Genomic DNA, 72,089 nt, shown 5'->3' with positions numbered 1-72,089 from the left:
GTTTTCTGAATGAGAAAGTCATAGAACAGAATAATGCCACACTCTTGGACTGTAAAAAATATATTTTATACATACATATTTTTTAGAAGTGGTCAGATAATACAACATGAAAAGTATATTATGCTAATTATCATGCATATTTTTAATGATGCGAAATAAAAAATATATTTAAAAATTATGCATTAACATTGTAGAGAAATGTCTTCATTTTTTCTTCATCATGTGTAACACTGAAATAAACTGCTTATCATTCATTTTAATATGAAAGGATAAATGGACTGTTTCATTAAAGGTATTTATTATTTTAGAAAAAAATTGCAATCTTCTATTTAATATGTTCATTTGTCTATACATATATGACTTCTTAAGTTTAATCAAGAATATCTTACATTGCAAGGTTACAAATAGTAGAAACAAAGATGGCAGCCATCTACATACAGAACAATTCAACTTGAGGCTATTTCTAAGATCAGAAGGTCAGGCTTACACATTTACATTTGTACAAGTGATTTTGATAAAACAGCAAATCACAAACCAGTATCTCACATCATTACATCAAAGAGAAAGGCGCAAAAGCTGAATCTTATTTAGCATTTTAGAATTCAGTTTAAAATAAAGTGATACTAGTACAGTCCAAAGAATACTAGATCAAAGTAAACCATGGGAAAAGATAACAGATACAGTAGATAGACAATAGATAGATGGATACAGCAGATATGAGATAGGTAGACGATAGATAGATAGATAGATAGATAGATAGATAGATAGATAGATATATTGATAGATAGATAGATAGATAGATAGGTAGACGATAGATAGATAGATAGATATATTGATAGATAGATAGGAGATAGATAGATAAGAGGTAGATAGATAATAGATAGATAGATAGATAATAGATAGATAGATAGATAGATAGATAGATAGATGGATAGATAGGAGATAGATAGATAGATAGATATGAGATAGATAGATAATAGATAGATAGATAGATAGATAGATAGATAGATAGATAGATAATAGATAGATAATAGGTAGATAGATAATAGATAGATAATAGATAGATAATAGATAGATAATAGATAGATATTAGATAGATATTAGATAGATAGATAGATAGATAGATAAGAGGTAGATAGATAGATAGATAGATAGATAGATGGATATGAGATAGATAGATGGATACAGCAGATATGAGATAGATAGATAATAGATAGATGATAGATAGATAGATAGATAGATAGATAGATAGATAGATGGATAGATAGATGGATACAGCAGATATGAGATAGATAGATAGATAATAGATAGATAGATAGATAGATAATAGATAGATAGATAATAGATAGATAATAGATAGATAGATAGATAGATAGATAGATAATAGATAGATAATAGGTAGATAGATAGATAATAGATAGATAGATAATAGATAGATAATAGGTAGATAGATAATAGATAGATAGATAATAGATAGATAGATAGATAGATAGATAATAGATAGATAGATAGATAGATAATAGGTAGATAGATAGATAATAGATAGATACTAGATAGATAATAAATAGATAGATAGATAATAGATAGATAGATATTAGATAGATAGATAGATAGATAATAGATAGATGATAGATAGATAGATAGATAGATAGATAGATAGATAATAGATAGATAATAGATAGATATTAGATAGATATTAGATAGATAGATAAGAGGTAGATAGATAGATAGGAGATAGATAGATAATAGATAGATAGATAGATAATAGATAGATAGATAATAGATAGATAGATAGATAGATAGATAGATAATAGATAGATAGATAATAGATAGATATTAGATAGATATTAGATAGATAGATAAGAGGTAGATAGATAGATAGATAGATAGATAGATAGATAGGAGATAGATAGATAATAGATAGATAGATAGATAGATAATAGATAGATAGATAATAGATAGATAATAGATAGATAGATAATAGATAGATAGATAATAGATAGATAGATAGATAATAGATAGATAATAGATAGATAATAGATAGATAGATAGATAGATAATAGATAGATAGATAGATAATAGATAGATAATAAATAGATAGATAATAGATAGATAGATAGATAGATAGATAGATAGATAGATAGATAGATAGGAGATAGATAGATAAATAAATAAATAGATAAAGAGCCAAAAATTACCACGGCACTTCCAAAAATAAAGAAGTGTGTTTATTCACCAAACAGCAACGTTTCCGTCCTTTTACTGGGACCTTTCTCAAGCAGTGATAGGTCCCAGTAAAAGGACTGAAACGTTGCTGTTTGGTGAATAAACACACTTCTTTATTTTTGGAAGTGCCGTGGTAATTTTTTGCTTTGTATTTTGGGGATTGAATCGCTCCCATAACCACTGGCACCTGCCTTCTCCATTTTTTGATGTGCTGCTCACAACTTTTGGACTTTAGATAAATAGATAAATAGATAGATACAGTAGATATGAGATAGATAGATAAATAGATAGAAATAAGATAGATAGATAATAGATATTTAGTTATGAGATTGATAGACATAGATAGACGATAGGTAGGTAGGTAGGTAGGTAGATACGGTAAAATCAACAATATCATCATAAAATATAATACATTTGAAAAAGAATGAGAAAATGTTTAGTAGAAATTATTTTTTGTTATTTGTTCTATAACAAAATTGTAAAAATAGTATTTAAACAAACAGATCCAGCGTCTCACTACTCCCTACTAGACTGTGTCGAGTGCCAAAAAGAGCAAAAGAAAAAACTCATGTACCGTATACGGTACATTTAATTTTTAATGGGTCGGCAAAAAAAACGGAAGGTACTCCGTGTGCATTCCGTATGTCTGTTTTGCAAAAAAATAGAACATGTCCTATTATTGTCCGCATTACGGACAAGGATAGTACTGTTCTATTCGGGGCCAGCTGTTCTGTTACATAAAATATGGACTGCACACGGACGTCATCTGTATTTTTTGCAGATCCGTTTTTTGTGGATCGCAAAATACATATGGTCATGTGTGCAAGAGGCCTATGTCTGAGCATTTTTTTTGCATGTTTTCTGTGCAGCAAAAGCCAAGAGCTGAACATGCAATTTTTTTACTACTGGTAAAAAAGCAACACCCACTTTTTGAAAAACTGCATCAAACATTTTGCAAAAAATGCACTGAAAAAAAAGTGCAGATTATTTCGATAATTTTAAAAATAGATACAAAAATATAAAATTGTGAACAGCTGTAAAATTGTAAAAATGTTTCTGTATCACTTAGTCATTTACAGAGTTGAACGTATGTAACATATAAATCTATCTCATGTAATCCATAATTATATCATAATAGTAATAATAATAATAATAATAAACAATATTCTTATGCAAGTTTACTTTTATTTTACTTATTCACATATATTCTTATTTTTTAGGTTTCCACATGATATTGGAAGGTACAGTAGAACCCGATAGAAGTAGATGCATACCTTATTACAGATCTTTACTGAAGCCATGGTATGTGTTGTGCATAAGACCTTAAGAGAACCGCTTTATTAAATTTGGACAGGATATCATAGATCATATGAATTATTAGTAAAATCCCCTATTTACACTAGTAACACCCACCAATATTTTATTTTTTATAATTCTCTTTCTATATCATTTTTATTCTCTTGGTTAATCATTTAAGCCTCTAAGTAATAGAAAAGAAAAGCATTAGTTGGTTAAATTACCATTATTCTTAGACACAAAAACCAGATGGAGTCAACACTAAACTTTAAAAAAATGATGATTACATATAAAAACAGTCAACTTAAAAGAAGAAGCAAAAAAAACAACAACAAAACTAAGTTACAAGTTCATTTCATATTCATGTAAGAAGACTGAAGAAGATTTGTGTTTAATCCACATCAATCATTGTACTACCAGTCTAATTAGCATGATAAAGATGAAGATGATTGACCTCAAGCACATGATTAATCTTTTGATGTAGGGTCAAAAGACTTGAAAGAGTCATAGGTGTGAAGATCCCAGCAGGTACCTCAGTCTTCACCCACTATATAAGGCCAGGGTCTGCTGAAAGTTTTAGTTATACTTCCAAGACCAAGACCTTGTAGGAGAGATGAAGATCATCTTATATGTTTTGCTCATCTCCTTGGTATCAGGAATGCCTTTTCCTCCACTAAAAGCTCTTCCAAGAGCTAACAGCCATGCTCGAGGAGTCAAGATTCCACTATATATGATGAATCTTTATCAGATTCTCATGGGGATTAATAACAAGGATCTTAAAAGACCAGCTAACAACATTCTAGAGGAGTCCGATACTGTCCAGAGTCTTACTGCAAAAGGTGAGTACAACAGTCCATTACAGTCCTCTATCTGTTGGCTTCTTTATGCATATTAAGTACTATTATTATTATTATTATTATTATTCATTTTTTCTTTACTACTTTGTTTCTCGTATGCAATCTTATTAATTACAATTGTATTGATATCTGATGTACAGCTATATTTAAAGGGGTTCTCTGAAATTTTCATATTCGGATCCTCAGGATAGGTCATCAATATTACATCAACTGGGGTCTGACTCTCAACAGCTGTTTAAAGATAGCCTATCAATATTTAAATCTCGGAGAACTCCTTTAAAGGAAGCCTGTCACCTTAAAAATAAGGCATGGTATAGAAGAGAAGGAGCCGAGCAGATATATATATATATATATATATATATATATATACAGTCTTGTGAAAAAATTAGGACACCCTTTGAAAGCATGTGGTTTTTTGTAACATTTTTAATAAATGGTTATTTCATCTCCGTTTCAACAATACAGAGAGATTAAAGTAATCCGACTAAACAAAGAAAACTGAAGAAAAGTCTTTTCAAGATCTTCTGTAAATGTCATTCTACAAAAATGCCTATTCTAACTGAGGAAAAAGATAGGACACCCTTGCCCCTAATAGCGAGTGTTACCTCCTTTGGCTGAAATAACTGCAGTGAGACGGTTCTTGTAGCCATCTACCAGTCTTCGACATCGGTCTGAGGAAATTTTACCCCACTCCTCAATGCAGAACTTTTTCAGCTGTGAGATGTTTGAGGGGTTTCTTGCACGTACAGCCCTTTTCAAGTCACCCCACAGCATCTCAATGGGATTCAAATCTGGACTTTGACTTGGCCATTCCAGGACTCTCCATTTCTTCTTTTTCAGCCAATCTTTGGTTGATTTACTAGTATGTTTTGGGTCATTGTCATGTTGCATGGTCCAGTTCCGCTTCAGCTTTAATTTTCTAACTGATGGTCTCACATGTTCTTCAAGCACCTTCTGATACACAGTAGAATTCATCGTGGATTCTATGATGGTGAGCTGACCAGGTCCTGCTGCAGCAAAGCAGCCCCAAACCATGACACTTCCACCTCCATGCTTCACAGTTGGTATGAGGTTCTTTTCTTGGAATGCTGTGTTTGGTTTACGCCAAACATGTCCTCTGCTGTTGTGTCCAAATAATTCAATTTTGGACTCATCTGTCCAAAGAACATTATTCCAGAAGTCCTGGTCTTTGTCAACTTTATCGCTGGCAAATGTCAGTCTGGCCTCGATGTTTCTCTTGGAAAGCAAAGGTTTCCTCCTTGCACACCTCCCATGCAAGTTAAACTTGTACAGTCTCTTTCTGATTGTAGAGGCATGTACTTCTACATCAACAGTAGCCAGAGCCTGCTGTAGTTCTCGAGATGACACTTTAGGGTTTTTGGATACCTCTTTTAGCATCTTGCGGTCTGCTCTTGGCGTGATCTTGCTGGGGCGACCAGTCCTGGGCATGTTGGCAGTTGTTTTGAAAGCCCTCCACTTGTAGACTATCTTCCGGACAGTGGAATGGCTGATTTCAAAATCTTTTGAGATCTTTTTAAATCCCTTCCCAGACTCATAGGCTGCTACAATCTTTTTTCTGAAGTCCTCTGACAGCTCTTTTGCTCTCACCATGGTGCTCACTCTCACTTCAACAGTCAGGAGCACACCAAACTAAATGTCTGAGGTTTAAATAGGGCAAGCCTCATTCAACATGCAGTGTAACGATCTACTAATTATGTGCACCTGGTGTGATATACCTGTGTGAGATCTGAGCCAATTTAAGAGGGAATACATGTGAGGGTGTCCTATCTTTTTCCTCAGTTAGAATAGGCATTTTTGTAGAATGACATTTACAGAAGATCTTGAAAAGACTTTTCTTCAGTTTTCTTTGTTTAGTTGGATTACTTTAATCTCTCTGTATTGTTGAAACGGAGATGAAATAACCATTTATTAAAAATGTTACAAAAAACCACATGCTTTCAAAGGGTGTCCTAATTTTTTCACATGACTGTATATATAGTCAATTTTTTTTTAGGAAAAGATTCAGTAAGACTTGTAATGTTTCAATAAAAATTCTGCATTCTATGCTTAGGGTTCTTATGGGTGGTTGTCGCCAGTGACTGACAGAGATAGCTGTAAGCCAGTAAGAAGGACCACCCACATGACTCCTTAAGCACAGAATGACCAGTTATAGTGAATCTCTTCCCATAAAACTATATATCAATCTGCTCAGTTCCTCCAGCTCTATAACATGCTGCTTGCAGACTGAACTGCATTTTCCTGGTGAAAGGTTCCCTTTAAGTAAAAAAAAAAGAAAAGTAAAATGGATCTTCTTGATTAGAGGTAGTAACTCTCTAATTTCTTTTCAGATTTAACAGTAGAAGATGATCGTTGGTCATTGACTTTTGACCTCTCTTCTGTCTCAAGAAGTGATGAACTAAGAATGGCTGAACTCCGGGTTCATCTTCAACCCTTTACAAGCTCAAGGAACGTAACAGTAGACATCTACCATGTCAACAATGGTCAAAACAAACACTTCATTGGGTCAGTCATTGCAAATATACCTGATAATGGAAATACGTCCTGGACGACCTTTGATGTTACGAAGATGATAGAAAATAGTCTGTGGGAAAAGAGACTGATCAATCATGGAAACGAAGATATGAAGTCGGAAGATATGTCTGATAAAAATGAGCACTCAAGAAAGTTTAAGAAGCGTGATGTCTCTCTGCCTGATATCACCACAGATCAAGCAATCATTGTGTTCTTTACCAAGCACAAGCCATTTTCCGAACCCGATACTTCAAGCTTCATCCAAAAATTGGCAGGGAAGACTATGAAGATGATTGCCTTTCGTCGACACAAAAGGAACAAAGGTGAAAGCCAGCAAGGAAATCCAAACATCTTGTACCCCATTGAGGTAGAACACCACAAACCATCACCATGTAAAAGGGTAGACATGTTGGTAGAGTTCAAAGAATTTGGATGGGACAATTGGGTTATGTACCCCAAGAAATATAACGCTTACCGGTGTGAAGGAACCTGCCATTCACCACTAAAGGAAACCTCAAAGAAAACAAACTATGACTACATAAAGGTGAGAATAATAATGTCCAGTTAGATATCTACTACCTGCTTTTGTTTTATAGAAATACATTTACTTGAGCATTTCTATACTCAGTGTCTTAAATTTATCAATATCTTAATTTTAAAAATAATGTTGTTTTAGTTTTTAATTTATGTCATTAGAATGTTAAAACCATTTCTACTACAGACAAAGGGTTTGTCTCATTTGGTTGATACCCCCCTTCCCCCTCAAGTGTCAATCTTCTTAAATTCTAAACCTTTTATGTATTATAAATGTACACATTGAAACTAATTTTAATTTCTTTCTTTTTTTTTTCTTTTTTTGCAGAGTTATATCAAGTTGAAGGATTCAGAGAGAAAAGAATGCTCCTCGTGTGTTCCTCTCAAGATGGCACCACTGTCCATGATGTTTCATGAGAATAGACACCTGGTTGTAAGACACCATGACGACATGATCATTGAAGAGTGTGGGTTTCACTGAACATAAGGACATTGAATTAATTTTTTAAAATGTTTATTTAGGACAATTGAAAGAGATAGAACTTAATTTATATTTAGAATAAATGAAACGAATGTTGCAAATGATGATACAGATTTTTCCTCATGTTGAGGCATAACCTAATTAGGCATTCTCCTAATACAGTGCATGGATTTACTGAAACAGTCTAGCTATGTAATGAACACTCGATTATTTATAATGCTGCATGAATTTAGTACATTTTATAAAAAAAATTTAAACCTCCACTGTCCTCGATCCACATCGGGGTAATATTGTTCTTTCACCATTTTTTTTTGTATACTCTGCATAAATAAACTTTTTCTTGTTTAAACTTTAAACTGTGGTGTTCTATTTTATTACGAAGGATGAGGTCAACATTTTATATCCTTTGTAAGTCACTTATCGATAAATGGTAGACCATAACAAAAAAATGGAATCAAATTTCTTCTGAATCCATGAACAAAAGATTGTGGCATGCTGCAACACATAATATATTACGATGTAATTCTCCCCTATCAATGGGGTAGAAGGACTATTGCAAATTTGCCAGAATCCTGGTGCCGAATCCATGCGTCAAAATTCAGGCAAATTATTCTGGTCCAAAGTAAACCATGTTGGTGGTAAATATTGGCGGTGTCCGCACCTCCCATCAGTTCACCCACATGAACAAGCGTTTCGCTTGTTTTTCAAGTGATCTGCGGCACCTTTAGACAGGCAGATTATCGTGAACGAACATATGAAGGAATGTTAGTTCCCGATAATCGCCCCGAACATCGGGCCGTGCAAATCCAGCTTTAGAATAATTTAAAGGTGCACCAGGTTTATCATCCAGCATCTGCGACTGGGATTAAATCTGCCTCATTTTTAGACTGTCTAGTCTAAGTTTTCACCTAGAAAGCATTAGTAATTCTACCCCACTACTAGGGTTGTCACGATACCAAAATTTAGATTCGATTTCGAGACCATAAAAAAAGTATTGCGATACTCGATACCACGCGAAAAAAATAAAACACCAAAAAAGCTGCGTGCATTCCGCATTTTATGGAACGTCCGGCCCCTAATTGAACAGTCCTATCCTATTTTTTTGGGGTGACAAGGTGACAAAAAAATTGCGAATCGCACAGTTTTTTTTTTATTTTTTATATTTTAATAGTTTGGACTTTTTGGACGTGGCGATATGTAATATGTTTATTTATTTATTGCTTATATATTTTAAATGTCAAATTTGGAAATTGGGAAATATTTTGGTGGGTTTTTTTTAAAACATTTTTTTTTTACTTTTTATTTAATAACTATTTCCCCCTTAGGGGCTACAACCTGGGGTCTTTTAATCCCTTGTCCTATTCACCCTAATAGAGATCTATTAGGGTGAATGGGACTTTACACTCTCCCTGCTTCCCTATGCTGAGCTGTTAACTGCCGCTGATCGCAGCTCCCTGTCATAGAGGTCGGGTGCCGGCTATTTGATTCTGCCGCCGGCACCCGCCTCCTGTATCTGTATTATTAGTTAGTTATTTTCATTGGTGGCGCAGTGGCCACAGCCCCTCCCCTCCTCTTTTCCTCTCTACTCATTGGTGGCAGTGGCACGGGGGGGAGGCAGAGACTGCTTCCTTCTCCTCTGTGCTGCTGAGGGAACATGGCGCGCGCTAAGAGCAGCGATTGCCATGTTCTGTGATACTAGGCTGCGCAGTAGCGCAGCCTAGTATCGGTAAAAGGCAAATCCCGGTATCGAATCGATACCGGTACAAAAGTATTGATTGGGTATCGATAATTCAATACCAGGTGCAACCCTACCCACTACTAGTGTATCTCACAGAGGTAACACATGGGGGGCCAACAGATATTGCCCTCTATGTATTTGCATATGAGTCTTTATATGTGGATTGTCAAGTGCATGAGACCTAAAATGCCCAAGCCTAAGGATCAAACTCATAACTACAAACGTACTATTATTAAAGGGATTGTCCATTCTTTTCTTTTACATTTTATGGCCTATCCTTAGGATAGGCCATCACCATCTGATTGGCCACAGCCTGTCGATCAGCTGTTTCAGAGTAAAGCTAGATTTACACGGGCTGACTGAGCGGCCGATTGTCGGGAAGAAAGGATTCCTTCCCGACAGTCGGCTGCTCGTTCAGTGAAGGAGACCGTTGTATTTACATGCCTTGATCTCCTTCACTGTATGAGAACGAGGGAACCTGATTCCTCAGAATCATGCTTTGTGAGCAGCAGACCGCTGTTTAGACAGCACGACCTGTTGAACAGAAGCCATGATCGGTGGTGCCTGCTCATTCATCAGGTGATCGGCGACACATTTACATGACCAGATTGATAATCTGCCTGATTCTCAGGCCGGGTAAATTCAACTCAAGGGCTCATGCACACGAACGTATTTTTTTTTCATTTTTTTTTGAGGCCCGTATACGAGACCATTTCAATGGGGCTTAAAAAAAACCGGAAATGACTCTGTGTGCATTCCGTATCTGTAGGTCCACAAGTCTGTTCTGCAAAAAAATTGAACATGTCCTATTCTTGTCTGTTTTGTGGACAAGGACAGGCATTGTTACAATGGATCTGCAAAAAAAGAAACGGATGCAGCATGGATGTCATCTGTTTTTTGTTTTTTTTGTGGATCCATGTTTTGCGAACTGCAAAATACATATGGTCGTGTGCATGAACCCTAACTCTGCTGGTGGAACTACACAGCTGCGTCCATTGTGCAGTGGATGGAGACGATGACTGCAGTAACCAGCTCTGTCCACTGCCCTATGGACAGAGATTTGTAGTTCCAGCAGCATGTTCTTGCATCAGTACTACTATAGAACAGCTGATCAGCAGCGGTGCACCAGGTCAGACCCCCACTGATCAGATAGTGATCACCAATCCTGAGGATATGCCATCACTTGTAAATGAGTCACAATATTTTTATGGGATTTTTGCAGCCTTTTTTTCACGCTTTCTTTTTTACACATATTTTAAAGGGCTTCTGTCACCCCACTAAAGTCATTTTTTTTTTTTTTGGGCTAGTTAAATTACTTATCCTGCGATATATGAAAATATAATGGTCTTACTTACTTTGATTCAGCAGTTTCTTCTAAAAACAAAGTTTTATAATATGTAAATTAGGTCTCTAACATGTATTTTATTTGGCAGATGTTACCTAAAAGTCTATGGGAACTATGAAACACTGTACACATATGAGGTTTTTTGATGAGTGCGTTTGTTTCAGTTGGGGTGTTGTTTTTTTTTATACACGCCATATTTTTTTAAAATACATACCAACTATTGGTTGACTTACATTGAAACAGATTTGTATGCCAGATTTGTGGTGCAATTTTGGCGCATCTTATGAGGGTACTTTCACACTAGTGTTAAAGTTTTCCGGTATTGAGTTCTGTCACAGGGGATATCACAGGATAGGGGATATCTATTAGATCTGTGGGGGTCTGACCGTTGGGACACCCAATATTAAGAGCATGCGGGCCTGTACACCCAAAATAAATGCAACGGCAGGTCAAACATGAACACTGCCGCTCCATTCACCTCTATGGGACATGGATCGCAAGACTGTTTTCTTCAGATCCCATGGTGCATGATGCTATCACGTCCTACTCCTCAAGTGATGTCACTTTGTCCACAAGTGCTTGTTCATACTAAGCACAGGATACCGTCCCGTTGCTCCATGTGATGAAGTTGCATCAGGGGCGGATTGGTCATAGACCCTACAGGGATATTTCCTGGTGGGACGATGCCCAGGGGGCCACCTGAGCTCTCCTGATGGCCGCAGGACAGATACATAATGATTTGATGCTCAATGGCTGCAGTTGCCCTCCTGAACTGAACTGTATTACCATCCTCAGGACAGTGATACAGTTGAATACTTTGGAGAGGGCAGCAGTATTTTGTGCTGCACTATGGTAGTGCAGGCCCTGTCTACTTCTGTTGGACCTGCCTACTTATGTTGCCCCGTCTTCAATCAATTTAGTCCCGCCAACAACATTGGGCCACTTTAAGGTTTTTTACAGGGCCACTTTAAGTTTCCAATCCGCCCCTGAGTTGCACCGTTAGGCAATGACGCTACATTCACAACAAAATCACAGAAAAAAAGGTAATAATGCACTAACAAAATAGATGCAAGCAATATATATGGACCAAGCCCTCACTCTGATGTAATAAAATCTGAGACTCTTAGCCAATATATTTTGATCAAAACACATTTGTGCCCACCTACCCCCGCCAAGGTGGTTTTAGGTCAGGTGGCTCCTATGCTAAACCTACCTAAGCCATTGGGCATCTATGTTCAGGAGCGCAGATGCCGCACATATGGTGTACTGCTCCTAGTCACCTCCATGTGCATCAAGCAACCAATGGGAGGAAGAGCATGCACAGCAAGGAATGCTACTCCCAAGATAAAACAGGAGCGCAAGTGCATTCACACTTGAAGGTGCCACTCCCTCAAGCATATACTACATAATAAACTAAAAATCACTGAAAAAACTAAGAATGACGCTACGTTCACCATGAACAGGGTCTGTGTACTAGAGGACAAAGGTAATTGTCAAGCTCCAAATAAGTTATTCTGTTGGACAGTATTGGACATAGATACAGTATCTAACACCTACATTCACAGATCACCCCTCAAACAAAGTTTTTGCGAAATGCGTCAGATGCAGTGAGTCACCTAGGGGTGGACATCATTTGTATGGCAGTGCAAGGTCATACCATGTTTAGAAGATCTGCTCTCCTGTATCAATTTTAAAATCACAAACAGGAACAGATCCCAGCACAATGGGGCAGATTCACTAATCCTGTAGATGGGGTAACCTTAGAGCGGCGGTCTTGACCTGCAGCAGATTTATCGTAGGGGCTCAGACTGGATGATACATGTGGAGCAGGAATAGACACTTTTCTCTGACTGTACCGGCTTTTGGTTGGTTTACTTTGAAATATAATTTTATGCCAGAATTTTGGTGCAAAATCTTACATCTTTAGGCCACAACCCTCCCACTGCACGCCACCCCTTTTTAGTGATGCACCAAATTGCATCAATTAGCACCACTTTTATACAGATTCTAGGCACAGTGAATCTAGGTCAGTGTTTTTCTTCTGTCTAAGGCTACATGCACATTACCGTTCCGTTTTTGCGGTCCGCAAACCGCAGATCCGTAAAAAATGTAGAAATGCCTATTCTTGTCTGCAAAACGGACAAGAATAGGACATGCTATATTTTTTTTGCGGGGCCACGAAACGGAACAAAGGATGCGGACAGAGTGCTGTCAGCATCTTTTGCGGCCCCATTGAAGTTAGTGGGTCCCCGAAAAACGGTCGTGTGCATGAGGCCTAAGGCTACTTTCACAGTAGCGTTTTTGTGGATCCGTCATGGATCTGCAAAAACGCTTCCGTTACAATAATAAAACTGCATGCATCCGTCATGAACGGATCCAGTTGTATTATGTATGAGGTCATCCATGTGCTGTCCGTATCCGTGCAGCCCCTCTACGAATTATAGCACATGTCCTATCTTGTCCGTTTTGCAGACAAGAATAGGCATTTTTAGAATGGGGCCCACGAAAAAAGTGCAGACGGATCGCATCCGTATTTTGTGGATCTGCGATTTGCAGACCGCAAAATGGATACAGTCGTGTCAGTACACCCTTATGCTGGGGTCCAGTCCTACTTTTGATTTTAAAAAATAACAGAAAAGCAGATCATTCACATTTGGTGTGAAACCAGCCTTATTTAGTCACTGTAAGGGCTCATGCACATGAACATATTTTCTTTCCGTGTCCGTTCCTTTTTTTTTTTTTGTGACCATATGCGGAACAGTTAATTTCAATGGGTCCTCAAAAAAAAGGAAGTTACTCTGTGTGCATTCCGTTTCCGCATTTCCTTTCCGCAAAAAAATAGAACATGTCCTATTATTGTCCGCATTACGGACAAGGATAGGAATGTTCTATTAGGGGCCGGCTGATCCATTCTTCAAAATACGGAATGCACACGGACGACATCCATTAACAAAAAAAGCTAATATTCAAGGTGAATGAGCTTTTTGAATGCACCTTTAGCTAAATCCTGAAGAAACGGCCCTGGAAATGAAATCAATAGATATTTCAACAGACTACTCAAGAGAAATGGAGACACAGGATATGTCTGTTGAGTGATGGGAACAGCGGAGCATCGGCCATGTGGCCATTTCCATAACTTCAGCTACCAAGCGCCAGTGCTTACTGGGTTTATTCCCATCTCAGCCATGAAAGTCCGAGATGGAACAACCCCTTTAATTTTCTTCTCTACAAAATGAATGGTAAAACAGACAGGAAAAGACAAGGATTTTGATGGATGGCTAAATTTCTTTTAGCAGTCAATGCCAGACAGTTGCTACCAAGGCAAGTAATATAATTGGGGGCATCAAACCCGACCTTGCACATGAAAAGAACAGTTCATGCATATTAATCACTAGTCCAAACCACATCTGGAGTACTGTGTGCAAAATACTCCTGAATAGATTAGACATGATGTAATTAGTAGCTACAAACATATGAAAGGTCAGTACAGAGACTGATCATCATAGGAGATTCATTGCTGTAAGACTATGGGACTTTCTGCCAGAGGAGGTTGTAATTTGTGTTTAAAAGGAAATATTTGTCTTTGTAGATTATGGTAGATAGGTATTGATTGAGTCTGCCATATTTCGAGTCCGACGTTGATCCAGAAGATTGTTTTTGCCTCCCTCTGGTTCCACAGCAGGAGAACAGGTTTAATTAGATATATGGTATGTCAAAAGAATCTACTGCTTACAAAAACTAGAAGGAAAACTCGTTTCATAGCTAGAAGTCTACAGATCTAGATCCAAAATTTGGACCTCACCTCCCAACCATACTTCAAATCAGTCCAATTTCAAAGCACTAAGCTATCTAAACAAAAACCTACAGCCATGTCTGACTCCTCTAACCAGAAGCATATCAAAAGTCCTCATTTTTCATATACTTCACAGACTTAATAGACATAAAACACATTAGTATATGAAAGAGAAGGCCAAAAGAAAAGAGGACAACTTATGGTTTTAAGACCAGAAAGAACATATTGCAAAATAAGTCATGTTACACTTATGACCAAGGGTTGGTGAGACCCAATAGGCAGAGGCTCTGTTACAATAAAGGGCTCCAAAGGTCCAACAGAATGCAACACCATTTGAAGTTCAATTTGGTATCAATTGTTAGTTACTAAGGTCTGTTTCTTGTGGGAAGATTACCAATTAACCTAGCAGACCTTACCGGTGAGATGTGTCTACAATGAAGATTATCATCAAAGGTGGATGTGTACATGTTCTGTATAGATGGAGGGTAGAAGTCAGAACCATTCCATCTGGAGGGCCTAAGGAATCCCAGTCAAACACTGCAGACTTTTTGTATTATTATTATTATTATTATTATTATTATTATTATTAATAAAGTGCTATTCATTCCATGGCGCTGTACATATGATCAGGCGTGCACATACATAATACAGACAATAAGCAGGAACAAGACGACCTACAAACTGGTACAGAAGGAGAGAGGGCCCTGCCCGTGAGGGCTTACAGTCTATAAATCCCTACTTATAGCAACTTGAACTGATTTATTAAATACAAAACGTCACAATAACAATAGTAAAGGAATACAAGACAGATATGAGAGCGATAGATAGATAGATAATAGATAGATAATAGATAGATAATAGATAGATAGATAATAGATAGATAGATAGATAGATAATAGATAGATAATAGATAGATAGATAATAGATAGATAATAGATAGATAGATAGATATGAGATAGATAGATAGTTAGATAGATAGATATGAGAGAGATAGATAGATAGATATGAGATAGATAGATAGATAGATAGATATGAGATAGATAGATAGATAGATAGATATGAGAGAGATAGATAGATAGATACATAGATACATAGATAGGTAGATAGATAGATAGACGGATATGAAATTAATTGATAGATATGAAATAGATATATAGATGATAGATAAATGACAGATGATGGTAAATATATAGATACTGTAGATAGATAGATAGATAGATAGATGATACATAGACAGATAGACATAGATAGATAGATAGATAGATAGATGATAGATAGGAGATAGACAGATAGATAGATAGATAGATAGATAGATAAATATGAGATAGATAGATAGATAAATATGAGTTTATACTGTAGATAGCAGACGGATATGAAATTAATAGATAGAGTGATTTGAAATTGATATAGATGGATAGATATGAGATGATAGATAGATGGATGGATGGATAGATAGATAATAGGTAGATAGATATAAGAGCAATAGATAGATAGATAGATAATAGATAGATAATAGATAGATAGATAATAGATAGATAGATAGATAGATAGATAGATATGAGATAGATAGATAGATAGGAGATAGATAGATATGAGATAGATAGATATGAGATAGATAGATAGATAGATAGATAGATAGATAGATAGATAGGAGATAGATAGATAGATATGAGATAGACAGATAGATAGATAAATATGAGATAGATAGATTGACAGACAGATAAATATAAGATTATACTGTAGATAGCAGACGGATATGAAATTAATAGATAGAGTGATTTGAAATTGATATAGATGGATAGATATGAGATGATAGATAGATGGATGGATGGATAGATAGATAATAGGTAGATAGATATAAGAGCGATAGATAGATAGATAGATAGATAGATATGAGATAGACAGATAGATAGACAGATAGATAGATAGATAGATAGATAGATAGATAGATATGAGACAGATAGATATGAGATAGATAGATAGATATATAATGAGATAGATAGATAGATAAATAATTATAGATATTTGAATTTGATAGATGGATATGAGATATGTAAAGATATATAAATAGACAGACAGATGGATAGATACATTTTGTACAGATGTTCATTCATTACACCCAGAAACCAAAAATAATCAAAGCTTCCCAATCTTCCTGTAACAGAAACCAGTTGTGTAGACAGACACCAATCATTGTACTTCCAGTCTAATTAGCATGATAATCGTTAAAATGATTGATCTCAATTCATTAAGCTTTTGATGTGTGGGTCCACAAGCTTCAAGGACTCATATTTATGAAGGGGCCATGCAAACGTTCTTGCTCTGTATATAAAGTCAAGGATTGCTGAAGATTTTATTTGTCTTCCTAGACCAGTTCAGCAATCAGAACTACCTGAGCTAAACTGACCAAGATGTCTTCTTCTAAGAAGGCTCTGCAGATCATCTTATACTGGATGCTCATTTCCTTGATATCAGGGAGACCTTTTTATCCACCAAAAACTCTTCCAAGACCCGGCAACCGTCTCCAGGGAGTTAAGATACCTTTATTCATGATGAATCTTTATCAAACCCTCATTGGAAATAAGAAGGACAATCACAGGCCAGAGAATCAGATCTTGGATGGATCAGATACCGTCCAGAGTCTTGCAGCAAAGAGTGAGTACCATAGTGTAACTTTGCCCTGTATCTTCTGACTGTTTGTTGGTATAGTTAGTTATTCTTTCTACCTTTGCTTCATTTCATAATTAATGATATAAGTGATTTATTATACTTAACTATAGATTTGCGGTTTATGTTGTCGTAGTAACTGGGTAGAGATTGTGCTCTAATTATTTTTTGGGAAAATATAACATTGTAGATACTGTAAATTAACTTTTCAACTTCTCTTAACTTCTTTCCTTTTCAGAGTTCACTGTGGAAAATAATCGGTTGTCCTTAACTTTTGACCTTTCTTCAATCTCCAAAAATGATGAGCTAAGAATGGTTGAACTCCAGGTTCATCTTCCACCTTTTACAAAATCCAGCAATGTTACAGCGGACATCTACCACGCCAACAGAGGTGAAAACAAACTTTTCTTAGGATCAGTTATGAAAAATATTACCAATGAACAGAATTCTTCCTGGACGAAGTTCAATGTCACTAAGATGATAGAGCAGAGTCTGTGGGTACAGAAACTGACCAACCATGAGGAAGGTGATATGCAGTCTGTAGACATGTCTGAGCTCGAGCACTCAAGAAAGATCAACAAGCGAGATGTTTCTCTCCATGAAGTCGACAAAGACCTAGCGCTCATCGTGTTCTATACTAAGCATAAGCCATCTTCTGAATCTGAAACTCCCAGCCTCATCCACAAACTGGCGGTCAACACTATGAAGTTGGTTGCATTTCGTAGAAACAAAAGAACCAGAAGTGAAACTCAACAAAGCACTCCAAGCAACAGCTATCCCAATGCAGCGGAAGAGCACAGACCTTCACACAAAACCATGGACAGAGAGGAAGACTACAAGGAGGTTTTCCCAAAGTATAAAAGGCATTCTAGTCTGAGGGGACCTGTTCTGCTCTACTAAAGGAAACCTCAAGCTAAAGGTAAACATGGTTGTATTCAACCACATACACTTAAAATCTATCTATCTATCTATTATCTATCTATCTATCTCTCATATCTATCTATATAATATCTATCTGTTCATCTTTCTATCAATATCTCAAATCTATCTATCTAATATATATATATATATATATATATATATATCTGTTCATCTTTCTCCTATCTATCTATCTATCTATCTCTCAAAATCTACCTATTTATTTATCTATCTCTTCTATCTATCTATCTATCTATCTATCTATCTACCTATCAAATATCTGTCTATCTATCTATCTATCTATCTATCTCATATCTGTATATCTATCTACATCCTATTTACTTATATCTATATATCATTAAATATTTTTGCTGTCAAATTTTATCATTATGTATTTTCAAGCTTTGTTAAACATTTTTAAAAGAATTGTTACGTATTGGGATATTTTTAATTTTTGCGTATTATGCTAACTGTGAAAATATATTGCATTAGAAATAGTGACTTTTAAAAATACCTTTAATAGTGATAGTGCGGGTATAGGTATGTATATACCAACAAAGTGTACTACAGTTCAAAAAAGTTTGACTTTTTGACAGGGGAGTAGCGACCCCTACACAGAACATTCAAAGGTGACCGATACTGACTACAGACCTATAGGTTCGAGACACAACGAATCAGGGTCTGAAAGACCTGCCCTCTTTCAGACCCTGATTCGTTGTGTCTCGAACCTATAGGTCTGTAGTCAGTATCGGTCACCTTTGAATGTTCTGTGTAGGGGTCGCTACTCCCCTGTCAAAAAGTCAAACTTTTTTGAACTGTAGTACACTTTGTTGGTATATACATACCTATACCCGCACTATCACTATTAAAGGTATTTTTAAAAGTCACTATTTCTAATGCAATATATTTAAAACTCGTGTGATAAGGATATCAGAAAAAATCGAATTATTTGGTAATTTTTGTTTAACTGTGAAAATACTTGTACTCACATGTATCATTGTTTTGTTTCAGGATTGAAGTGATCAGATAAAATGATATATTCATCGTTTCATACCGAAAATCAAGACCGTGCTGTAAGCGCGAAGACATGAAAAAGTGTTTTTATTCTTAAATTATTTTATTTTGTTTAGTTTCTTATTTATAGCAGATGAAATGCGTAGATTTTTGGGTAGACAATCAAGACCATACTGTAAGCCACCACGAAGACAGGAAAAAGTGTTTTCTTGCTTGAATTATTTTATTTTGTTTAGTTTCTTATTTATAGCAGATGACATGGGTAGATTTTTGGGTAGACAATCAAGACTGTGCTGTAAGCCACCACAAAGGCAGGAAAAAAGTGTTTTTATGCTTGAATTATTTCATTTTATTTTGTTTAGTTTCTTATTTATAGCAGATGACATGGGTAGATTTTTAATTTATAGCTTGACCACAAACATAAAAATGCCAGTGGATAGTTTCTCATGTTGAGATTTGATAGATTTGGGTGCATTCTCTTAATGCAATGTATAGATTTATAAAACATTCTAAACATGCAATAAACACATGGCTAAACTGTATACTTTTGTGCTTCTTTTTGTGTGATTGGGTTGTTGAGAGGCGGTAGAGGTTGAGTATATCATCAACCTGTAATGGGGTTGTGCTAACATTTTAATAACCCTCTTGGTGTGGACAGTGACATACCAGGTAGTAAAACAATGCCTGATTTTAGATCCAACTTTCCCTTAAAGGGGTTTTGCCGGGGTTTATATTGATGACCTATCCTCAGCATGGGTCGTCAATATCAGATCAGGTGTGGTCCAAGTCCCAGCACCCCTGTGGATCGGCTGTATGAAGAGGAGGTGGCGCTCATAAGGGACCTGTTTCCTCTACAAGATTACACTGCGGGTCATCTCGCTTGTGGCGGTGGTGCAGTGTAATTGTAAGGCTCGTCCCAGTGAAGTGAATGGGACGAGCCTTATAATTAAATCGCTGAGATGACGCACAGTGTAATTCTGAGCAGAAACCAGTGGTGACTCGAGCACCTCCTCCATCGCCGGGGGGTGCCTGAGGATAGGCCAATATAAAACCCCTGCCCGTCCCCTTTAAAGTGGTTGTCCAAGCTCTACAAAAAATTGGGTAAAAAAATAATCATTACTCACCTGTTAAGTCCCCCACCGATCTCTGTATACTAGGCTGCAGGAAGGACATCACTTCAATAACACAACCGCTACAGTCAATCACTGGCCGCAGTTGTAAGTTAGTATTTTTTTTTTATAAAATACAGATGACCCTTTAAAAGCTAGCACAGTTCTACAACCAAGTTTATCATTCCAGTACATCTAAGTGGCAAATAGTCTATATTGTTAAAAAAAATTACACAATTTATGGGCAGATGCAAAGGAGAAGGACAGGACTGCGGGATAAAGCTACACATAGGGTGTGTTTGTAAACTGTAAGCATGGGACCACAGAAGTCTGCATAGGAGCTGTATGCACAAAATATTAGGACTTTTTTTGATTTATTCTGCCAAGAATGTAGCCTGATCACCAGTATAGAAGGTTCTCCTATAAATAAAAAAAAGAGGAACATTAGGGTGCGGAGGATCAACTCAAGGATCACAGAAAGGAGATGGAGGAAAAACAAGTATTTAAGGGGTTGTCCGGGTTCAGAGCTGAACCCAGACATATCTTCATTTTCATCCAGGCGGCCCCCCTGATGCTCTCCTTTGCCTTGTGCTGAATCGCGCAGGGCAAAGGCTTTTTTTTTTTTTTAGATCCGGTGACATACGGGGCTCTCCATGGGTAAAGCTTGGCGGAGGCTTCTACCTAGCAGTGATCCCTGTGATGTCACCGGCACTAATGGGCGGGCTTTAGCGCTGCCATAGCCTGTAAAACGGCTTGGGAAGCACTAAAGCCCGCCTATCAGAGCCGGTGACATCACCGGGATCACTGCTAGGCGGAAGCCTCTGCCTAGCAGTGTAAAAATATAAACAAAAAAGCCCTTGCTCTGATGCTTATATCGGGGCTGCCGGGGTGAAAATGGGGATATGTCTGGGTTCTGCTCTGAACCCAGACAACCCCTTTAAGTCCCCCAGTCTCATTTGGTTAAGGGTATGTTGGTGTCAACCGGCAACAGAAGGAGGTTCTGTTTTAATCTTTGCTCCTTTTCCCAAATGATCATCAACATATACCCCTTTGCACACCTGAGCATGACTCTGCTGGAGGTGCGCAAGCAGTGAATGGAGCAGGTTGATGGGTTGTGCTCCCTCCATACACAACTGCAGCATCTGAGGGGTGACACCGATGGAAGAGGCCCCCCTGTCCTCCATTCAACCACCTCAAGATACAATCATTTGCTAAAGCAGCCAGGAGCCAGGATCACAGATCCAAGTCCTCCTAGGGCAGTGATGGCTCATCTCCGTCACTCCAGCTGTGGTGAAACTATGACTCCCAGCATGCTCCATTCATTTGTATGGAGTTCTTAAAACAGCCAAGCAAGTGTGCATCTTGGGAGTTGTATTTTTGCCACAGCGGCAGCCTGTGTCGGTTCAGTGGAGACGGCGGCATCTGCAGAGGGAGGAACTGCTAAGTCCTATCTAAAAGGTCTTCCTTCCACAGAGGAGGACCAACTACTCAATGCCCAGAGAACCTCTTTAATATAGCTTGCTCTATTTTCTCCATCTAAGGCTACATGCACACGACCGTTGTGTGTTTTGCGGTCCGCAAATTGCGGATCCGCAAAACACGGATGGCGTCCGTGCGCCTTCCGCAATTTGCGGAACGGCACAGACAGCCATTTATATAACTGCCTATTCTTGTCCGGACAAGAATAGGACAAGTTATATTTTTTTTGCGGACCACAGAACGGAGCAACAGATGGGGACAGCACACGGAGTGCTGTCCGCATCTTTTGCGACCGCACTGCAGTGAATGGGTCCACATCCGAGCCGCAAAAACTGCTGCTCTGATGCGGACCAAAACAACGGTCGTGTGCATGTAGCCTAATACTTTACTTATCGTTGAATGATCATCTTTACACTCTTTAGTACAGACCAATTCCAAAGAATCTAAAACTGTTACATAAAATTGCCACCAGGTGTCACTACAGCTCTACAAGGGCCTTGAAAAGATTTGGCATCAGGGGAATTTTTGAAGTCCTTTTGGTTGTGTCTGTGTCTTAATTTTCACTGAATTTATCAAACGTTGCACATTGTTTGATAAATGTGCTACATCTCTAAAAAAAATATATAATGTTATCCGTTAGGGCAGTACCACATCAACGCTATGTTCTTCCATTCTTCTGTTCTGTTATAGGAATCCGGTTAGGTTTCCGTTTGGGAGAGCTTTTTTTAGTGGAGAAAATGTCCACGTTGGTGAAAGTGCTATTTTGTTCGGTAAAATGATGGATACCAGTAAAAGAAACTATAATGGGGTCCGTTGGGCACTGTTGGTGTCCTTCATGTGACAGATCTGTATCTGGCTTGCATTCAATGATTTTGTTCCTATCATAGGACAGAAATATGGAACGTCAAACGCAGATGTGAAGGAAGACTTACTCTTGTACCAGAACCACTAATTAAGACAGGCCTGCATAGACACCTCAAGATGGCACAAAACGTGATGTGAACCCAGCCTAAAAGAAGAAAGGAACGTTGGGCCACTTCTGGAACGCTATTCAGAGGAATGAGATGAATGTGGACCTAGCTTCCACCTTTATCCACAAAGCACACTGTAATTTGTCAGTGAAAACAATGACATGGATTCTCACTTAGGGTATGACTGCACCGCATTTTTCCCCCACATGGACTGCCATGCGGAATATGCTCTGAAATCAGCGTCTAATCCACTGTTTTTAATGGGAAATGCACATTGCAGTTTATACGATGCAGATTCCTCCCTGCGTGGTTTTTAAACCACGTCACAAAAAGACTTGTGCATGGGGCTAAATCCAAGGCCAGATCTGCGGCATGAAAACTGGAAAACAGCACAAGCCTGTGGATCATTTTCAGATTTACGCTGTGGATTCTGCAGAAATTACAGGGAAGATTTTTTTTCGATGTGTATTTTATAGGGGTTTTATCACAAAGCATAGTCTACATTTTTCAAACCAGACCCTGGATCTAAATAATTTTGTAATTGCATGTAATTAGTAATGTAGTCTAGCTAGTGAGCTATTTAATAAAATGTACTGTATATGTATGGCGCCACCTGCTGTTTGTTCTTTTTCTTATTTTTTTTGTCCGTCTCACTGAGATGGTCGCACACGCTCAGCATAAATCTTCAACTGCCACCAGCCTTCTGTTCTATTCTGCTAGAACCTGTGGCAGTTACAGGGAGAGAGCGACAGCAGATAGAACACGCTCCTTGAGCTAACAGGATAAAGAATCTAGCAGAACAATTAGAGCAATGAATGTAGAGATCTCTAGATCCATGGGAGGTACAGGGCTGGTTCTAGCTTTGTTAGGGCTCATGAACACGAACATATTTTCTTTCTATGTCCGTTCCATTTTTTTTTTCAGACTGTATGCGGAACCATTCATTTCAAGGGGAACCCAAAAACGTATGTCTGTTCCGCCAAAAAATTTAACATGTCCTATTATTGTCCGCATTATGGACAAGGATAGTACTGTTCTATTAGGGGCCAGCTGTTCTGTTCCTCAATGCACACGGACATCATCCGGATTTTTTGCGGATCCATGTATTGCGGACCGCAGGATACATATGGTCGTGTGCATGAGCCCTAAGAAAGGTATTGTCATGTATTATATGATGTCTGATTTTCATTTTTTACATCAATCACCCTAAAGGTCCTCTCCTGCTATTAAGGCATATTTAGGGTAACGCTCGCTAAGAAAAGTATAGTAAATAGTCCTTCAGAGGAAGAAATGCTCTTTCTCTAGTGCCCCAACCCTGTAAGTCAATGTCCGATCCTTTGAAGAGTCTTTAAACATGACTTGGGCTATAAGCCAAACCAGAGACACCCATCTGTACCCTGACAGGCTGTGTGGGCTGTCATATAGTCAGATGACTAGCCACCACCTCTTGTGGTAGGACTTGGTCTAGTTGAGAGGTCGGGCATTTTTATACTAAAACCTGTGTTGTGGACTTTTCCATTTCCCAATTCACTTTGCTGATTGGCCCGCACCACATGTCTTGACAAAGGGCTGGAGCGTAATGTAAAATGTCACTCATTTATGTTAGGGCTCATGCACACAAACTTATTTTCTTTCCGTGTCCGTTCCGTTTTTTTTGCGGACCGTATGCGGAACCATTTATTTCAATGGGTCCGCAAAAAAAAAAGGAAGTTATTCCGTGTGCATTCCATTTCCATATGTCCTTATTTCCATTGCACAAAAAATAGAGCATGTCCTATTATTGTCCGTATTAGGCCTCATGCACACGGCCGTTGTTTTGGTCCGCATCCGAGCAGCAGTTTTTGCGGTTTGGATGCGGTCCTATTCACTTTAATGGGGCCTCAAAAGATGCGGACAGCACTCCGTGTGCTGTCCGCATCCGTTGCTCCGTTCCGTGGCCCACGCAAAAAAAATATAACATGTCCTATTCTTGTCCGCAAGAATAGACAGTTATATTAAAGGCTGCCCGTGGCGTTCCTCAAATTGCAGAACGCGCACGGACGCCATCCCTGTTTTGCGGATCGGCAATTTGCTGACCGCAAAACACATAACGGTCGTGTGCATGTAGCCTTAGGCCTCTTTCACATGAGCGTGACGGATTAGGTCCGGATGCGTTCAGGGTGCGTTCAGTGAAACTCACACCATTTTGCAAGTTCAGTCAGTTTTGTCACATAGCTCTGCAGACAGAAATATAAAAATTTACACATGGCATGGCAATGCAAAGAATTAATTTTTCAAAATGTTTAATTCTATTAAAAGTATCAATACAAGAAAAACTATAAAAACATTTGCAATGTGACTGTGCTGACCTGCAGTTAACATGTCAGTTTTTCTTTTTTTTACTGCGTAGGGAATGCCGTAAAAACAAAACCTATAAAAACTGGCAGAGTTCCCCCTCATTTAGAATTTTACTAAATCATATGGAATATTAAAGAGGACCTGTCACCACTCCTGACATGCCTGTTTTAATATCTACATACATCCCCCATGTAATAACAATTCTGGAAAATCTATTCTTATGTCTCTATGTTCTGCCATTCCTTTATTATTTCTACTAGAAGTTATGAATTAATTGCTAGCAGTCTGCAGTAAGGGTACACAGGGGTGGGGGTGTGTCCCTGCACAGTCTGACAATGGCAGCACTGATTGGATAATTGGATAGAGTCAGACTGTGCAGGGACACACCCCCAACTGGTTACCTCCCCTCTGTACCCTTACTGCAGACTGCTAGCCATTCATTCATAACTTCTAGTATAAATAATAAAGGAATGGTACAACATACAGACATAAGAACAGATGCTAGAGAATTGGTATCACATGGGGAATGTATGTAGCTATTAAAACAGACATGTCAGGAGTGGTTACAGGTTCTCTTTAAGTAGTGTCATTAGAAAGTACAACCTAAATTGCAAGAAAAAAAAACTTTGAATTGCCTATGTGAACAGAAAAACAAAAAAAAGTTATGGCTCCTCGATGGCATGGAATAAAAAACTAAAAAAAACTACGGAAAATGGCTGAGCCTGGAAGGGGTAAAGGACGTTTTCATTTTTGCCCTTGCAAATTGCAACAACCATAACCTTTTTATTTTTTCCATTGTCTTAGGCCTCATGCACACAAACATATTTTTTCTCCATGTCCATTCCGGGTTTTTTTTTTGCGGAATGTATGCGGAACCATTCATTTTAATGGGTCTGAAAAAAAAAAACAGAAGTTACTCCGTGTGCATCCCGTTTCCATATGTCCGTATTTCCATTCTGCAAAAAAAATAGAACATGTCTTATTAACATCCGCAATACGGACAAGGATAGGACTGTTCTATTAGGGGCCGGCTGTTCCGTTCCGCAAAATACGGAATTCACGCGGACGTCATCCCTATTTTTTGCGGATCCGTTTTTTGCGGACTGCAATATACATGCGGTTGTGTGGATAAGCACCTTAGCTGTATGGACACTTGTTTTTTCCAGGGCAAGTGGAATTTTAATTGGTACATTTATACAGTAGGTGCATACATTTATATTAGCATTTTTTTATTTTTTTTGTGGGGTGAAGAAGTGGTAAAAAAAAAAGAATTCCAGTTTTCTTTTCTTTATGACATTCACCATTTGGTACAAATTACATTTTAAATGTATTGTACATGTAACCCCTGTAAGAGATTTATAAGAGCAATTAATGCTACAGTGGATGGTCATCAATTCTCTACATCTGTTGGGGGAGGCAGTGGAACTACATTTCCCAGCTCTCCTTGGAGCAGTGAGTAGGAGACAAGTAACTGGCACTGGAATAAGTAACTGACATTTTGGTTTTCCAACGGATGATTATTGAGAAGCAGCCTTCTACAGTTAGACTAGTAAGGCTACTTTCACACTAGCATTTTTCTTTTCCGGCACTGAGTTCCGTCCTAGGGGCTCAATACCGGAAAAGAACTGATCAGTTTTATCCCCATGCATTCTGAATGGAGGGATAATCCGTTCAGGATGCATCAGGATGTCTTCAGTTCAGTCTTTTTCACTGATCAGGACGGAGATAATACGGCAGCATGCTACGGTTTTATCTCCGGCCCAAAAAAACGGAAGACTTGCCTGAATGCCGGATCCGGCATTTTTTCCATAGGAATGTATTAGTGCTGGATCCGGCATTCAAAATATCAGAAAGCCGAATCCGTCCTTATGTGCAGACCGGTAAAAATGTATAAAAAAAATCAAAACGGATCCGTTTGTCCGTATGACAAATGGACAGACGGATCCGTTCCTGCAATGTATTTTTAAGACGGATCAGTATCCTGATCAGTCTTAAAATGCAATCAGTTTGCATGCGTTTTGCCGGATCCGGACGGATTCCTCTGCCGCAAGTGTGAAAGTAGCCTTAAGCAAAAGATGCCTATTTATTAAGAGAGAAAAGAAAAGTATTAAGCCAAGGATCGACGATTCATCTATTCCGATAATCCTCCTGAGAGGAGTGTGATCCCAGAGTGGTTGTCATAAGAGCATCCTGCTAGGCCTTCTCTTCATGAACTAGTTACTAGATCAGGCATCCTCAAACTGCGGCCCTCCAGCTGTTGTAAAACTACAACTCCCACAATACCCTGCTGTAGGCTGATACCTGTAGGCTGTTCAGGCATGCTAGGAGTTATAGTTTTGCAACAGCTGGAGGATGCCTGTACTAGATGATACTGCTGGTTGTTGGAGGCCTAAACCAAGCCTAGATTAACAGAAGAGGGAGTAAACTGTTACACCGCTGCAGGCTAAGCTGCCTCTGGACAATGAAGAATAAGGCCATACAGAATATTATCTATTTAATGCTGAAGCGAGAGTTACTACAAGTCTTTCCTGTGTCATTAAGTGCACCTACGGTTTATTAAGTGCGCCAACATCCGCGGCAAAAGGGCCCCAAGGTGCAGACCTTAGATTTGATATTCAGACTGTAGCATAAGTTATAGCACATCACATTGTTGGAGGATTGCGAGGAGATGTGTGATAATACACTGCTCAAAAAGATAAAGGGAACACAAAAATAACACATCCTAGATCTAAATTGATTAAATATTCTTCTGAAATACTTTGTTCTTTACATAGTTGAATGTGCTGACAACAAAATCACACAAAAATTAAAAAATGGAAATCCAATTTTTCAACCCATGGAGGTCTGGATTTGGAGTCACACTCAAAATTAAGTGGAAAAACACACTACAGGCTGATCCAACTTTGATGTAATGTCCTTAAAACAAGTCAAAATGCGGCTCAGTAGTGTGTGTGGCCTCCACGTGCCTTTATGACCTCCCTACAATGCCTGTGCATGCTCCTGATGAGGTGGCGGACGGTCTCCTGAGGGATCTCCTCCCAGACCTGGACTAAAGCATCTGCCAACTCCTGGACAGTCTGTGGTGCAACGTGACGTTGGTGGATAGAGCGAGACATGATGTCCCAGATGTGCTCAATTGGATTCAGGTCTGGGGAACGGGTGGGCCAGTCCATAGCATCAATGCCTTTATCTTGCAGGAACTGCTGACACACTCCAGCCACATGAGGTCTAGCATTGTTTTGCATTAGGAGGAACCCAGGGCCAACCGCACCAGCATATGGTCTCACAAGGGGTCTGAGGATCTCATCTCGGTACCTAATGGCAGTCAGGCTACCTCTGGCGAGCACATAGAGGGCTGTGCGCCCCTCCAAAGAAATGCCACCCCACACCATTACTGACCCAATGCCAAACCGGTCATGCTGGAGGATGTTGCAGGCAGCAGAACGTTCTCCACGGTGTCTCCAGACTCTGTCACGTCTGTCACATGTGCTCAGTGTGAACCTGCTTTCATCTGTGAAGAGCACAGGGCGCCAGTGGCGAATTTGCCAATCTTGGTGTTCTCTGGCAAATGCCAAACGTCCTGCACGGTGTTGGGCTGTAAGCACAACCCCCACCTGTGGCCCTCATATCACCCTCATGGAGTCTGTTTCTGGCAGTTTGAGCAGACACATGCACATTTGTGGCCTGCTGGAGGTCATTTTGCAGGGCTCTGGCAGTGCTCCTCCTGGTCCTCCTTGCACAAAGGGCGGAGGTAGCGGTCCTTCTGCTGGGTTGTTGCCCTCCTACGGCCTCCTCCACGTCTCCTGATCTACTGGCCTGTCTCCTGGTAGCGCCTCCATGCTCTGGACACTACGCTGACAGACACAGCTAACCTTCTTGCCACAGCTCGCATTGATGTGCCATCCTGGATAAGCTGCACTACCTGAGCCACTTGTGTGGGTTGTAGACTCCGTTTCATGCTACCACTAGAGTGAAAGCACCGCCAGCATTCAAAAGTGACCAAAACATCAGCCAGGAAGCATAGGAACTGAGAAGTAGTCTGTGGTCACCACCTGCAGAACCACTCCTTTATTGGGGGTGTCTTGCTAATTGCCTATAATTTCCACCTGTTGTCTATCCCATTTGCACAGCAGCATGTGAAATTGATTGTCACTCAGTGTTGCTTCATAAGTGGACAGTTTGATTTCACAGAAGTGTGATTGACTTGGAGTTACATTGTGTTGTTTAAGTGTTCCCTTTATTTTTTTGAGCAGTGTATAAACAGTATGTTTAAAGAGCAGAGCCATTTTCCAGAGCTTAATATCATATCATCAATATCATATCTTTCTGGTCAGTACCATTTGTCTTATCTGAATATCCCATTCATATTTCTGATTGTCTCACCTTTAGGCCTCATGCACACAAACGTATTTTCTTTCCGTGTCCGTTCAGTTTTTTTTGCGGACCGTATACGGAACCATTTATTTCAATCGGTCCTCAAAAAAAAAACTAAAGTTACTCCATGTGCATTCCGTTTCCGTATGTCCGTATTTCAGTTCCGCAAAAAAATAGAACATGTCCTATTATTTAAGGATAGGACTGTTCTATTAGGCGCCAGCTGTTCCGTTCCGCAAAATACGGAATGCACACGGACGTCAACCGTATTTTTTGCGGACCACAAAATACATATGGTCATGTACATGAGGCCTTAGGGAGAGAAAAATGATGAACTGTAATATAATAATAATTTCTTTATTCCTTGTTAACTTGTAACTTTACCAAAATACCATATTGTTTACTATCTAAACATTAAATTGTATATACTGTAGTATCATTTAACATTTCTTTGTGAGCGCATCATCTTATAGTGTATTGTGTGTATGGAGCTGGGCGTGAGTCAATCCCTGGCAGAAGAGATAAATCCTCCTGCATACCTCACAGGCAAGACTCAGGTGGAGGCACTGCGTCACTGAAGAAGAAGAAAAATACGCAAAACTCATAGTAACATAGTAACATAGTACATAACATAGTACATAAGGCCGAAAAAAGACATTTGTCCATCCAGTTCAGCCTGTTATCCTGCAAGTTGATCCAGAGGAAGGCAAAAAAAAAACGCTGTGAGGTAGAAGCCAATTTTCCCCACTTTAGGGGAATAAAAAATTCCTTCCCTACTCCAATCAGGTGATCAGAATATCTCCCTGGATCAACGACCCCTCTCTAGTGGCTATAGCCTGTAATATTATTACACTCCAGAAATACATCCAGGCCCCTCTTGAATTCCTTTATTGTACTCACCATCACCACCTCCTCAGGCAGAGAGTTCCATAGTCTCACTGCTCTTACCGTAAAGAACCCTCTTCTATGTTTGTGTACAAACCTTCTTTCCTCCAGACGCAGAGGATGTCCCCTCGTCACAGTCACAGTCCTGGGCATAAATAGATGATGGGAGAGATCTCTGTACTGACCCCTGATATATTTATACACAGTAATTAGATCTCCCCTCAGTCATCTTTTTTTTAAAGTGAATAACCCTAATTTTGATAATCTTTCAGGGTACTGTAGTTGCCCCATTCCAGTTATTACTTTAGTTGCCCTCCTCTGGACCTTCTCCAGCTCTGCTATGTCTCCCTTGTTTACAGGAGCCCAGAACTGTACACAGTACTCCATGTGTGGTCTGACCAGTGATCTGTAAAGTGGTAGGACTATGTTCTTATCACGGGCATCTATGCCCCTTCTGATGCAACCCATTATCTTATTGGCCTTGGCAGCAGCTGCCTGACACTGGTTTTTGCTGCTTAGTTTGCTGTTTATTAAAATTCCTAGATCCTTTTCCATGTCAGTGTTACCCAGTGTTACCCAGTGTTTTACCATTTAGTATGTACAGGTGACTTGCATTATTCCTTCCCATGTGCATAACTTTACATTTGTCAGTGTTAAACCTCATCTGCCACTTATCTGCCCAAGCCTCCAATCTATCCAGATCCCTCTGTAGTAGTATACTGTCCTCTTCAGTGTTAATTACTTTACACAGTTTAGTGTCATCTGCGAAAATTGATACTTTACTATGCAAGCCTTCTACAAGATCATTAATAAATGTATTGAAGAGAATAGGGCCTAATACTGACCCCTGAGGTACCCCACTAGTGACAGTGACCCAATCTGAGTGTGTACTGTTAATAACCACCCTCTGTTTTCTATCATTGAGCCAGTTACTTACCCACATACAGATGTTTTCTCCCAGTCCGAGCATTCTCATTTATATACTAACCTTTTATGTGATACAGTGTCAAATGCTTTGGAGAAGTCCAGATATACGACGTCCATTGATTCGCCGCTGTCAAGTCTAGAACTTACCTCCTCATAGAAACTGATGAAATTAGTTTGGTATGACCGATCATTCTGCAGCGTCCCACTGCGTGTGTGTGTGTGGGCACTGCTTAAAAGCACTTTTTACTCTATTACAAGCTCTAGGTTGTAATGTATAACTTTGCATTTGTGTATCTGCAAAATCCCTCTTAACAGGCCTATTAGGTGAAATTTATACATCCCACCACTAGATGGGGATAAAGTTCAGGTCCTATATATACCTAGGTCAGGCTTAGTGAGGGTGTTCAGTTGAGATCCTAGTTGAGACCAGGAGGGAGTTGAGGATCAGGATAGCTAGGAAAATGTAGTTCAGAAGAGAGCAGATCTGAGGTAGTCAGATCAAATTAGTGGGAGGAAAGATAGAGTGAAGACTTCGCAACACAGATTAGTGAGTGGAGCCAACTTCGCTAGTAGGTGATACTCAGATGTGAGGCGCAGAAGAGCGTTTTCCTTCTGTGGCCGGACTGTAGACTTGCATCCCTGACCAGTAGGAGAAGAGTTTGCTTCCCTGGAAAAGAAACAAGCATTCCTAGGAATTATCGGTGATAAGAGCCATATTTGAGGGCCACAGACACCTTTGCATGGTGGAGGTTTTATAGCTTCAGGCAGCCACACCAAACTTCTGAGAGACAGTTGAGTTTTCCTGTCTAAAATATTCAGCTTGTAGGGAAAGTCAAGGAATAGGATCTAACACATCTAAAGGAACCAGGTACACCTAACCCACTGCTCCAAAACTAAGAAACCTAAAAAGTCTAAAAACAGTGGATTTGCAGAATTAACTCTGTACCATCTAGAGACTGCATAATTGTACTGCTGCAACCAAAAGACATCCAAAGTAAAAGTTGTGAGTTGCATCTTACCACTGTCTACCTCATTATTACCACTATTGGATGTACCACCATTAACGGTACTGGCGTCACAACAAAAACCATCAAGTGACTCAGCCGCAACAAGCACCCTAAGCACCCCTAACATCAGGGGGACCTCAACCACCATCTTGGCTGATGCTTCCTACAACAGAGCGTGCCCCGGAGGATTTTGTGCTGTCCACCTCAACACTGTGCTGCCAGCCCAGGGAGGCTATCTGCTAACCGTGAGTAAACTGATGAACTGTGTGTTATACTATTTGGCCCCTCATCGGTCCACCGTGCACCTCACGTGTTGCCCCTGCGACTGGCTGGCTGCAATTCCGCATCACGGATGTGGATCCATTCATTTCAATGGGTCCGCAAATGAGTAGATGCAGAACGGAAGCACGGAATGGAACACTACAGAAGCACTACGGAGTGCTTTCTGGGGTTCCGTTCCGTGCCTCCGCACCGCAAAAAGATAGAAGATGCTCCATCTTTTTGCGGAACGGAGGGATCGCGGACCCATTCAAGTGAATGGGTCTGCGATCCCTATGCGCCTGCCCCACGGAAGGTGCCCGTGCTTTGCGGACCGCAATTTGCGGTTCACAGCACAGGCACGGGCCACCAACGGTCGTGTGAACGAGCCGTAAGTTGGAAAATTAATCAGGGGGTGTTACATACCATACAGAGCAGCTCTGTGTCATTCTACATTCCCTCGCACGTTTTACCTCCGCAATAGATTGATAAAGGTCAATAACGACCGAAACGTTGCACATGTCGCAGCCTCATTGGACAAGAGTTGCGATCCAACATACGGCAAAACCAAGAATTCAGAGCTGTAATGTGTATGTCTGTCACCAGAGAAGACTTGTCTGCGGATTCAGGCAACCAACTGTAATCCTAACTTCAATCTCTCTTTATTCCCTATTTTTTGCACTATTCTGCACAACCTTGGAGTGTACCACAATAAATCTACTTTGCATACTTCATATAGAGAGTGCGTGGTTTTCTCTATACAAGTACCTATGGGCATTGACCCGTATACCACAGCACCTCACAAAAAAACATATTCCTCTTTATTTCCATTACGGTCTTTAAAGATGCCGCCTGCTCCTAAGTGCTTCATACAGCAGGCACCCCATGGTTAATGTCCGCAACCAGCGGCAATGCCGATCGCGGACATTTAACCTCTCAAACCTGACCACGGCATCTGAGTGCGCTAAATACCGACAGTGTGTGCTTCCAAATCCTTCTGCTCTACACCAAGTCTTAAGCCATGCATTTAATCCCCTAAGCTCCCGCTGACGGCCCTGTGTAGCGCATAGCACAGGGAGTATTCCAGAGAACACTACCTTGGAGGTCCTTCCCTTCAGCTTGGAGCCTAGTTTTTTAAAATTATTCTTAAGCACCTTCCGCCTACCATTTATTCTGTCACTGGCACCAACATGGACCACGACAGCTGGGTCCTCTCCAGCCTCCCCCAGTAATTCATCCACCCGTTCCACCACATGCCGAACCCTGGCACCTGGGAGACAGCAAACCATTCGTTTGAGGTGGTCTTGGTGACAAATTATTCTATCCAGCTTCCTGATTATAAAATCCTCTATAACCACTAACTGTCTAGGCCTACCTGCACTACCATCCTCCTACTACTAGCTGGGCCGTTCTTCCAGCTGTTAGGGACAACAGTATTCACTAGGGCTGCCATTTCTGAAACTGACACCCTTGCATCATCTTCCAACTTGGCAATTTTTACATGGAAGCACTGAAACAGAATTGGTCTACCTTCTCCTGGATCCCTTTCTTCTCCCTCTAACTACATTAACCCAGCTACTTGCATGTTCCTGCTGATCTCCAGCTTCCATATCTACCCCACTAGCTGGTTGCTCAGTGAGCAGTATGCGAAAATTAGCATACAGGGCCGGAGAATTAAACGTGGGCCACAGCGGGCAAAAAAAATAGTAAGCGCTATTAGATCCCCGTAGTACGCCCTACATACCCTGATACTTAGTTTATAAAGTCTGGACCCATAAAAGGTCCTCTTTAACTCCCAATTTCTATATATATATACATGAGCAATAGGTACTGTCAATACATGCAATAAATTGAAATGTTACATTATTTTACTTGCCTTACTTGACCAAATCAAACCATTCTATAAAAATTGTGCAGCCGTAGGAACAAAATACCTTTCGTTCCTTTAGTAGGTTTTGAAAATGAAATACACGGCCAGATTTATTAATTCTGTAGACAGTGTAAGCTGAGACCTTCACCGGATTTATCACAGGGGCTCAGGCTGGATGATAAATGTGGAGCGGGGACAGGCACGTTCCTCTGACTCTGTACCGGCTATTGGTTGGCTTATTTTGAGACAGAACTTCATGCCAGAATTTTGGTGCAATGCCAGTGCATCGTAGGCCATGCCACTTTCCCAAGAAGGCCTGCAACCTTTTTGAGCAAGTTGGAAAAAAAAGTGTTGAAACCCTATTTGTGCTAACACTGCACCAATTTCACCACTTTTTAGACAGATTTTAAGTGGAAACAGATGATCCCGGCACTCGCTTTCTTCAATATGCTTTTATAATCGCAACATCAGTTGTTACATAGGACCCGTCCAGAGCCTTTGTCAACTATTCTAAGTTGACACACATTAGTAAATCTGGGCCACAGTGCTCTAAAGTGTCCCTGAACAATTGATATGTCATAGCAGTATTTTAAAGATTTTGAATCATGGGAGTCTGAGTGCTGAGACCCCCAATGATCGCTAGAGCGCGCAGAAGGAAGCGCTCTCCTCACTGCTGAAATAGAATAGTAAGTCTATGAGCCTGTCTCCTGCAGCGAGGAGAGAGAAAGCTCTGTATGAGCACTTCTTTCTCCTGGTTCCAGGAATCGGTGAGGGTCTCAGGACACCAACTGCCACCAATCAAAACCTCTCATATGTCGCTATTAGTGTGGAGCGAATCGAGCTTCGGATCCAAGTTTAAAAATCCGAATTTCCCTCACCGGAGCCCATACACTTGAATGCTGTTCGGAGACGAATCTCCGTACAGCATTCAAACGAAGTTTTGAACAAATCAACTTCGGATCTTGGATCCAAAGCTCGATTCGCTCAACACTATCGTTGTCGCTATGATAGATCAAACTTTTTTGAAAGTACAGGGACCCTATATATTAAAATGTAATGTAAGCATAATTTTTTTTAAAGTAATTAGCACACCCATTTTGCATAAATTAGACGCATTGGGGGACATTTATTAAGACTGGGGCACTCCTCTTAATATTTTGGGTGCATCTGTGCAAGTTCATGCACAAAAACATTTCTGATATAATTGACACCAGTTTCCTGGCGTAGATTACAACATATGTGCCATGCTGGTCATGATGGTCCCAGCACCATCCATTCTCCACCCCATTCTGTCGGCTCTTTAGAAAAGCGGTGAGTGGGGCTCTAAACCTCCAAAATTAGCATGTTGTGCACCAAACTTTTTGATGGCAGTTTTCTGGCGTTCAGGGGATGATAACTGTCCTCCATACTTCGTATATGGACAGCTGCTTGTATCTGTGTTGGGGTTATTAAAAGCTCATTATCTCATTAGGCTTGTGGATTGCCCCTCGGTTCTCTGTTCCACCGCTTGAGGGCCTTTAGTAAACATCTCCAGTGTTTTGACAACTGGCCTAACAGTTTCTGTTTTGTCTAAAAAGGAATGGCACATGTGAAGGCTGGGAACATTAGCATACAAATAATGGTGGGGAAAGGGGAATTTAAGAGTATTTTGTATCTCTACAATCAAGTATTGTCTTAATGCATCGTAGTCACTAGAGAACATTAACTGGAAATTGTGTTGAATCGGACATGACGTTAGACAACAATTCACGTCTGCATTTTTAAGAAGTGACAGGAGACGGACCACACCAAAGAAGTGTTAAATTGGACATACACTAGAGATTACAGACGGCCATTCAAGGTTGGTCTGTGAAGGTTGTCGGTCAGTGACATAAATTACAGTGACAAATCGGCGGTCGTTTCTCACCAGGATCAGTGATCTTGGCTGATCTACTCTGGCCAACTATTCATAGGGCACTAGAGATTAGAACATTTATTGAAATTCTTTTTTGGGTCTAATTCTAATGAACCAGTTGGCAGATTCGATTGAGGTGTGAATAAATTTGGCCCAAATCAAAAGTGCTCAGATGCCATGAAAAGTTTTGTATGATGGGTAAATGGATGGTAGCAAGGACCCTGTTTAATAACACACTGCATCTTCAGATTTTATTTTTACGTTAAAACATGGTCCATAAATTATTTTTGGTGGCAGATGCCTTCTTCTTTGTCTTCTGACCTGTAAAATGGTGGCCACCATTTTGAGAGATTTGTCCAAATTGAATTGCAAAAGATTCGGATTCGGCTGCAATCTAAATTTTTGGGAAATTCAAGACGAATTTGATTATTACCAACCTTTGTATCCAATTGAAAAAATCCAAGAAGTCAGATCGAATTTTTTTTTACAGATATCCTTGTTTGGCGCCTTGCATGGTCTTTTATGTCTGGAAACATGGGCAAGTAATTGTAATGACTGGTCAAATTCAGATTTTTTGACCGGATTTAGTTAGGCTAATACAATGTTAAAATTAATATATATTGTATATATACAGTATATATATATATATATATATATATATATATATATATTATTTTTTTTTAAATGGTCTAAAAGGGGGAATAGCATAAAAAAACAAAAGAACCATTATTTACCTGTTAAATCCCTTGTCACGTTTAACCGCTTAGATACCTAATGAAGATCGCTATATCTGCCTGAAGCAACAGGATGCCTGTCAGCTTTAGGATGACTGGCATAATGCAGTGCAATACAGAAGTATTCCACTAGTGATTGAGCCCTCTAAATAAAAGGCCACAAAATCATATTTTTCTCATTAAAATGGTTTATTATGTAGAAATAGGAAGCAACAAAAACTATACATATTTGGTATTGCTGCACCTGTAACAACCTGTACTATAAAACTAACACAATATAAATCCTGCCTGGTGAACACATCATAAAAAAAATACATTAAAAAACTTACTGTTTTAAGGCCAAAATGGGCTGCCACCTTAAGGGGTGAAATAATAAAGACATAAAAAGAAAGGAAAGTAATCGAATTTTTGAATGAAATTAAAAATAACTCCAATTTCTAAGCAAATTATACATTTGTCATCTCAACTGGGTCTTTAAAGCTTCTAAAAAACGGGCAATAATCTGGATATGTGGAAACTTACCTCTTAAATTCACCGCCGATCTAGCATAATGGTTCAGTGCCTCATGCAGGCCTTTGCTTACAATGGTGGAGCAACGATGATGTGTTGGTCGCAATGACATCACTATTACCATCGCCATGGGCAGTTACTGGCATGATCACGGGTTGCATGACAATTAGTGTTACAAATGATAAGAAATGTTAAATCTCAGATAAATCTCCAACCTCCATGACACATATCGATCAAGGCCACAGATAAGACCGCTGAAGAATGGTCCTATTGGACCAAAAAGTTCGCCACACAAATGTGGTCATATATGGATTATTGCCTCAAACTGGATCTGGCACTTTGAATGTGATGCTATATAATACAGCCACACGTTGAATTGCACATATTAATCTGAGTGCCGCAAATTTATTAATGTATACAAGTGACTGCCGAGTCCTTCGCTGGCACCAGTCTAACAGTGTGCAGAACTCCAACATCTACTACATTTGCTGATGCTGGTGATAGACATAATAAAATATAATCATTGATGGATTCCACCATTTTTGAAGGAAATAAGGACTTGTCCCTTTCCCTAGATAGTAAACTGCTGCCCAACACCTATGTTAGCATAGCAACTTATCTCCCTTCAAATCCAATATGCCTGAACTTAACCCAACATCTGCCATTGGGTCACCATAAGCCAATACAAATTACATGGTTGGCCAGTCCTGCTGAAATTGACGGGTTTGGCCAATGCTCATCTAATGTGTATGGCCACTTTAAAGTTATTGATGTCAGAAGTATTTGGGCCCGCTTCTACAGAAATATTTTATCTAGTTAATTAATAGGGGCATCTCAGAAGATAGCTTTTGGCCCCACAATCTTATTTGGCTGGCCAGCTTTAGAGAGTCTATTGTGAACCAAAAGAGATATTTCCATAGTAGTATCTACTAGTATCTAAAAATGCAGAAAACAACCTTGTAATAATAGACTTTGTAGTGATTAAATGGTCCAACATGATAAATATTTAGCACAAGATTATTAGCTGTTAATCACAAATGAGCTGACAGTTCTCTTAATTACACATTAATTAACTGCCCCCTATGAGTCAATAATCAATAGTACAAGGCTTAACCAGATCAACTAATAGTTAGGCCACATTCAGATGGCCATTCCAATTTATGTTCACAAAACATGGACATATCTGAACAGCCATATGGCATCTGGGTGCGTCTGTTTTTTCCCCAGACCTGTTCATTGGATGGAAAATGGCATTACTACAAAAAAAAACCTGCAGGCTAGCACAATAATATAATACCGTGCCTATCAAAACTAAGCATATATACATTCATTCAGTGGGATATATTGGGAGACAGCCCTATATCACAGAAGTGAGCCCCAAAGAAACTACTTGTCCGATCATGATCTTCTTCAAGTGAAGTTGATCATTACCAAAAGTGTTGGAAAACAACTTTCAGAGATGACTATGGAGCCAGTACAGATCTGACAGACATTCAGAAGGTTACCTCATTTAGCCAAGAACATGAGCATCAAATTGTATGTTAATCCCATCGATGAGCCCACAGTATCAAGTAGCAGAAATTCATCATGCTTGAAGGATCAAACTCTAGGGGTCTTCCAAGACAAGCCTAAACTTGTGCTATGGATTTTACCATCTCACATTTAGAAGTTACCTCATTGGATGTTCAGGCACCTGATGAGTGAGAGAAAAATGCCAACGACTAGACGAAGTAGAAAATAGAGGGTGAGGAAAAAATAAAAGAAATACACAATTAGACAAGGTGGGGATGGTGTTTAGAGCTGGGAGAATGGACAACGTCATGGTTGGTGCTTTACTTTTGTTTATTAGAACAACTGTTCACCTGCAATGAACAAAGACCTAAATAAACAGTGGCTAATAATGCTAACGACGTGTCTGTCTACCTAGTCCTAAGGTGGTCATACACATTAATCTAAAGGTGATAAAAATTTCAATCAAAACGGTCATTTATCAGGTGAAAATGAACAAGGAATGAACATGTTAGATGACCGATGACAGTGAAATTATTGGAGGAGGAGTTTTCGATATTGATGACCTATCCTTCCCAAATACAGCCAAAGTTTTGACGATTCGATTCAGACGAATCGCGCAAACCGGACAAAGACTGTTGCACCGAACATCGGTAATATTTTTGTGTGCAGGAGCCAGTTTACAGCCCGATTCATATAAAAAAATAATAATCTGCTGGCTGATGATACTTTACGCATCATAGTTGCACTGGACACTGTGCAGTTGTGCCTTTTTCCCTAAAGAGCCAAGCTTCTACAGTTAATAAACATACAACAAGCATATTTTCCAGCATCACCGCAGCACATATTTTGTAAAAACACAGGCACTCAATAAGGAATATTTTTTAGATTTTTTTTTGCCTTTTAAAAAGGAAAATGAATCCAAAAGTGCAGTCAACCACCCGTTTACCCACAGCTAAATATGTCACTGTCACGCTGACGTTTAATGCTATCTTTGGATTAAAGAAACCAAAAGAGGAGAGGGAAAGAGAGAAAATAAATTAGAAAGAAAAACATACTAGGAGTATTAGGAGACCATAGAGTGATACACCAATTCTCAGGGCAATCTGAGAACTTTCGATTTGAGTCAGATTTATTAATACCCAACTGATTCATTAAAATCGGACCAGGAACAAATTTCCTCATTGATTAGCACTCATTATGGCCCCGCATCAGACCATGTAAAAGGACCCGGATGCTGTGTACAAACGTGCACAAAGTCACATTTTCACTCAATGTTGTTTGGTTCCCTGGTTGGCATGACATGGTTAAAAGCAATGCTTTTTTGGATTGGGTTCTCAACTTTGGACAATCACTTTTTGCTAGTGGGGTCTCTGACCAATGGTGTCCTGCTCCTGGGCAACGGGTTCATTTCATCTGCAGAACATCACCGGGGAATTTAAAGGGGCTATCCAAGATGTATAATGCCCCCCCATATGCCCGGGCCCCTCACAGAGATTGTACTTACCTTGCTCCCTGGTACCCGCGTCGCTTCTGATGCTGGCACGGCCGCCTCTGCATTTCCCCGTCGCGTAGGTGAAAACATCCGGCGACCGGGGGGGCGAAGGGAGTCTTTTAGCAGCTAATAGCAGGCCGCGACGGGAACGAGCCTCCCTAGCATCGCAGGTGACACTAGGGAGGTTCATTCCAATAGTGGCCTGCTATTGCCTGCCCCCAAATTATCTTATAATCAGCATGACAGGGATGTGCAGCGGTGGCCGTACCAGCATCAGAAGCAACATGGGGGCCTGGGGAGCAAGGTAATTACAATCTCTATGAGGGGGGCATTCTAGGTCTTGGATAACTCCTTTAAGTTCTCACTGAAATCAATGTGATGCCAATGAAACACTATTTGTAGGCACTCTCTGCTCTGGATAATAGAGGGGGGTCTTGAACAGGAGGATGGGGGCTCTGTTAATCTATAATTGAATAATGGGAGTATTTGAAAATGGGTTTTCAAAATGCCTACCACATCCCAATGCCCAACACAACTAGCCATCTAGCCTTGACTAACTACCTAATTGTGACCATACACATTAGATTTAGATTCGGCCGACCATATAAAGTGTATAGAAATATTCAGCCCCTACGTTCATATGCCAGAGGCAAAAAAGGATTGAAAACATACGTGCGTTCTGCCGAACGGAGTGCTCATATGTATGTAGACATATTTAGGAATATCTACAGGCCCAAAGAACATTAAACCCCTGTGTACTGAAAGTGCATGACCATCGTAAAGGAATTTACGACACCTGGCACCCCGCCAAATCAGCTGTTTCAGGCAACTGCCGGCACTAGAAGCTGTAGAGTGGATGGAGATGATAACAGAAGACATCCACTGTGAAATGATGATGCCAGGGTACAGTGAATGGTAGCTGAGCTGCAGTACGCCGACGCATGGAGCCTTCTACTCACTTTATAGTTACTGGCTATGGTGGCTGCCCAAAACAGCTGATCTGTGAGGGTGCTGGACCCACCAATCAATATCTTAGTACCGGAAAACCCTTTTAATAGTGTACAATCTAAGGATTGTTTCACATTTGTGCCAAAGTTATCTCGCAGGTTGTTCCAGCAGAGGAACAGCCTGCCGGAGTTCACCATATCTGGCCTAGCCAGATAATGGCGTTCACCGCCAGACACCTTGACTATAATGGGATCTGGCCAGACAAAAACTAGTTTACACCCAGTTTTTGTCCAGCCAAAAACCCAGCGCTGATGCTGGAAGCTGGATGAATCTCTGCCAAATCCTATTATAGTCATTGGGCTCCGGCGGTGTACAGCCCTATATCTTTAGCGCATGTGTAAAAGTCGCCTAGGCCTAAAGAACAGGCATCAGGCCAATGTTTGTTTTCCTCCAGAACACTAATTTGAAGTGTTAACTGAAACTAATTATCCATGTTATACTAGAGCAATCACATAGGTTTAATGGATTATCCTGAACGCTTAGTAGCAAATTAATCTTAATCTTAATCACTAATTCTCAGCTATCAGTCTACCTCCGTCTGCTTTATGTACTAGGATTCAAGCTTGGCACTGAGTGTCTCATGAATGATCCAATGATGTAGGAAAGTTTAGACACCAGGCATTAGCATAACAGAAGAAGGCGATTACCCAGACACTGGCATGGGCTGGTTTGTGGAACATGATATTGAATAGGTTGAATGAACGTGTGAAGTGTTTTAGGTGTGAAGAGGTGTCTACACTATATAAAGTCAGATAGAAATCGCTCACATCAGAATGAGACCTGACCAACAGAAGACCATTTCAGACATGGCTTTCCTGAGCGCCCTTATCTGCTTGGCACTTAATTATGTCGTTTTGGCCATTCCTCTCCAGGAACGCAAAGGATTACAAGAGTCATATTATAGCAGGAGACACAGTCAGAGAATACACTATCCGCTTTATATTATGCAGCTTTACCAGTCACTCATCATGGGGAACGTGACTGATCTCTCTGGATTAGAACGCCCAGCCCTTCAGGAATCGGACACTGTCCTGAGTCTCAATGCAAGGAGTAAGTACATTTTCTTTAATTGCCAATATCAATATTCAACTTTGTATGGGCATGTGGAGGACATACAAGGTCAAGCTGCTTTTTCGTGAAGTCATAAACCTGCATCACTGCCTTGACTGTCAATCAAAAAAGTTGGCCGCAGGCATTGCATATCGGTCAGCTGAACACTCGGTAGATGGCTATCTCTTTCTATCGTCGAGTGTGCATGTGTCTTGAATGAGGAAAGGGGAGAAAGTTTCTGCCAGACTCCTCTGACAGTGGCTTATCTCACCAAGAACCAAAGCATCCTTATCTCCCCACAACATCTGCGATCAGCAGAGAGTTGGGAGGCCCACATACAGATTAGATGGTTGATTGGCCCTGCAAAATCATAAGGTTCTTATGACATTTAGCTAAAGAATATGGCCAGCTTAAGAACGTGTAGCTTGTAAATCCTCAATACAATGTTTGGTGGACCCATTTTGGTCTCAAAACATTTATGAAATAGTGCCTAGTAACTAGACGTTTTCTCTGTATTATCCAATGTTATCAAAATGGATCATGCTTTCTTGTATTAAGTTTAGCAGTAGATGATGGATATATCATTAGGTTTAGTTACTACTCACACACATGTTGATTGGACAGGATTGGGAAGACCTTTATCAGACTAGTCTTCCATCTGTTTATTTATGCTCTTCCTCCTCTCCATGATAGATGACTGGCTGGCAGACTCCAGAATGGAGCTAAATGCTCATTATGTCATTAGATTTTGTGTATTCGGTTTAAGTCTTGTACCAGGACAAAAAAAAAAAGACCTATACACTTGTCACAATACACATACTATGTTGTGACATTTGGCCAGACAGTTTTTGTTTTGTCTGTCAGTGGCTGACAGAACTTACATGAGAAGAGGGGCAAAATGAATATACAAAAAATGTTCTCGGGATACTATGCTGTTTGACTATCTGGATTCTAATATTACTTCTTTGTGTATTCCTAAGGTTGCACTGAAGAAGAGGACCGTTGGATGATATCGTTTGATATGTCTTCTATCTCCAGCAGCACTGAAATAAAGTTGGTGGAGCTTAGAGTTCGTTTCCTTCCTTTTGAGAAGTCACGTAATATCACGGTGGAGATCTACCATACCAAAGAAGGCCAAGACAAGCTCTTCATGGGATCTTTCAAGACAAACCCTGCTACCCAGGAGGATGAAAACTGGAAAATATTTAATCTGACCAGAATTCTGCAGAATTCCATCTACCAAGGAGAACCAGATTCAAGTATAGAATACATTTCAGCAGAGGACCTGGTATCCAGCAGAGCTTTAGATTCTGGTCAAACTTCACAGCACAACGCAGAACCTCTCACTGACAAGCCTTTTGCATTAGACAGAGCAATTCTTGTTGTCTTTGCCAGAGAGAAGCCAACGGCAAGACATTTTGGCTCTCCCAGCCTTATTCAGACTGTACAGTCCTCAAAGTACATCATGGCGGATAGAACAACTAAAGGAAATGATCTTCGAAGACAAAGGAGAAACCACAACCTAAAACACAACATGATAGCCAATAGTATGCAAGCCATAGCCAAGGAAACAGGCGCATTTCTTTGTAGAAAAGTCGACATGTGGGTGGAGTTTGATAAGATTGAATGGGGCGACCGAATTGTCTATCCAAGAAGGTACAACGCCTATAGGTGTGAAGGAGCATGTCCAATTCCACTGAATGAGAACTTTCAGCCAACAAACCATGCTTTTATAAAAGTAAGTACCAAACATGTAGGTCTAAAAAGTCGTATTCTAGAATTTAGTAGGAGCGGTCAACTCATATGTTTATTACTTATTACTAATACAGATAAAATAGTTTCATATTTGTTGACTGCGGTCAACAATAGTGCATGCTTAAGGTTAAAGGCGATTTCCAACCATTTATGGCTCTCCCATAATCTCTGTGGTTCATACCTATAAAGAATATGGCCACTGCATCTAGGTGGGGATTGAATATAAATTTAGTCACATGTGCCAATCATGTCCAAGCCAAGCAAGGATGTGCAGCTTATTCAACGGGTGGAGTGGGGTTAAAGAACCTCCATTCTCATAACAGGTGGGGTCCCTAACCTAAGGTGGGACATTGTGACTAAACATAAATGTCAATGATGGTAAAGTGCTTTAAGAGACACAGCAGGTGAATTTTAAAGGCAAAATAGCTTATGTCATAGTTTGTGTTACGTAAGATGTGTTCACATATAGGTTTGGACACACCACTGGAGGTTCCATTGGGGTTCCGTTCCTGTCACTTTTGACAGGTAATGTAATGTAAAATTCTTGTTGTTAAATAGCTAGTATCATTATAAGTCAATAGATGTTGATTTGCGAGAGACATAGCACTTGCTACAGTCTACAGCAGGGATGCCCAACCTGCGGCCCTTCAGCTGTTGCAAAACTACAACTCCCAGAATGCCCGGACAGCCTACAGCTATCAGCCTACAGCAGAGCATGATGGGAATTGAAGTTTTACAACAGCTGGAAGGCTGTAGGTTGAGCATCCCTGATCTACAGGCTTGAAGCAGAAGGCTCCATCCATTGTGTAGTGGCCATGCTGGAGTACTGCATGGAAGCTGAGCTGCTGTACTTCTGAATAGCCATTGCACAGTGGATGGAGCTTTCTGCATTCAGCTCTTTCCAGTGGTTTGATTCTAGCACCGGTGACTCCAGAAAACAGATGACTGTTCTGGGTTCTGGGTCTCAGGTTCTAGTTGATCCTCATCAACAGTTACAAGCTGAAAATCCCCATTAAGGTACTAACTAATGTGTTCCTTTTGCTTTTTCAGAGTCTGGTCAAGATGCATGATTCTGAAAAGGTGGAGTGCTCTTCCTGTGTCCCCGTGAAGATGAGTGCAATGTCAATGCTTATCTATGAAGACGAAAAAGTCGCGCTGAAACACCACGAGGATATGATTGTAGAAGAGTGCGGATGTAACTGAGAAGTTTATGATGTCTTGTTGAATATGCTCTGTAAATACTGTAGATAAGATATTTATATAAATATATATTTTGGACAATTTATACAGTGCACATTTTTATTATGCCTATTATTAACACACATGATAGATCTAGTGCTTCTGTTATTTTCACTGTCCTGCTCCTACAACGGAGTAGAACAGAATGCCAATGTGAATGTAGCCTAAGAGATTCATAGATTAAATACTGAGCAGCTGTTGTGAATCTCAAAGGCTACGTTCACATCAGCGTCAGAGATGATCCGGCATAAATGGCGGTAGTCAACTGGACCAAAGCTGGCTGGATTGCCACTGGACCTCAGTACAGTCTATGAGGTCTATGGGGATCCGGCGGTGAACAATGCCAGATCTGGTGAACTCCAGCAGGCTGTTCTCTGCCAGAACAAAATGCTGGAAACACAGCCTAAGGCTACAACTGGGGCAAAAAATATGTGCACAGCCTTACCCAGAAGGGTAATTTAATGCTTCAAAATCTATACCAGGATTCTGTAACAACCATGTTCCATTTATAGTACTGATATACTCCTATGTGGTAGAGGGGGCACTTTCAAGCACCAGAATTTGGGTGCCACTGCAAGCTCTGTGCCCACCACCACAAATGCAAACTATAGGAACGTAAATGTGTGTCTATAAAACGAGTGATCCTCAAGATTTCTTGAGTATATAATGTATACTAGAAACTTGACCCACACTAAGTTCTTAGTCCTGGACAAAGACAAGTTGTTACAGACTTCACAATCACGGTGTGCCTGTATCTTACAATCAAAGGGGTTGTCTGGCAATCATGTTCCCCCTGAACATGATCACCCACTCCACTGCAGACAATGACTGGCTTTAGCAGGGACGGGTTCACAAGAGGTTCTGACCTTCTTCAGATGAGAGGAAAGCCTTGCATTAAAAAAGATGCACACCATGTAAAACAAGACTGGCGTGTCGGGGATATTGTTGGGTTATTACTAGAACCACAAAGAACCTGTAAAAACTATTTTCTCCATTGAGATTGAGGTGCCCATAAAGGTAGAGCGGTTTTCTCAAGTATTGCAGTTTTGCAATGTGGTGTTTGTTGGCCCTAAAAATTAGGCCCTATAAAGTATAAGGTAATTCTGAGGTAAGAAGTCAATATCCTGTCCAGCACCTTTATCTGTTAGGGTATGTCCACATGTAGCGGTTGAGATGTGGTTAAAACAGCATCAAAACAGCAACTGGAAAATCCATGATGTGGTTTTGATGCAAGTTTTCAATGCAGTTGAGGTTTTTACAGGTAAAAAAGTCACTGAGTATTGGTAAAACATTTGATATCTACTAACATATCAAAAATTTAAATCGGTGGGGCAACTGACATGGGAAAGATGGTAAATTCCACCATTGTCTCTCGTGCTGAAGGACCTGTCCTCTTCTTGCCTTACAGACTATAGAGGAAACTCTTGTTTCCAGGTTTCCTCACAGATTACAACTGATTGAGCTGTCCTAGGGCTGAAAATGGACAAGGATTAAGTAAGCCATAACAAACAATGCCCATTTTCGGTCAACTTTTGTCTCTTGTGTATGGCCAGCTTAACATCTAAAGGTCCCTTTACACGTGGCGACAATCTAGCAGATTGTTGGGAAGGAAGCGTTCCTTCCCGACAATCTGCTGATTGCTGGTGGAGGAGACCTCTGCATTTACATGTAGTGATCTCCTCCAGAGTATGAGGAGATTAATAATCAATATTATAAATGATACATTCATAGGGGGCATCTCAACAAGTGAAGTGAGAACAGACACAGGGCATGATTAGAATTTGTAGCCTTCTGAATACTTTTTAATTACCCACTACTAGGCAAACAACTGTGCAAAGGGAGACAAGGCTGCTTGACATTTAGGCGTGGGCCACACCTAGACTTTTTGAAGTTTTTTCACAATTAAAGTTTTTTTATTGGTTCTTATAATAACCAGAGAACATTTATATCATAATAAACATATCTCAGTTTCAGTTATAGATCTAGATACATTTTATACCTGCTCATCAAGCCTCAGCAGGTAAGGCTGGTCATAGACTTGAGATATCTGCTGGCCAAACACTTGTTCATAAACATCCATGCTCAACTCAGCCTAGCATGCATATGCCCTGCATTGGGACACTGGAGTAAGCCTGTGCCAGACACCTCTGGTGGTGGCTTATCACCCTAAGAACAAAAGGATTGGTCATGTTGAAATCCAACAGCTCTACTCTAATCTTTCCTGACATCTTCCATTGAGGAAAAGTCAGGAGGCCCCCATAAACATTAGATGGTTGGCTGCTTTTGCCAAAATAGGCAGGTTTGGCCCATATACATCTAATGTGTATGTATAGCTTTTGTGGTATATGCTAAAAATATCAAAGAGTTGGTCAACGTTGACCTATCCCATGAGCACCTATGATGTATCTAGTTTCCTTCATCCTTAGTCTGCATCACACACTACAATCAAACTGAAAAGCTTATTAGACTATACATTATATTACAATGTAGACATGAGGGTATCTCTTAAAGAAGGAAAAATCTTTTTGGTGTCCAGATTTGGGGGTGCAATCCTTGAAACAGATACATTTTTCATCTTTGGACAGAAATGTAGTGAACTCCTCCAAACATTACAATTTGACAGCAGATATAAACACATTATAAAGAAAAAAGTTATACATACACATATATATATATATATATATATATATATATATATATATATATATATTAGAGTTCAACAAACAAAAATGTTTAAGTTTTCTACATTCTAGACAACTGAATGAAGCTGGTATGGAAAGATCTATGATATACGACAAGATCTCCAACTGTGGTGTCATTCGTTTAGCAGTAGGAAGCCATTAAGTTGACGTATCCCTAGACGCAATTGGCTTTTGATGCAGAGGTCATTTAGATCAAAAGGTCATTAGGTGTGAAGAGTAAAGCAACAGCCCAGGCTTCCTTGCTATATATACAGTGCAAGAGTCCAGTGTTAAATCAAAAAGGGAGAAAACTGGTCACATCTCCTGAGGTGGGAGAAGCTGCACAAGGTCTATGCAGAGATGACTTCATTGAGCATTGCTCTCTACCTCCTATATGCCTTCATGGTCCAGGCTATGCCGACTGCTTTAGAAACAGAGGCCAGGGTTGGCTTGCCATGGACTAACATGGGACTAAAAGCTTCATCCTTCCTTTTTGGAAAGCGAAACTTATTGGACATAAAATATCCCCAGTACATGATGCAGCTCTACCATTCTCTAACGAAGAATGACACCAACCTCTCCAACCTTCAGCATAATGACATTCCTGACTATGACTCTGTACTGAGCCTCGTCGCAAAGAGTGAGTACCATGATATGATTTATGCATTTTGAGGATAAAATTCTAACATTTTGAAACTGATTAGTAAAATTAACCTAAATGATCAGCAAAGCTTTAGATGCTCACAAGATCATCTTGTTTACCTTGGATGAACAGAGATGGGTGGCTGACAACCAGACTTATCCTTGCTGAGAATAAATGATAAAACAGTCATCGTACCATAAACGTTTGTGTATTGGGCTTTTAGAAAATATCCTTGCAATGAGCAGTCTGTGTTTTTACATATGGCAAATGCTTTATGTTGCCTTTGCTTGGCTTGTTCAGCATACAAATCTTTTTCTTTTTGTCTTTTTCAGATTGTACCATGGTCAATAATCATGTAATGTTATCCTTTGACATGTCCTCGATCTCTGCTAGCAACGAGTTGAAGTTGGCACAACTCAGAATTCATATTCCTTCTTTGGAGATTTCCCAAAATTTTACCCTGGAAATTTATCACAATAAAAAGAGTAACAACTTCTTCCTTGGGTCCTTCAAAATTGATCCTTCTGATATGAAAGAGTCCCCTTGGAGGAACTTTGACCTCACCAAAATAATTCAGTACTTCCTCCACAAAAGAGAGAAATATACGGATGAATTCAAGAAGACAAACTATATGAGAGAGAGGGACCTAGACACCACCATGATAAAACACACCCCAAGTAGAGACTATGCATCCATGGCAGAGAAAGTTGTAATGGTGGTGTTTGCAAAGGACAAGTCTTTTGACAGTATCTCTGGTTCTCCTAGCCTCATCAAAACAGTAGAGTCCTCCAAGTATGTTACACTTGTAAATGACAACAGACTGCCCAACATTAGGAGGCACAGAAGAAACAGACATGAGAACCATCATCTGTTCATGAGCAATGGTCCACCTGGGCCTATAGAAAGTGGAAAACCACTTTGCCGCAGAGTGGACATGATTGTAGACTTTGGTGAAATTGGATGGGGGAGCTGGATTCTCTATCCTAAAACATTTAATGCCTACAGGTGTGTGGGCGCCTGTCCCGTTCCACTGAATGAGACCTTCAAGCCTACAAACCATGCCTACATGAAGGTAAGATGAAACTCTGATTACAAATCATTCTAAATATTAACGTCAGGCCTCTGTCTAAGCTTTCTGAGGTTGTAACACTTCAATGAATCTGAATCTGGCCATAAGCATAAGATGATCGTCCAGAATGTGGCCGATCAACGACTGATTGGATAGTTCACACAAACGATCTGACCAATAACATGCCAGACTACACTTGCAGATCACAGAGACTGTGTAAAAATAAAAATAACAATTTGGTAGCTAATACCCTATACTAGTAATTTTAGCAGAAAAAAATCCACCCTAACAGATTACATTTTCTGTATAATTCTCAAACAAGGGTCAGCCAAAATGTCCCAATCCACTTTTATCTTATGTATATGGGCCCCCTAAACGGATTTACTTGGACATTTATATTTATGACCTGTCCTAAGGATAGGTCCGCTCTATCAGATCAGCGGGGATCTGAATTAGTTGATTGCAGGGGCCACAGCCCACCAGAACCAGGCACAGCTCCATCTACTCGTTACTGCAGCTTTCTCCCCATTAACTTGAGCTGCAGTAACTAGAAACGACCACTACACAGTGTATGGAGCTGTGCCCGGTTCTGGTGCTCTGCAGTCAGTTGATTGGCAAGGGTGCTATGGGTCAGACCCTTACCTTTCTGATGCTGAGGAGCTATATGATACATCTTCAATATTAAAATCCTGGAAACCCCCTTTACGTTTACTAAAAAATCCCCAAGAACATTACATATGGTACCTGTGTGTGCATACTTCATGTATTATGTGTCCAGTAACGAAGTAATTCCTCTGTTGCAGAGCGTGGTGAAGCTGTACCAGCCCGAGAGGGTGGAATGCCCTTCGTGTGTTCCGATTAGGATGAGCCCGCTGTCCATGCTGTATTATGAAGGCAATGATGCAGTTGTGAGCCATCATGAAGAGATGATTGTAGAGGAGTGTGGCTGCAGCTAGCCACGCAACAAAAAAACTCTGATACCGTGTAATTATTGTACATATGCTATTGTATATTTATTTTTGTAGCATTTTTTATGCATTTTTTTAAATAATAAAACAAGATTATCTGTATGTTTTATTGTAACATTATTCAGGATAATTGGGGTTATCTGAGATTTTGATATTGATGGCCTATCCTCAGGGCAGGTCATCAATTTTAGATCAGAGGTGGGTCCGACTTCCGGAACCACCACTGATCAGATGTGTGAAGAGGCTGCAGCACTCTGGTGAGCTCTGCGGCCTCTTCCGAGTCCAGTGACTTCACATTAATTGGTTGTATGGCCTAAGCGCAGCTCAATCACATTCAAGTGAATAGGGATGCGTTGCAATACCAAGCACAACCTCTATACAATGGACGGCGCTGTACTTGATAAGCTGCACTCACCAGAGCAACGCGGCCTTCTCAAACAGCTGTGCTGGGAGCTGAACCTTCCTGAAATTGATGACCTATCCTGAGGATAGGTCACCAATATTAAACATACATAAAACTCCTTTAAAAGCTTTAAGAGGGGATATAATAAATAAAATTTTTAAAAAAAGAGCATAAAGAGTTAAAAATTAAAAATAGGCCATGCTCACTTTCTCTGATCCCCCGCCCCTGCCGTTCCGACACTGGTCTGGTTCCCACTGATCTCCAATTTCTGGTTCTTCCTCACATGCCAGGAAAGGTCTGTTCTGCAAATCACTGGTTGAGAAGGGTCACTGCTACGGCCAATTAACAAAATATGTGACATTTCTACGCTATAAAACAGGGGTAGAAGCTCAAAGGGGTTGTCACATATTCCCATCTTCACCCCTCCGGGCCCCTCTGAGCATTTCATGATCCGATGATCTCCCTTGCCTTGCACTGGATCACGCAGGGCACGGGCTTTATTGTTTATATTTTTACACTGCTAGGCAGAGGCTTCCTCCTAGCAGTGTTGCTGGTGACGTCCCTGGCACTGATAGGCGGGCTTTAGCGCTGCCCTAGCTGTTTTCCTGGCTAGGGCAGCACTAAAGCCCGCCTATTAGTGCCAGTGACATCACCGGGTTCACTGCTAGGAGGAAAGCCTCCACCTAGCATTCCCCATGGAGAGCCTGGTATGTCACCGGAAACCCAAAAAAATGCCTTTGCCCTGCGCGATTCAGCACAGGGCAAAGGAGAGCATCAGAGCATGAAATGCTGATATCAGGGGGGCCGGAGGGGTGAAAACGGGGATATGTCCGGGTTCAGCTCTGAACCCCGACAACCCCTTTAACAAATCTCTCTCATTGTTGCCTCCTTTCAAAAACAATGCCACACCTATCCCCAGGCTGTCTGTGGTATTGCAACTCCATTGACTTCAAGCTGAGCCACAATACCAGACTCAGCCCTCAGGCAGGTGTGGCATTGTTTCTCGTCATGAATTAGGCGCATCCTCCGGCAGCGCAGAAGACGGGCTTAAAAAGCAACAGCAAAAAGTACCGGTCTTGGTAAATCTCCTAATTTTCTCACTAGGGCACAAGCAGATACGTTGGTGGCAATGTAAAGGATGGCATGCACTGTCACCATAAGTATGGTGCATAACTGTTAGGGTTGTTTCAGATGAACGTGTCCGTGTGTGAGCGTGATTCCCCGTTATGGACACTGCTAGTCCACAGCAGGGCATTATACTTATTTATAATGCTGTGTGTCTCTGCAAGACCTGTGTCTACTGAATTGGGGCTCATGCACACGATCGCGCCATGTTTTGCGGTCTGCAAATGCAGTTCCGCAAAACACAGACGCCGGCCGCGTGCGTTGCAGAACGGAATGGGCGACCCATGAAAGAAATGCCTATTCTTTTCCGCAAAACGGACAAGAATAAGACATGTTCTAATTTTTTGCAGGGCCATGGAACAGAACAATAGACGTGGAGAGCACTCGGAGTGCTGTCCGCATCTTTTGCGGCCCCATTGAAGTGAATGGGTCCGCATCCGAGACACAAAAAATGCGGCTCAGATGTGGACCCAATCAACGGTCGCGTGCACGAGGCCTAATACTGACATAATGCTGTCACTATGATTCTGTAGCAGTAAGGTCTAGCAGAGACACACAGCATTATAAATCATTATAGTGCCCATAACATAAAGAGTGATTTCTGCACAGGATACACTCATGTGAAACAGCCCTGGTGGATCATTCCATTGCTGTGACGCTGTTCACGCTGGTAAAACGGAAGCTAGGATCGGTAAGACGCATCCTTCTGCATCGTGATGGATCCCATTGACTCATGGGTCCATCAGGACTTTCTTATTTTTTATTTTTACTGGCAAAACCACTAAAGTGCAATTGAAACCATAATGGTGGCCGTACCTGTTACCATTTGTGGGTGCTAGCGTCTGTGGTTTGCCTACGCAAGCTTATACTCTATCTATGGCATTGATGGAGGAATGAGAAGATAGAGAGTTTAAACCTAGAACTGAAATCCACACTGTCCGTCCTCAATACCCACCTGATCTACATTTCAATGCACTGGTGGTATTCATGAGTGGAGGAACAAGGGTGACCTCAATGGACTGCACGATGTGGATTGACTGGTGCATGAACCGGCAAGAATAACAAAACACAGGCCTCAGCCCCGAAGACAAGACACGTCTGAAGAGACCCAATCCACATCCTGCACATCAGCACCCTGCAAGCCTTCTCCTCATGTCTGGAAACTCTTAATTACTTTACAATGAGAACGGGTGCACTCCCAGTAATGGGGAGGTCACAGCGGGACCTGGGGATGTGAATACAAAGACTGATTGATTGATAGATGTATCTAATATCTATCTACAGGTGAAACTCGGAAAATGTGAATATCGTGCAAAAGTTCATTTATTTCAATATTGAAAATTAAAAGGAATTACAGCTTAAAATTAGAATATTGTGAAAAGGTTCAATATTCTAGGCTCAGAGTGTCACCCTCTAGTCAGCTAATTAATGCGTACCCCCTGAGCAAAGGGGACCTGAGATTGGGACTTTGGGGTTTCATAAGCTGTAAGCCATAATCATCCAAATTATAGCAAATAAAGGCTTGAAATATCTCGCTTTGCATGAAGTGAGTCTCATATATTAGTTTCTCCTTTTAAGTTGCATTATTGAAATAAATGAACTTTGCATGATATTCAAATTTTTCAAATTTCACCTGTATTATCTATCTATCTATTATCTATCTATCTATTATCTATCTATCTATTATCTATCTATTTATTATCTATCTCCTATCTATTATCTATCTATCTATCTATCTATCTATCTATTATCTATCTATCTATCTATCTATCTATTATCTATCTATCTATTATCTATCTATCTATCTATTATCTATCTCCTATCTATCTATTATCTATCTATCTATTATCTATCTATCTATCTATTATCTATCTATCTTCTATCTATCTATCTATCTATCTATCTATCTATCTGTTATCTATTATCTATCTATCTATCTATCTATCTATCTATCTATCTAATATCCTTGTATCTATTATCTATCTATCTATTATCTATCTATCTATCTATCTATTATCTATCTATCTATCTATCTATTATCTATCTATCTTCTATCTATCTATCTATCTATCTATCTATCTATCTATCTATCTATCTAATATCCTTGTATCTATTATCTATCTATCTATTATCTATCTATCTATCTATCTATTATCTATCTATCTATTATCTATCTATCTATCTATTATCTATTATCTATCTATTATCTATCTATTATCTATCTATCTATCTATTATCTATCTATTATCTATCTATTATCTATCTATCTACCTATTATCTATCTATCTATTATCTATCTATCTATCTCCTATCTATCATCTATCTATGTATCTATCTATCTATCTATCTATCTATTATCTATTCTCTATCTATCTATCTATCTATCTATCTCCTATCTATTATCTATCTATTATCTATCTATCTATCTATCTATCTATCTCCTATCTATTATCTATCTATCTATCTATCTATCTATCTATTATCTATCTATCTCCTATCTATCTATCATCTATTATCTATCTATCTATCTATCTATTATCTATCTATTATCTATCTATCTATTATCTATCTATCTATTATCTATCTATCTATCTATCTAGCTATTATCTATCTATCTATCTATCTATCTCATATCTATCTATCTATTATCTATCTATTATCTATCTATCTATTATCTATCTATTATCTATCTCCTATCTATCTATCTATCTATCTATCTATCTATCTAGCTATTATCTATCTATCTATCTATCTATCTCATATCTATCTATCTATCTATTATCTATCTATTATCTATTATCTATCTATCTATCTATTATCTATCTATCTATTATCTATCTATCTATCTATTATCTATCTATTTATTATCTATCTCCTATCTATTATCTATCTATCTATCTATCTATTATCGATCTATCTATCTATCTATCTATCTATTATCTATCTATCTATCTATCTATCTATTATCTATTATCTATCTATTATCTATCTATCTATTATCTATCTATTATCTATCTATCTATCTATTATCTATCTATCTATTATCTATCTATCTATCTATTATCTATCTATCTTCTATCTATCTATCTATCTATCTATCTATCTATCTATCTGTTATCTATTATCTATCTATTATCTATCTATCTATTATCTATCTATCTATCTATCTATCTATCTATCTATCTATCTATCTATCTAATATCCTTGTATCTATTATCTATCTATCTATTATCTATCTATCTATCTATCTATTATCTATCTATCTATCTATTATCTATCTATCTCCTATCTATCTATTATCTATCTATCTATTATCTATCTATCTATTATCTATCTCCTATCTATCTATCTATTATCTATCTATTATCTATCTATTATCTATCTATCTACCTATTATCTATCTATCTATTATCTATCTATCTATCTATCTATCTCCTATCTATCATCTATCTATGTATCTATCTATCTATCTATCTATCTATCTATCTATTATCTATTCTCTATCTATCTATCTATCTATCTCCTATCTATTATCTATCTATTATCTATCTATCTATCTATCTATCTATCTATCTATCTCCTATCTATTATCTATCTATCTATCTATCTATCTATCTATCTATCTATCTATTATCTATCTATCTCCTATCTATCTATCATCTATTATCTATCTATCTATCTATCTATCTATTATCTATCTATTATCTATCTATCTATTATCTATCTATCTATTATCTATCTATCTATCTATCTATCTATCTAGCTATTATCTATCTATCTATCTATCTATCTCATATCTATCTATCTATTATCTATCTATTATCTATCTATCTATTATCTATCTATTATCTATCTCCTATCTATCTATCTATCTATCTATCTATCTAGCTATTATCTATCTATCTATCTATCTATCTTATCTATCTATCTATCTATCTATCTCATATCTATCTATCTATCTATTATCTATCTATTATCTATCTATCTATCTATTATCTATCTATCTATTATCTATCTATCTATTATCTATCTATTATCGATCTATCTATCTATCTATCTATTATCTATCTATCTATCTATCTATCTATTATCTATCTATCTATTATCTATCTATCTATTATCTATCTATCTATCTCCTATCTATCTATCTCCTATCTATCAATCTATCTATCAATCTATCTATCTATTATCTATCTATTTTCTATCTATCTATCTATCTATCTATTATCTATCTATTATCTATCTATCTATCTATCTATCTATCTATCTATCTATTATCTATCTATCTCATATCTATCTATCTATCTATCTATCTGTTATCTATTATCTATCTTCTATCTATCTATTATCTATCTATCTATTATCTATCTATCTATCTATCTATCTATTATCTATCTATCTATCTATCTAATATCCTTGTATCTATTATCTATCTATCTATTATCTATCTACCTATTATCTATCTATCTATCTATCTACCTATTATCTATCTATCTATTATCTATGTATCTATCTATCTATCTATCTACCTATTATCTATCTATCTATCTATCTATTATCTATTCTCTATCTATCTATCTATCTATCTATCTATCTCCTATCTATTATCTATCTATTATCTATCTATCTATTATCTATCTATCTATCTATCTATCTATCTATCTATCTATCTATCTATTATCTATCTATCTCCTATCTATCTATCTATCTATCTATCTATTATCTATCTATTATCTATCTATCTATCTATTATCTATCTATCTATTATCTATCTCCTATCTATTATCTATCTATTATCTATCTCCTATCTATCTATCTCCTATCTATCTATCTATCTATCTATCTATCTATCTAGCTATTATCTATCTATCTATCTCATATCTATCTATCTATCTCCTATCTATCATCTATCTATCTATTATCTATCTATCTATTATCTATCTATTATCTATCTATTATCTATCTATCTATCTATTATCTATCTATCTATTATCTATCTATCTATCTATCTATCTATCTATCTATCTATCTATTATCTATCTATCTCCTATCTATCTATTTATCTATTATCTATCTATCTATTATCTATCTATTATCTATCTATTATCTATCTATCTATTTATCTATTATCTATCTATTATCTATCTCCTATCGATCTATCTATCTATCTATCCAGTATCTATCTATCTATCTATCTATCTATCTATTATCTATCTATCTCCTATCTATCATCTATCTATCGATCTATCTATCTATTATCTATGTATCTATCTATCTATTATCTATCTATCTATTATCTATCTATCTATCTATCGATCTATTATCTATCTATCTATTATCTATCTATTATCTATCTATTATCTATCTATCTATCTATCTATCTATTATCTATGTATCTATCTATCTATTATCTATGTATCTATCTATCTCCTATCTATCTATTATCTATCTATCTATTATCTATCTATTATCTATCTATCTATCTATTATCTATCTATCTATTATCTATTATCTATCTATTATCTATCTATCTATTATCTATCTATCTATCTATCTATCTATTATCTATCTATTATCTATCTATTATCTATCTATCTATCTATTATCTATCTATTATCTATCGATCTATCTATCTATCTATCTATCTATCTATTATCTATCTATCACCTATCTATCATCTATCTATCTATTATCTATCTATCTCCTATCTATCTATCTATTATCTATCTATTATCTATCTCCTATCGATCTATCTATCTATCCAGTATCTATCTATCTATCTATCTATCTATCTATTATCTATCTATCCCCTATCTATCATCTATCTATCGATCTATCTATCTATTATCTATGTATCTATCTATCTATCTATTATCTATCTATCTATCTATTATCTATCTATCTATCTATCGATCTATTATCTATCTATCTATTATCTATCTATTATCTATCTATTATCTATCTATCTATCTATTATCTATGTATCTATCTATCTATTATCTATGTATCTATCTATCTCCTATCTATCTATTATCTATCTATCTATTATCTATCTATCTATTATCTATCTATTATCTATCTATCTATTATCTATCTATCTATCTATCTATCTATTATCTATCTATTATCTATCTATTATCTATCTATCTATCTATCTATTATCTATCTATTATCTATCGATCTATCTATCTATCTATCTATCTATTATCTATCTATCACCTATCTATCATCTATCTATCTATTATCTATCTATCTCCTATCTATCTATCTATTATCTATCTATCTATCTATCTATCTGTTATCTATTATCTATCTATTATCTATCTATCTATCTATTATCTATCTATCTCCTATCTATTATCTATCTATCTATTATCTATCTATCTCCTATCTATCTATCTATCTATTATCTATCTATCTATCTATCTGTTATCTATTATCTATCTATTATCTATCTATTATCTATCTATCTATCTATCTATTATCTATCTATCTCCTATCTATCATCTATCTATCTATTATCTATCTATCTATCTATTATCTATCTATTATCTATCTATTATCTATCTATCTATTATCTATCTATCTATTATCTATTATCTATCTATCTATCTATTATCTATCTATCTATCTCCTACCTATCATCTATCTATCTATCTATCTATCTATCTATCTATTATCTATCTATCTATCTATTATCTATCTATCTATTATCTATCTATTATCTATCTATCTAACTATTATCTATCTATCTATTATCTATCTATTATCTATCTATTATCTATCTCCTATCTATCTATCTATCTATCTATCAAACTATCTATCTATTATCTATCTATTATCTATCTCCTATCTATCATCTATCTATCTATCTATCTATCTATCTATCTATTATCCATCTATCTATTATCTATCTATTATCTATCTATCTATCTCCTATCTATTATCTATCTATCTATTATCTATTCTCTATCTATCTATCTATCTATTATCTATCTATCTATTATCTATCTATTATCTATCTATCTATTATCTATTATCTATCTATCTCCTATCTATCTATTATCTATCTATCTATTATCTATCTATTATCTATCAATCTATCTATCTATTATCTATCTATTATCTATCTATCTATCTAATATCCTTGTATCTATTATCTATCTATCTATTATCTATCTACCTATTATCTATCTATCTACCTATTATCTATCTATCTATCTATCTATCTATCTATTATCTATCTATCTCCTATCTATCTTCTATCTATGTATCTATCTATCTATTATCTATGTATCTATCTATCTATTATCTATCTACCTATTATCTATCTATCTATCTATCTATCTCCTATCTATCATCTATCTATCTATCAATCATCTATCTATCTATCTATCTATCTATCTATCTATCTATCTAATATCTATGTATCTATTATCTATCTATCTATTATATATCTACCTATTATCTATCTATCTATCTATCTATCTATCTATCTCCTATCTATCATCTATCTATCTATCTATCTATCTATTATCTATCTATCTCCTATCTATTATCTATCTATTATCTATCTCCTATCTATCTATCTATCTATCTATCTATTATCTATCTATCTCCTATCTATCTATCTATTATCTATCTATCTATCTATTATCTATCTATCTATTATCTATCTATTATCTATCTATTATCTATCTCCTATCTATTATCTATCTATTATCTATCTCCTATCTATCTATCTCCTATCTATCTATCTAGCTATTATCTATCTATCTATCTATCTATCTATCTATCTATTATCTATCTATCTCCTATCTATCTATCTATTATCTATCTATCTATTATCTATCTATTATCTATCTATCTATTATCTATCTATTATCTATCTATCTATCTATTATCTATCTATCTATTATCTATCTATCTATTATCTATCTATCTCCTATCTATCTATCTATCTATTATCTATCTATCTATCTGTTATCTATTATCTATCTATTATCTATCTATTATCTATCTATCTATCTATCTATTATCTATCTATCTCCTATCTATCATCTATCTATCTATTATCTATCTATCTATCTATTATCTATCTATTATCTATCTATTATCTATCTATCTATTATCTATCTATCTATTATCTATTATCTATCTATCTATCTATTATCTATCTATCTATCTCCTACCTATCATCTATCTATCTATCTATCTATCTATCTATTATCTATCTATCTATCTATTATCTATCTATCTATTATCTATCTATTATCTATCTATCTAACTATTATCTATCTATCTATTATCTATCTATTATCTATCTATTATCTATCTCCTATCTATCTATCTATCTATCTATCTATCTATCAAACTATCTATCTATTATCTATCTATTATCTATCTCCTATCTATCATCTATCTATCTATCTATCTATCTATTATCCATCTATCTATTATCTATCTATTATCTATCTATCTATCTCCTATCTATTATCTATCTATCTATTATCTATTCTCTATCTATCTATCTATCTATTATCTATCTATCTATTATCTATCTATTATCTATCTATCTATTATCTATTATCTATCTATCTCCTATCTATCTATTATCTATCTATCTATTATCTATCTATTATCTATCAATCTATCTATCTATTATCTATCTATTATCTATCTATCTATCTAATATCCTTGTATCTATTATCTATCTATCTATTATCTATCTACCTATTATCTATCTATCTACCTATTATCTATCTATCTATCTATCTATCTATCTATCTATCTATCTATCTATTATCTATCTATCTCCTATCTATCTTCTATCTATGTATCTATCTATCTATTATCTATGTATCTATCTATCTATTATCTATCTACCTATTATCTATCTATCTATCTATCTATCTATCCCCTATCTATCATCTATCTATCGATCTATCTATCTATTATCTATGTATCTATCTATCTATCTATTATCTATCTATCTATCTATTATCTATCTATCTATCTATCGATCTATTATCTATCTATCTATTATCTATCTATTATCTATCTATTATCTATCTATCTATCTATCTATCTATTATCTATGTATCTATCTATCTATTATCTATGTATCTATCTATCTCCTATCTATCTATTATCTATCTATCTATTATCTATCTATCTATTATCTATTATCTATCTATTATCTATCTATCTATTATCTATCTATCTATCTATCTATCTATCTATCTATTATCTATCTATTATCTATCTATTATCTATCTATCTATCTATCTATTATCTATCTATTATCTATCGATCTATCTATCTATCTATCTATCTATCTATTATCTATCTATCACCTATCTATCATCTATCTATCTATTATCTATCTATCTCCTATCTATCTATCTATTATCTATCTATCTATCTATCTATCTGTTATCTATTATCTATCTATTATCTATCTATCTATCTATTATCTATCTATCTCCTATCTATTATCTATCTATCTATTATCTATCTATCTCCTATCTATCTATCTATCTATCTATTATCTATCTATCTATCTATCTATCTGTTATCTATTATCTATCTATTATCTATCTATTATCTATCTATCTATCTATCTATTATCTATCTATCTCCTATCTATCATCTATCTATCTATTATCTATCTATCTATCTATTATCTATCTATTATCTATCTATTATCTATCTATCTATTATCTATCTATCTATTATCTATTATCTATCTATCTATCTATTATCTATCTATCTATCTCCTACCTATCATCTATCTATCTATCTATCTATCTATCTATTATCTATCTATCTATCTATTATCTATCTATCTATTATCTATCTATTATCTATCTATCTAACTATTATCTATCTATCTATTATCTATCTATTATCTATCTATTATCTATCTCCTATCTATCTATCTATCTATCTATCTATCTATCTATCAAACTATCTATCTATTATCTATCTATTATCTATCTCCTATCTATCATCTATCTATCTATCTATCTATCTATTATCCATCTATCTATTATCTATCTATTATCTATCTATCTATCTCCTATCTATTATCTATCTATCTATTATCTATTCTCTATCTATCTATCTATCTATCTATTATCTATCTATCTATTATCTATCTATTATCTATCTATCTATTATCTATTATCTATCTATCTCCTATCTATCTATTATCTATCTATCTATTATCTATCTATTATCTATCAATCTATCTATCTATTATCTATCTATTATCTATCTATCTATCTATCTAATATCCTTGTATCTATTATCTATCTATCTATTATCTATCTACCTATTATCTATCTATCTACCTATTATCTATCTATCTATCTATCTATCTATCTATCTATTATCTATCTATCTCCTATCTATCTTCTATCTATGTATCTATCTATCTATTATCTATGTATCTATCTATCTATTATCTATCTACCTATTATCTATCTATCTATCTATCTATCTATCTATCTATCTCCTATCTATCATCTATCTATCTATCAATCATCTATCTATCTATCTATCTATCTATCTATCTAATATCTATGTATCTATTATCTATCTATCTATTATATATCTACCTATTATCTATCTATCTATCTATCTATCTATCTATCTCCTATCTATCATCTATCTATCTATCTATCTATCTATTATCTATCTATCTATTATCTATCTATCTCCTATCTATTATCTATCTATTATCTATCTCCTATCTATCTATCTATCTATCTATCTATCTATTATCTATCTATCTCCTATCTATCTATCTATTATCTATCTATCTATCTATTATCTATCTATCTATTATCTATCTATTATCTATCTATTATCTATCTCCTATCTATTATCTATCTATTATCTATCTCCTATCTATCTATCTCCTATCTATCTATCTAGCTATTATCTATCTATCTATCTATCTATCTATCTATCTATCTATCTATTATCTATCTATCTCCTATCTATCTATCTATTATCTATCTATCTATTATCTATCTATTATCTATCTATCTATTATCTATCTATTATCTATCTATCTATCTATTATCTATCTATTATCTATCTATCTATCTATTATCTATCTATCTATTATCTATCTATCTATCTATTATCTATCTATCTCCTATCTATCATCTATCTATCTATTATCTATCTATCTATTATCTATCTATTATCTATCTATTATCTATCTATCTATTTATCTATTATCTATCTATTATCTATCTCCTATCGATCTATCTATCTATCTATCCAGTATCTATCTATCTATCTATTATCTATCGATCTATCTATCTATCTATTATCTATCTATCTCCTATCTATCATCTATCTATCGATCTATCTATTATCTATGTATCTATCTATCTATCTATTTATTATCTATCTATCTATTATCTATCTATCTATCTATCTCCTATCTATCATCTATCTATCTATCTATCTATCTATCTATCATCTATCTATCTATCTATCTATCTATCTATCTAATATCTATGTATCTATTATCTATCTATCTATTATCTATCTATCTATCTATCTATCTATTATCTATCTATCTCCTATCTATATATTATCTATCTCCTATCTATCTATCTCCTATCTATCTATCTCCTATCTATCTATCTATTATCTATCTATCTATCTATTATCTATCTATTATCTCTCTATTATCTATCTATCTATCTATCTATCTATCTCCTATCTATCTATCTATCTATCTATCTATCTATTATCTATGTATCTATCTATCATCTATCTATTATCTATCTATCTATTATCTATCTATCTATCTATTATCTATCTATCTACCTATTATCTATCTATCTATCTATCTATCTCCTATCTATCATCTATCTATTATCTATCTATCTATTATCTATCTATCATCTATCTATTATCTATCTATCTATTATCTATCTATCTCCTATCTATCTATCTATCTATCTATCTATTATCTATCTATCTATTATCTATCTATCTCCTATCTATTATCTATCTATCATCTATCTATCTATCTCCTATCTATTATCTATCTATCTATTATCTATCTATCTATCTATTATCTATCTATCTATTATCTATCTATCTATCTTTTATCTATCTATTATCTATCTATCTATCTCCTATCTATCTATTATCTATCTATCTATCTATTATCTATCTATCTATCTATCTATCTATTATCTATCTATCTATTATCCATCTATCTATTATCTATCTATTATCTATCTATCTATCTATCTATCTCCTATCTATTATCTATCTATCTATCTATCTATCTATCTATCTATCTATCTATTATCTATTCTCTATCTATCTATCTATCTATCTATCTATTATCTATCTATCTATCTATCTATCTATTATCTATCTATCTATTATCTATCTATTATCTATCTATCTATCTAACTATCTATCTATCTATCTAATATCTATGTATCTATTATCTATCTATCTATTATCTATCTACCTATTATCTATCTATCTACCTATTATCTATCTATCTATCTATTATCTATCTATCTATCTATTTATTATCTATCTATCTATTATCTATCTACCTATTATCTATCTATTATCTATCTATCTATCTCCTATCTATCTATTATCTATCTATCTATCTATCTATCTATCTATCTATCATCTATCTAATATCTATCTATTATCTATCTATCTATCTATCTATCTATCTATCTATCTATCTATCTATTATCTATCTCCTATCTATCTATTATCTATCTATCTATTATCTATCTATCTATCTATATCCAATCTATCTATCTATCTATCTATCTATCTATCTATCTCATATCTATTTATCTATCTCATATCTATCTATCTATCTATCTATCTATTATCTATCTATCTATCTATCTATCTATCTATTATCTATCTATCTATCTATTATCTATCTATCTATCTATCTATCTATTATCTATCTATCTATTATCTATCTATCTATCTATCTATCTATCTATTATCTATCTATCTATCTATCTATCTCATATCTATCTATCTCATATCTATCTATCAATAAAGCTTTATTGGCAGGTCTAAAATTATACATTAGTATTGCCAAAGCATGTGGGAAATAGGGGGTTGAGAAATGGGGACACACCCTGGGTCGGTGAATAGGAGTCCGTGGCATATCAGGCTCCTCTCAGTCTGTGCAGGCACTGATATATTGTGCTGCTGTGTCCACAGTGTTCTCTTCCTCTCCCAGCAGGATGGGCAGCTTCTCTTCCTTCTCCATGGAGCGGAAGTCTGGGAGTAGATAGGAGAGTCTCCTAAAGTGGATGTCCCTCACTGCTGAGTATTTGGGACAGTATATCAGGAAGTGGGCCTCATCCTCCACTGCCTCCAGGTGGCACTGCGGGCACAGTCTGCTTTCTCTAGGCATGTAGCTCTGTCGATGCCGTCCAGATTCGACGGCCAGGCTGTGGGCGCTCAGTCTTTAGCGGCTCAGGATTTTCCGGTCTCTGGGGTTCCCTAGTTTCTCCAGATATGAGGCCAGTTTGTAGTCTCTCTGCAGGCCCTGGTACACCGTCAGCTTCTGGGATGCTCTCACCTTCTATCTATCTATCTATCTATCTATCTATCTATCTATCTATCTATCTATCATCTATCTATTATCTATCTATCTATTATCTATCATCTATCTATCTATCTATTATCTATCATCTATCTATCTCATATCTATCTATCTATTATCTATTTCATTATCTATCTATCTATTATCTATCTATCTATCTATCTATCTATCTATTATCTATTATCTATGTATCTATCTATCTATTATCTATCTATCTATTATCTATCTATCTATTATCTATCTATCTATCTATCTATTATCTATCATCTATCTATCTCATATCTATCTATCTATCTTCTATCTATTATCTATCTATCTATCTATTATCTATCTATCTATTATCTATCTATTATCTATTTCATTATCTATCTATCTATTATCTATCTATTATCTATCTCCTATCTATCTATTATCTATCTATCTATCTATCTATTATCTATCTATCTATTATCTATCTATCTATTATCTATCTATTATCTATCTATCTATCTATCTATCTATCTATCTATTATCTATCTATCTATCTATCTATCTATCTATCTATCTATCTATTATCTATTATCTATCTATCTCATATCTATCTATCTATTTCATTATCTATCTATTAATCTATCTATCTATCTATTATCTATCTCATATCTATCTATCTATCTTATATCTATCTATCTTCTATCTATCTATTATCTATCTATCTATTTCATTATCTATCTATCTATCTATTATCTATCTATCTATTATCTATCTACCTATCTATTATCTATCTATCATCTATTATCTATCTATCTATCTATCCATCTATCTACCTATTATCTATCTATCTATCTATCTATCTATCTATCTATCTATCTATCTATCTATCTATCTCCTATCTATCTATCTATCATCTATCTATCTATCTATCTATCTATCTATCTATCTCATATCTATCTATCTATCTATCTATCTATCTATCTATCTATCTATCTATCTATCTGTGAATCTGTGACACATCTGTAGATCATTTTGACTAGATTTCACAACATGACACAACATGGGGGCGACAGATAATAAAAAATACTGAACCAACATCAAAACTGAAACCGGGCAGATGGTTAATAGGTGCCAAGAGCTCAGGCCCCAAATACCTGAATGTCCCTCCAGGGCTCAGCTGCTGCGACCAGTCTACAACAACTGGTTTCAGTCTGGTCCATGTAAGGACCACCTGTCCTACAGGACTAACGTCCATACATTTCATTAAGCTTACCTTGATCGATCAAAAGGTCTGCTGGAGAATAGCTGCGGGGGGGGGGGGGGGGGGGGGGGGGGGGGGTAATATTTTTGTCGGTCCATCAAAGATCAAGTGGTGGAGGTGGGGAATTTTGGCAAAAGAAATTAATCTCGATTATTTTCAATTTAAGGACGATTATCGATTTTTCTCAATTATTTTTAATTTACTTTTTTTCTGGCGATAACTTTTATTATTCTACTGAATTGTTGTTTTTCATGAAACCATTCTGGAGTACATAAAACATTCATTTTTATTATTTTTGGCGTACAGTAATAAAAAAAATTATTCATTTCGATGAGCCCTACGGAAATAGCAGAGCCAGCGAACGCGGCTATTTTTGGCGGCCCCATAAAAATAAATGGAGGTCAGCCGCACATGCGTAGTGCGCCCTGCGGGACTTTGCCAGCTGCGTTTACGAGATAAGTGCGGGTCTCAGAGGTGGGACCCGTACCTATCAGAAAATGGATATGCCCCCATTGTTTGACATGGGAATACTCTTTTAACCCTAATAGACTCCATAGCAAAGTCAGTAATCGGCACCACATTAAAATTTGCAAAGAGAAGCATAACTATTTCTACCTGAGCAACAACCAAGTCTTCTGCCAAGAGGAGAATCACTGTGTTCCTGAGTGGGGCCCCTAAGTTTGTGGCCCCATAAAAGCTGCTATGGCTTCAGTTATGTGCATGTATATGAAACAGGTGTTTTTTTTACATTGAAATACGTAGCTTCAAAGACTCTAGGGATATCTACAGTCAAACAGGCCCATTAAAGGGAGGGTTGTGCGGTGGGTTAATACTGATGACCCATCTTCAGGACTCTCAGCACCCCCGCCGATCAGCTGTTTAAAGAGGTACCGGCGCTCATGTGAGCACTACTTTCTCTCGCTTGTAGAGACGTGTATTTACAACTGCTTGGCCCATTCAAGTGGACAATCAGTGCTTGAGGTTCATGCACCGGAAGCCGAAACAAGGGGCGAGCATAAGGATCTGAGCGACTCTGAAAAAAACAAACGAAACACCTGGGCTAGAACATCTCCGGAACTACAGGTCTTATGGGGTTCTCGATATGCAGTGGTTAGTACCTATCAAAAGTGGTCCAAGGAAGGACAACAGGTCAATATGCAACAATGTCATGAGAGCCTAAAGCTCATGAGCATGGGGCTTCAAGGCTAGCCGATCTGTCCCACAGAAGAGTTACTGTAGCACCACCTGCTGGCTATGATAGAAAGGTGTCATAGACTGCTGTATAGGTGGCTGTGTAGCTACGTAGGACACAATTTTAAGCAAGCAATTTTAATGTAAATTATTTGAAAAACTGTGCAAGTGAATTCCACACTGGGAAAAGTTTTTCCAAAAAGTTAGATCTTGGATAAAAGTTAGATCTTGGATTGCTAACAACTTAATTTTAGCCAAGTCAGTATCTATGATCCTACGTTTAGTGAAACCAAAATGTTTAGATACAACTTCTCCCCATCTCAGCTGTTCTATGAAGGAGTGGTGGGAAGTGCAGGTGGTCCCAACAGACAGGTGGTCAAATATATAACGGCAGAGACCAGACTCTCCCTTTTAGGCAGCTGGGTCAAACTTAGGGCTCATGTCCACCAACGTAAGGGCTCCGTTCCCGTGCCGCAATGCACGGACACAGACCGCGGAGCAGCCGCATGCGGATTGCGGACCAATTCACTTGAACGGGGTCCGTGATCCGCATCCGACGGTCCACACTGCGAAAAAGTAGTGCTTCCGTGGGGATCCGATCCGTGCCTCCGTTCCGCATCTCCGTGATTGCGGACCCATTCAAGTGAATGGGTCCGCCATCCGTGATGCGGAATGCACACGGCCGGTGTCCGTGTATTGCGGACCCGCTGTATGCAGGCCGCAATACGGTCACGGGGGGGGGCACACAGTCGTGGGCATGAGCCCTTAGAAATAAATGTTCAGGTCACATACAGTCAGGTGGAAATGTGTGGAGAGCCCAGTGCGCCCAGAAGACTCACCACCTGAGACAATGGAAACTTGTACCACTGAGGACCACCCGCTCAATCCTGAGCTCACCCGTGCCACTCTGCCGCTTTTATGATGAGGAAGGACTGGTACGGAAGCATAATTCAAAGGAATTTTAAAATTTTGCCATAAGGCCTTAAATTTATTAAATGAAAAAAAAAATGATAATTATAAAATCATATATCTGATAAATATCTATTATTTATTAACCCCTTAAAGGGGCTGGCCTCCTTCTGGTCAGACCTGCACGTGGAAGCATATTTACCTGCCCCCCCCCCCCTTCCCGGGTCCTAGTTCTTTTGCTCCCCGACCTCAGCTGCCTTGCTCGCGTCCCCCGCTGTCAACATCCGTTTGGACGTCACTGCAGCCGGTCGCTGGCCCCCGTCAATTGGTCACGTGACGCAAGGGGGGGCAGGTCACCACTGCAGCCAGCGATTGGCTTCAGTGGCATCAAAGCGGGGGAACAAGCAAGGCAGACCAAGACGGGGAGCAGAGGAACCGGGATCCAGCAGCGGGGAGCAGGTAAGTATGATTTCCCTTTGCATGTCTGTCCAGGAGGGTGGGTATGTAAAAAATAAATAAATTTAAAAAAAACAACAAAAGGTGGCTAATCCCTTTAAGGACCCAGTCAATTTTAGTCTTAAAGGGGTGGTCCAACAAAAAATATGATGCTGTTTACAAACCAGTACCTGGATGTGAATCCTTTTGTAATGGCATGTAATTATAAATTTAGTACAGCCACTGAGTTATTCACTGAAATCTATCTGTATGGCGCCACCTGCTGTTTGCTCTTTTTTTAATTTCTCTGTCCTGAATAAAAAGGCATATACACCCCAAACTGGTCTCTCTGAAAACTACAGATTGCCCAGCAAAAATGAGCCCCACACGGCTCCATATACGTAAATATAAAAAAGTTATAATTTTTTTTCAGAAGTATTAAAACACAAGAAAAACTATTAGCTGCAATTGTACCGACCCAGAGAATGAAGGTTACAGGTCAGTTTTACCACATAGGGAACGCCGTAAAAATGAAACCCATAAAAATATGGCGCAATTGCATTTTATTTTCAGTTCCACTCCATTTTGGGAGCAGCTTCCCACTACATTGCATGGAATATTAAACGGCTCCGTTTGAAAGTGCAACTTCTGAGCTGGCGCCATTGCTATGCTGTAAATGTACGGCAAGGTGAGCAAATATGTACGATGGTGTGGGAAGGGGTTACAGCAGGAAATGGATGACCTTTTTTATAAAGAACTACTTTTAACGTCTGGTAACCGCAAATTTGATTACATGTTCTAATGGGAAGGAGACATACAGTACAGACCAAAAGTTTGGACACACCTTCTCATTCAAAGAGTTTTCTTTATTTTCATGACTATGAAAATTGTAGATTCACACTGAAGGCATCAAAACTATGAATTAACACATGTGGAATTATATACATAACAAACAAGTGTGAAACAACTGAAAATATGTCATATTCTAGGTTCTTCAAAGTAGCCACCTTTTGCTTTGATTACTGCTTTGCACACTCTTGGCATTCTCTTGATGAGCTTCAAGAGGTAGTCCCCTGAGATGGTCTTCCAACAGTCTTGAAGGAGTTCCCAGAGATGCTTAGCACTTGTTGGCCCTTTTGCCTTCACTCTGCGGTCCAGCTCACCCCAAACCATCTCGATTGGGTTCAGGTCCGGTGACTGTGGAGGCCAGGTCATCTGGCGCAGCACCCCATCACTCTCCTTCATGGTCAAATAGCCCTTACTTTCAAAGTTTTCCCAATTTTTTCGGCTGACTGACTGACCTTCATTTCTTAAAGTAATGATGGCCACTCGTTTTTCTTTACTTAGCTGCTTTTTTCTTGCCATAATACAAATTCTAACAGTCTATTCAGTAGGACTATCAGCTGTGTATCCACCTGACTTCTCCTCAACGCAACTGATGGTCCCAACTCCATTTATAAGGCAAGAAATCCCACTTATTAAACCTGACAGGGCACACCTGTGAAGTGAAAACCATTTCAGGGGACTACCTCTTGAAGCTCATCAAGAGAATGCCAAGAGTGTGCAAAGCAGTAATCAAAGCAAAAGGTGGCTACTTTGAAGAACCTAGAATATGACATATTTTCAGTTGTTTCACACTTGTTTGTTATGTATATAATTCCACATGTGTTAATTCATAGTTTTGATGCCTTCAGTGTGAATCTACAGTTTTCAGAAAACTCTTAGAATGAGAAGGTGTGTCCAAACTTTTGGTCTGTACTGTATATAAACGGACACTTACGGAAACAGCATAACTTGCTATGTTACATTGTTCACGCAGCTTCCATTCACTGCTATGAGAATTAAAGGGGTTGTCCAGTTTCATCCTATTGATGACCTATCCCCAGGAGCCAGACAGGAACAAGATTTGCACCCGTTCTGCGTTTTTGACCAGCACCTGGTTTTGGCTGACAATCAGACCTTGTGCACACGACCGTATCAGTTTTG

At 37.7% G+C, this 72,089-nt stretch overlaps 3 protein-coding genes across 3 annotated transcripts; all 3 read left to right on the top strand.

Moving 5' to 3' along the window:
• Positions 1-17,213: 17,213 nt before the first annotated feature.
• LOC120987337 (nodal homolog 2-A-like) lies at positions 17,214-18,369 on the top strand. Its single transcript, XM_040415889.1, has 2 exons — positions 17,214-17,457; positions 17,708-18,369. Exons 1-2 carry the CDS (start codon positions 17,214-17,216, stop codon positions 18,367-18,369), a joined length of 906 nt encoding a protein of 301 aa, XP_040271823.1.
• A 24,205-nt stretch (positions 18,370-42,574) lies between these two features.
• On the top strand, positions 42,575-45,776 carry LOC120986259 (nodal homolog 2-A-like). The gene is made up of 3 exons (XM_040414739.1): positions 42,575-42,818; positions 43,799-44,556; positions 45,624-45,776. The coding sequence occupies exons 1-3, from the start codon at positions 42,575-42,577 to the stop codon at positions 45,774-45,776; spliced, it is 1,155 nt and encodes a 384-aa protein (XP_040270673.1).
• A 3,077-nt stretch (positions 45,777-48,853) lies between these two features.
• Positions 48,854-51,161, top strand: LOC120987321 (nodal homolog). Its single transcript, XM_040415887.1, has 3 exons — positions 48,854-49,133; positions 49,469-50,208; positions 51,009-51,161. Exons 1-3 carry the CDS (start codon positions 48,854-48,856, stop codon positions 51,159-51,161), a joined length of 1,173 nt encoding a protein of 390 aa, XP_040271821.1.
• The last annotated feature ends 20,928 nt before the right edge of the window (positions 51,162-72,089 follow it).

The sequence above is a fragment of the Bufo bufo genome, chromosome 1, assembly GCF_905171765.1.
Source record: "Bufo bufo chromosome 1, aBufBuf1.1, whole genome shotgun sequence".
Lineage (NCBI taxonomy): Eukaryota > Metazoa > Chordata > Amphibia > Anura > Bufonidae > Bufo > Bufo bufo.
Note: the sequence above shows the minus strand (reverse complement) of the source record. Positions and strands in the feature narration are given on the sequence as shown.

What these genes read in the sequence shown, in the direction of transcription:
- LOC120987337 (XM_040415889.1), top strand. Translation starts at nt 17,214, where the DNA reads ATGTCTTCTTCTAAGAAGGCTCTGCAGATCATCTTATACTGGATGCTC. An exon ending in CCAGAGTCTTGCAGCAAAGA is followed by an intron (nt 17,458 to 17,707) that starts GTGAGTACCATA and finishes TTTCCTTTTCAG; the next exon opens with AGTTCACTGTGGAAAATAAT.
- LOC120986259 (XM_040414739.1), top strand. Translation starts at nt 42,575, where the DNA reads ATGGCTTTCCTGAGCGCCCTTATCTGCTTGGCACTTAATTATGTCGTT. An exon ending in CCTGAGTCTCAATGCAAGGA is followed by an intron (nt 42,819 to 43,798) that starts GTAAGTACATTT and finishes TGTATTCCTAAG; the next exon opens with GTTGCACTGAAGAAGAGGAC. An exon ending in CAAACCATGCTTTTATAAAA is followed by an intron (nt 44,557 to 45,623) that starts GTAAGTACCAAA and finishes TTGCTTTTTCAG; the next exon opens with AGTCTGGTCAAGATGCATGA.
- LOC120987321 (XM_040415887.1), top strand. Translation starts at nt 48,854, where the DNA reads ATGACTTCATTGAGCATTGCTCTCTACCTCCTATATGCCTTCATGGTC. An exon ending in ACTGAGCCTCGTCGCAAAGA is followed by an intron (nt 49,134 to 49,468) that starts GTGAGTACCATG and finishes TGTCTTTTTCAG; the next exon opens with ATTGTACCATGGTCAATAAT. An exon ending in CAAACCATGCCTACATGAAG is followed by an intron (nt 50,209 to 51,008) that starts GTAAGATGAAAC and finishes CCTCTGTTGCAG; the next exon opens with AGCGTGGTGAAGCTGTACCA.